Source organism: Ornithorhynchus anatinus, chromosome 5 (genome assembly GCF_004115215.2).
Source record: "Ornithorhynchus anatinus isolate Pmale09 chromosome 5, mOrnAna1.pri.v4, whole genome shotgun sequence".
Classification (NCBI taxonomy): Eukaryota; Metazoa; Chordata; class Mammalia; order Monotremata; family Ornithorhynchidae; genus Ornithorhynchus; species Ornithorhynchus anatinus.
In genome coordinates, this window is record NC_041732.1 from 56,034,837 (window position 1) to 56,105,910 (window position 71,074).

Genomic DNA, 71,074 nt, shown 5'->3' on the forward strand with positions numbered 1-71,074 from the left:
GGCTAGGATCAGAGAGAACCTGCTTGTCTTGTCTTATGCTGTTGAGTCGTGTCCGACCCATAGTAACTCCATGGACGCATCTCTCCCAGAATGCCCCACCTCCAAATGCAATTGCTCTGGTAGTGTATCCACAGAGTTTTCTTGGTAAAAATACGGAAGTGGTTTATCATTACCTCTTCAGCACAATTTGAGTCTCCACCCTCGACTCTCTCCCATGCCACTGCTGCCCAGCACACGTGAATTTTGACCTGTAGCAGATTGCCTTCCACTTGCTAGCCACTGCCCAAGCTAGGAATGGAATTGGTATGCCTCTGCTTGACTCTCCCTCCCATAGCCGAGGCTGGTAGAGTACTGGAAACTCTTCGGGTGCAATCCTGAGCAGGTAGAGAGAGCATGCACATTGGGAGTTTTCCACACCCGTGCTCAGAGTCTGTACTCTGGATGGTCTGTTGAGGGGCTGGAGTGCTGGAGGGGCAGGAGCCCCAAACAGGTACTCCCAGGACTGAGCCCGTTCCATTAACCGGGGGCCTGGAGATCCGGAAGAAGCAGTGTGTCTTAGTGGACAGAGCACCAGCCTGGGAACCAGAAGGTCATGGATTCTCATTCTGGCTCAGCCACATGTCTGCTGTGTGACCTTGGGCAAATCAACTTCACTTCTCTGGGCCTATTACCTCATCTATAAAATGGTGATTAAGAGGGTGAGCCCTATGTGGGACAGGGACTGTGCCCAACCTGACTACTTTGTGTATACCTCAGTGCTTGGCACATAGTAAACGCTTAACAAATATCATCATCATCATCTGGGGCTGCTACCCTTGGTGCTCACTGCAGGGCCGCTGTCCTGTCCCAGCCAGAGGGGGTGCAGAAAGCACCCCTTAATCCTTTCTAGAGTTGTGTGGTGGAAACCACATTCCAGCGGGGTATGCATGTGGGAAGACAAGGGGTTGGCACAGGGTATGGCGGTTGAACCAGAAACCTATCCCTGGGGACAAATCCGGTTTCACCACCACTGCTGGAAGTCACCTGCCTCTGCCCTGGATCCCTGAGATGGGATGGCAGGAGGAGGGAGGGCAGGGCTGGTAACAAGTCCTGGGATGGTGATGTCTTGAGCCTATCTGCACAGGCCATGCCATAGGGAATGAGGGAACTTGTCCCATGATCTCTAGGTGACTTCCTTTCCCAAGGGAAACCTGGCTCAGAGTGCCCAGCCCTAGGTGCCCCTGCTGGCCCCAGGCCCAGATACTCCCAGGGCTAAGGATCAAGGCTTCCAGCTGGGGTCATGGGTGGAGCTGGGGGCAGTGGTAACCCTCCTCCTTCAGCACTCTAATTCACCACCCCTGTGTCCTCAGCAGCTTTGCTAGGGCTTTCCCCAAGGCCCTAAGCACATATTACCATATGGAGCAGAAATTCTTTTCCTAGGCACCATCCTGGGGCCAGTCCTTGGCCTACACCCTTGAACCATTCTTGCAGAGTTCAGACTCCCTCAGCCCCTGAGGCTGGCCCCTGAATTGCCCAGAGCTGGCAAACAGATCATCTGAATTTGTGAGGCTTTGGGCAAGTCACTGAGCCTCTCTGTGGGCAGTTTTCCCTTCTAAGGCCTAGAACTCTTAGACGGTAAGCTTGCTGTGGGTAGGGAATGTGTCTACCAACTCTGTTGTACCCTCCCAAGTGCTTAGTGCAGAGCTCTGCACATAGTATGCACTCAACAAATACCACTGATTGATTGATTGATTGATAGAAGTGACAATCTTTCCAACTCTCAATCCCTAGCACTATGTGGACCCTTGGGGGTGCCAGGTGTAAAGGTGGGAGACTCAATCAATCAGTGGATAGCACTGGAGTGTCAACTGGGTGCCTACAGTGTGTGTGGGGGTTCTCCAATGGATGCGTTCTGTGGGCATGGCCCTGTAATGGGATCTACTGTGGGCACAATCTTGTACTGGTCACCTACTGCGGGAAAGGCCTTAGACTTAGTGTTTAGGAATGAGTAGCAGAGAAGCAGTGTAGCCTAGTAGATAAAGCAAAGGTCTGGGAGTCAGAAGGACCTGGGTTCTAATCCCAGCTCTGCCAATTCTCTGCTGTGTGACACAGTTCCCTCATCTGTAAATTAGGAGTTGAATGTGAATCCTTCATGGGACAGGGCCTGTGTCCAACCTAATCAGCTTGTATCTACCCCAGTGCTTTGAAGAGTACCTGGCACAGAATGCTTAACAAATTCCATTAAAATTTTTTTGAAAAAGTCATGATCCCTACTTTCTAATCTAATAGGAGGGAAAGACACAAAATAATGTGCAGAAAAGAAGTGATGCTCTTAAAGTGATACTTAAAAGTTCAGGGTTGAGAGTTGGGAGGAGGTGAGCTGTGGAGAAGAAATAAAAAAATAACGGGAAAAATTTTGGAAGGATTTCGACTTGAAGCAGCGTGGCCTAGTGGAAGGAGCATGGGCCTGGGAGTCAGAGGATCTGGCTTCTAATCCAGGCTCCACCTCTTGTTTGCTCTGTGATCTTGGGCAAGTCATTTAACTTCTCTGTGCCTCAGCTACCTCATCTGTAAAGTGGGGATTAAGACTGTGAGCCCCATGAGGAACAGGGACTGTATCCAACCAGATTATCCTGTATTTACCCCAGTACTTCACAGAGTACCTGGTCCATAGTAAGTGCTTAACAAATACCATTAAAAAAAATGTGGAGAACTGTAATCTGGCGGATTTGAGGTGGGACCGTACGCGGGAGGAAGGGTTTGAGCAAGGGGTCAGAGAAGGGAGGGTCAAGAAGGATAAGGCATAATGACTAAGTGAATTGAGAGGAATGCAGATTGCAAGCGGGGTATTGTAGAAGAACAGATAAGGGGGAAGAGAGCTGATGGGGTGTCTTTAAGCCAATGGTTAATGTCTAAATGGCACTCCTCCTGCTGAGAAACTTTGCAGACCTTCAGGGCCAAGGAGTCATGGGTGTGGGGTGACCAAGGGGAGGCTGTAATCAATCAATCAATTAATAGTATTTATTGAGTGCTATTTGTAGAGAAGCAGCATGGCAGAGATAAGAGGCCTGGGAGTCAAAAGGACCTGGGTTCTAATCCCAGCTCGGTCACATGTCCTCTGTGTCACCTTGGGTAAGTCACTTCACTTCTCTGTGCCTCGGTTATCTCACCTGTAAAATGGGGATTGGGATTGTGTCCATCCTGATTGGTTTGCATTCACTCCAGTGCTTAGTACAGTGCTTGGCAAATAGTAAGCACTTAACAAATACCACAATTATTACCACAATTACTACCACAATGCTTGGAAGTGTATTTGATGTGGAGGTTGAATGAACACTCATTGCAGGCTTCTGAAGAAATGGGAGACATACCTAGAGGAAAGCTGGAGAAAGATAATTTGGGAAGCAGAGTGCAGTATGGCCTGGAGATGGGACAGACTGAAGGAGAGGGAGGAGGTTGAAACAGTACTGCAGCCTGGACAGGTGGAAGTCACTTGGATGGAGAGGAAGGAAAAAAAAAACCAAGAGGATTTAGCCATAGTTTGGGTGTGAGAGTTGAGAGAAAGGAAAGAGTCAAGAAGAATGACAAAGTTGGTGGGGCAGGCTTCAGAGATGGGGAGTTGTCAACTGGGACGGAAAGGGTAAGTGGAGTATTTTGGGAGGAAAAATGAGCAATTCAGTTTTAGACAAAAATTAAGCTCAAGAGAACAGGGGGCCATCCATTTGGAGATATCCTGAAGGCAAGAGAAGATGTGAGATTGCAGAAAAGGTGAGAGGAGGAGTAAGAGAGTTAAGATTTTGTAAGTCATCTGTGTAGAGCTGGTAGCAGATGTCTTGGACGGGAGGGGATGAGCTTCTCAAGGGTGTAAGTGAAGAGCATGAGGAGTTGGAGGCCCAGCCCAGAGCTTCAAGGGTCACCTCCACCTGTGGAGAGGAAGCTGGGTTTCCAACCAGCAGAGCTGCCACGTCAGGGTCCAGCGACATCAGTGGGCATCGGACGGGGAAATTGGACAATGGACTCTTGATTGGCTTCTCAATACTTCCATAAACCCACTGGACCTCAGCCTTACCTGACTTCAACACCTACCTAAAATTGCCCCTCCTCCAACAATCCCTCTTATGTATCGATTTATGCCCATCCCCAGAACTTGCACATATAATCAATTATTCTGATTTCAATTTTCATAAATATTTTTACATCTGTCTTCCCTATTAAGAGTGGAAGCTTCTTTAAAAAAAAAATTTGCTAAGCACTTACTATGAACCAGGCACTGAACTAAGGGCTGGTGTAGATACAAGGTAATCAGATTGGACACAGTCCCTGTCCCATTTAGGGCTCACAGTTTTAATCCCTGTTTTACAGATGAGGTAACTGAGGCACAGAAAAGTTAAACTTACACAGTGATAGGTGGCAGAGCTTGGATGAGAACCCAAGTCCTTATTCTTTCCACTACACCACACTGTTTCTTGTGAGCAGGCAATGGGGCTTGCCATTTTGTTGTAATTTCTCTGGAGTTTAGTGTAATGCTTTGCACTTAGTAGGATCACAATAACTATACTACCAACCATACTCTCCTGGGATGGGAGAGGGGGAACCCATTGTGGGTAAAGAGCAGAGGAGGAGGAGGGGGAAGACCCGAGGAGGAAGACCCGCTCTAGGCCCTGAAGTTATTTCCTGTTTCAAGGAAATCTTGGTGCAGAGTCCAGCCTCACCCAGTTTTGCTGGCCAGTAAAGGGAGGCAGGAGTCCTTCTTTACTGGATAGGATGCTAGTCTGTGGTAAGGGCCAAGGGGGCCAAGTTCTGGTCTACCTGTAGATGCAGATGGCCACTCCCGGCCAGGACTCTTGACAGTTCCAACTCTCAGGGGATGCCTGGCGTGGCCTCAGCACAGGGCCCATCTGGGGAGGCTCGTGGAGAGACTCCTGTTGGCCAGGCTGGGGTAGCTGCCATCCTACTCGGGGCATAAGGAAAGGATAAGATGCCCAGAATGTCCCAGTTGCCCCAGAATTCTCCACCTACTCTGGCATGCTTCTTGACAACTTCTCTCTTGCTCTCTCACTCTTGACAACCACTCTCTCTCTCCTACTGCAATCCAGTCCACATATTTTGATCTTCTAATGCTAACCTTACTGTATCTTGATCTAGTCTATCTCACCACTGACCTCTTGTCCACATCCTGCTTCTGGCCTGGGACACCCTCCCTCCTCCTATCTGACAATTAACCCCGCCCCCCATCAAAGCCTTATTGAAGGCACATCTCCTCCAAGAGGCCTCTTTGACTAAGTCCTCCTTTCCTCTTCTCCCACTCCCTTCTGCACTAACTTGAATTTCTCCCTTTATTCACTGCCCCCTTCCCAGCCCCACAGCATTTACGTAATGTCTATCTCCCCCTCTAGAATGTAAGCTCATGGGCAGGGAATGTGTGTTTATTTTGGTATTGTACTCTCCCAAGAGCTTAGTACAGTACTCTGCACACAGTAAAGGCTCAGTAAATACAGTTGAATTAATTGAATAAAATGTCTCGTGGTTTCTCCACTTATCACTTTCAGTGTTCCCTCTCTCAGAAGCACTTAGTACAGTGTGTTGCATACAGTGGGCACTCAACACTGTCACTACTAATCCCTTCCTTGGATTCCGAAAATAACCAGTTCCAGGTGATTCCCCTTGCCCTGGTTGGGTGGGATTTGGGGAACAGTAATTCCATCTTCACCCTGTTCTGCCCCACCCTCTTCCTGGTTCTCTATACTCCAGTCCTGCCCCACTCTTGTCCACACTGCAGGTTCCTGGTCCTTTCAGTCTGCTTCTTATCTGCTGTTAATTTTAATGTCTGTCTCCCACTGTAGACTGTAAGCTCTTGGAGGGCAGGGATAGTGTCTACCAACTCTTAAACAGGAATCGTACAGTAAATAACAATGATTGATTGACCCCACACAGAAGTTGCCCCATCCCCCTGAGCATCCTGGTTGCTCTTCTTTTTCTCTCTCCCAGCTTGGTCTCCCCACCTGGATGCAGTGGTTAGGTCTGCCCATGGTACCCCAGGGCTGGGGCGGACGGTTGATCCTGGGGCAGGGCCGGGCCACGTGGAGTCCCTTGCTTTCTTTCTCTCCCTCATGCTGAGACTGCCAGAGCTGGCAATCAGGATGCCCATTTCTGGACCTGGCTGCAGGGTGGCACCCCCACCTGACTTGGCCCACGGCCCCCCTATTTGAAGGAGAAAATACGACACCCCTGGAGGCGGGGAGATCTCTGCTCCTGCCCATTTCTGATTTTGGAGTGCCCCCAAACTCAGCCCTCAGCTCCAGGACAGTGTCCTGTCCTCACCTTTCCGACACGTTGGAGAGGGTCCAGCTTAACACAGCGAGAAGCCCCCCCACCCTCAAATTGCTCCAAGCCCTCCTCCAGAAATGAGCATTTATTAATACAACTGTAGAAAAAGATACAAAACATCACAGTGCAAACATGGCATTAGCCTGCCAGCAGTCCCTTCACCTTGGGCTCCCATGAGAGGAAAACTTGGGGGCCCAGCAGTGTCACCGCCACCCTCAGCTTCATATAGGAGCTGCTGTCCCAGGCTGAGGGGACAGCGGGTTTCTCACAACCCACCTGCTTGTTCCCGGAGTGGGATTGGAGGACCACCTCCCTCCCTCAGATCCCATGGAATGGGGCTGAGATGGCCAGCCACACAAAGAGAGGGCTCCTGCAGTTCTATTGCATACCTAGCTAGCACCCCACCCTCAGTGGAATTGGGGGTACTGGAAGACCCCCCTGGATCTTATGGGATGGGGGAGAAATGACCAGTCACCCAAAGGGAGGGTTCTTGCAGCCCCACTGCCTGCCTGGCCTGCACCCCCGACCTCCAAGTACCTTGTTGCATAGAGCTCCCTTCCCCAAAAACAGACTCCATCTATCAACCTGGGCTCGGTTGGCTTTAGGCTCAGACCCCAGATGGGAGGCCCCACTGACTCAACAAGCTAGAGATGCTGGACCGCTGGGGCTGCCCTCAACTTTTCCTTTCAACCCCTCTCTGGAGTGGGTTGCCTGCACCTTCCCCTTCCTACCCATCTCCAGTTACAGCTGTCCACGGATCTCTTTTCTTATCCTCCCATAACTTGAGCTGTCTGCCCCTCCTCCTTCCAGCCTGTCTCCAGCTTTGAGTGCCTACACTTCCCTTCCAATTCACTCTCCAGTGCAGTCTGTCTACACCTTCCCCTTCCCACCCTTCTCCTTGGCCTATCTACACCTCCCCCTTCTGACCCCTCTCTAGCTCGGAGTGCCTTGACTTCCCCTTTCAAATCTCTCTAAAGTGGTCTGTCTACACTTTCTTCTTCCTTTACTCTAGTTTGGGCTGCCTACACCTCCTCATTCCCAATCCTTTGCAGCTCAGGCAATTCAAACCTCTCCCTTCCCACTCCCCTTCCCACTGTATCCTAGTCCTTCTAAATGCCCTCCAACTCCTCTCCAAAGGGCCTCAGCTATACTTCCAGTTTAACCAAACTACTTCTACCCCCTTCCAACCCCTCCCCAGCTTGGGCTGTCTACACTTCCCCCTTCAATTTCTCCTAGCCTTTGGTCATTAAGGGGCAGCTGGTTGCCTTTTACCTGAGGTCATACACTTCACTGGTGATGTTTCCAACGACCAGCACCTGGCCCCCACCTCCCTCCCCCATGATAAGCTGGGATCCAGGGTCAGGTCTTAGAGGGGATGGTTGGGGAGGATTGTCACTCAGTGCCTTTCTGGTTCTCTGGGGCTTCCCATCGCCAGCAGGGCCCGCTGTTGCCAGTCCTTGCTAGCTCTAGACCCAGTATGTGACAGACATTTCCCAGAAAGTTGCCTAACCCGAAGATCCGGCTGGGCCCGGCCCTGGGGCTCCCTCATCCAGGCTCAGCTCCCTGCTGGCTGCCGGCGGGCCAGGAGCCTCGGGCCCAGGGCCAAAGTGCAGTTGGGAAACTCGTTCAATAGGGGAGGGGAGCCCCTTGCCTTCGGCCTCCAGAGGAAGAGTCTCATGGGACACAGAGGGAGCCCAGAGCTCTCAGCTCCTGGCCACCATTTCTGGTTTCAAAGCCCCCAACCTCAGCCCTCAGCCCCAGGAGAGCGCCCTACCCATGTTTGCCTGGTGACGTTGGAGCCCCCTGGAGCAGAGCAATCTCTCAGGGGGAAGCGGTTATCTACTCAGCCCCAGCCTCAGCCCTCAGAGGTAGCCTGCCCCAACAGACCCAAGCCCAGCACCGCCCGCCTGGGGCTGGAGATTCTCGGCTGGAGCAGCCGCCCCCGCCCCTTCCTTATCCCCCAAATCCATCTCCCAAGAGCCCCAGGGCCGGACAGAGGCCCAGTCCAAGCTGTCACGCCTTTGGCTCCGGGCCTCGGGGAAGTGGGAGGGAACCCTTATCGTGCCACGGTGGACTTTACCCTCAGTTTGCCACTACGGTCCCCAGGTCCCTCTCTCCATGCCCTCGCTGAAATGTGGGAGGCTAGAACTGACTTAATGCTAGGTAGTCTCAGCCCAGCCCCTGCCTCACACCAGGCCACTGCTCTAACACGGATTTGGCACAAACCCATCTCCCCCGGCAGGGGCCCACCTCACCGCCAGCTGCCCCAACCCCTGCTCTTGCCCCTCCAGGGATGCAGGCAGTCTCTTTAGCCCTCGGTGAGGGGTGGAAGGAGCCTCGGGGCAGGTTCTGGTGGCTACACGTTGCTGACTCTGGTCTCAGCTGCAGAGGCTGTGGATGGAGTGGCGTTCACTGCCAGGGACCGTTCCCGCCGGACGTAGCGCGGCTTTCGAACTGAAACAGATATGGAGAGACGGTTGGCCCCTGGGCTGACCACACCGGCCTGGAGAGGTACGTTTTCAAATTCCAAGGACAGAGTGCCTCACTGGGCTCCCCAGCCCAGTTCCAGGGAACCCTGTGGTGGCTCAGTTTGCTGTTTATTATGCTCTCCTGTCAGTAGCCCTAGTGGGAACTATGGGGCAGTCAAGGGGTCTGGTTGCCACTGCCGCCTGCCAGGCTTTGGGAGAGGATTCAGGTAGGTGGTCGCTTTGTGGAATGTTAGAGGGGAGAGGCAGAGAAACAGACAGAGGAAGACAGAGGCAGAGAGAGACAGAGGCAGAGACAGAGACAGAAGCAGAGAGAAAAGGAGGCAGAATGAGGGAGAGAGAGGCAGAGAGACAGAGAGACAGAGGCAGAGAAAGACAGAGGCAGAAAGAATCAAAGAGATGGAAGCAAGGAGAGAAGGCATTTCCTAGGAGAACCTTCACCAACTGGGTATGGGGTTGCCTGCCTGGAAGCCTTTAACACTGGGAGCCTATGTTCATTGTCATGCCTCTAGGGTCCTCCCACCCCCTCTCCTCCCACCTCCGGGGCCCTCCCACCCCCACTAAAAGTCTCTCAGCCTGGACTGGCAAAAAGGCTGGAGAGACACTGGAACACCTTCCTTCTTCATACAGCGCCCCAGGTGAGACGCAGGGACAGGATTAGTCTGCAATGCTCTCTGAACTTCTAACGTAAAGGGTCACACTGCACTCCCTGCATCTCTCTGGGCTCCAAACAGAGACAAACTGGTTTACATGGTTCCCTCAAAGGCCCTGCCATCCCCACAGTGCTAGACAATCCTCGGAGCAGCCACAGCAACTGTCAGGAGCAGTGACTATGGGGCAGGCACAGTAATGGCAAGACTCTTGGGTGACTTTTCTGTTTATGTGCACGGACTCCTTTCCATACCACAGGCTCAGCAAGGTGAAGGGTCATGGAGATGGATGCTTTTGGAAGAAGCACGCCTCTCCTCTGTGCCAGTTTCAGTGGGCACAGGAGGATACAGCCCTATCATCACGTGGGGGAAAGCAAGGGGGAGGAGGTTGAGGAGAAGCAAGATTACCTGAGGAGGTTGGAGGAGGAGGAGGCATCATGGCGGCCTGTGGGAAACAATAGGGGGACACTGAGGGTCCCAGGGCACGGCCCTTCCCGCCCAACTGAGGAAACCGAGGGGGTGGGGAGTAGGTACGGTACTTACTGCTTCACTAGGCTGCAGGGCCGAGGCTACGGGAGGAGGGAGAAACATGTTGTTAGTCATTTTGGCAGGGGCGTCATCAAGGGGCCACAGAGCTGGCCTCCACAGGAGGCGGGTGTACTGGGGTGAAGGGGAGATGGCCAACAGTCTCTCGGGGAGCAAAGCACTTACCTGGCAGGGTGGACTGGTTCTGCTACCTTCCCCTTTCACCAACCCCTGCCACTCCCCACTCCTTACCACCGGCTTTCTCATGCTCAAACAGGATGAGAAAAGGTTTCAAATGGTCCTTCGATCTGTCTCTTGAAGAGCTGTCCTGACACCAGGTGGGAGGAAGACCCCAGAGCCCTGTCCCATGGCCCTGGGATGGAGAAGCTCCCACTGCGCACCTGTCCACTCGGCTCTAGCTCCAGGGGAGGAAACGTCCTCTGCCAGCCCTGCTCTCTGCCCTCACCATTCTCTGTGGTGGTTCTTTATCTCAGCCAGACAAGAAGGTGCCAGGAGAACCCAAAAGTCCAAAACAGACCCCACACCTGCCAGGGACTTGATGGTCTCCATCCCTGACATCTGAGTCTTTGCCCTCCCCACTGTTGGATACAATGGGAGATGGGGGCCATAGAAGCCCAGTTGGAGTTCAGCTATGCCAGCTTCGCCTTGACAGGTGGCAACAGCTATTCATCTCCAAACAGCCACCTGAAGCCATGGCTCTGCCTGGGGCACAAGGCCATGATGGCCCAAAGATGGGCAGAGGGTAGAGGACCATGATGGCCCAGAGAGGGGCAGGGGGACCATCACGACCCAAAGAGGGAGAGAAGGCAGGGGGCTAGAATGGCCCAGAGAGGGGCAGAGGGTACTGGACCATAATGGCCCAGAGAGGGGCAGAAGGCAAAAATGGGCAGTAAAGAAAAGATAAAATATTTGCCTGTTGCCTGCCAATGAGGTTGCCGTTGGGCATCTGGACAAGGGCCAGGGGGTCGGCATGGGGCCAGAGGAGACCACCCAGGTACCAGGCTGCCAGTGGGCTGTCAAGCTGCAGAGGTCCACGGTAGGGGAGGGGATGTTCATGAGTTTCCTCCTTGGGATGGAGGTCAGCAGGAAGTGGTCCTGCACAAGACCTCCACTCCATGGTGGAGGAGTGAACACCAGCTGAGGGCCTCCTCCCAGCCCTCCCAGAGCCCTAGGGAGGCTGGAGACTGGTGGACCAGGTCCCCAGAGGGAGGGTCACTAGGCTGGATCAGGGGCTGTGGGAGAGCACACAGCCACTCCCCCATCTCCCTGCAGATGGGGAGCCCCAAAGACATGTGCGGAGGCCCCTTGGTACCTTTATTCCTCCTGTAGAAGAAACCAGGCAGCTTGCGGGTCCGCTTGAGGTAGAAGAACATAGCCACCGTCAGGATCAGGAAAGAGCTGGCGCAGAAGGTGCCCAAGAAGAGTGAGGCGGCTACCTGGGGGCCTCCTGGAACCCAAGGGAATCCGTCAATCACTCAATCATATTTATTGAGTGCTCACTGTGTGCACTTGGAAGAGAACAATATATAATGGATTGTACTGAGTGCTTGGGAGACAACAATATATAATGGATTCATTCCCTGCCCACGAGCTTAGAGCCTAGGAGCCTGTGTCAGGTGAGAGTGGTCAGCAGTGGCAGTGCCTGCTGGCCCCTTCGCCGTGCTCCAAAATGGGACAGAGGGGGGAGGGTACTCCAAGGCTAGTGGTAGGTTAGCCTTGCCAAACCAAGGCAAGCTCTGTCCCTACCCACCAGCCCGGGCCCTCTGCCTGGCTGGCCTCTACAGAGGGGCCTTGTTCCTTGGGGCAACACTAGCACCAAGACAGTGACCGGTAGCAGCCTGTCCAGTGGGTCCTGCCCCTAGCTGCCCCATTTTAATGAGAGCAGAGAGACTTTCCCACCCCTTGAGATCCCAGTCTCAGCCACCTTCTGAGCCCCTACCTCCTCCTGCCTCCTCGGGGCAGCTCTGCTTTACTGGGTCAGAAACTGAAGCCACGTCAGCTGGCGTGTTGGTCCCATCCCTCAGCACAATTCAACTCCTCATTCTGACTCCCTCTAGGCCACTCCATCTGTCACCATGTCCCTCAGTTCTTCCCACCTCAGCCTCAGCCACCAACCCCAACCACAGCTGTAAGGCCTACCTTTTGCCTCTCCCAGCTCCTACACAGGGATAAAAGCTTTCCTTACCTCTCAGACCCCTCTGGTTTCCTCCCTCCCCAGCTTGAAGGGGTTTTTCAGTGGCTCCCAGGCATCCCTCTGATATATAACAAAAGCTCAAAGCTCTAACATGCACAAACTCCCTCCTGCCTGCCCTCTCCTTGATTTCAGCCCAGTTCTGCTGACTGCTCCCCACCTCCCAACCCAGTTCCCTGCATCACCAATTTATCTATATTAATGTCTCCCCCTCTAGACTGTAAGCTTGTTGTGGGCAGGGAATGAGTCTTTTATACTGTCATATTGTACTCCACCAAGTGCTAAGTATAGTGCTCTGCACACATTAAGTGGTTAATAAATACAACTGACTAGTTGACTGACTGACCAACCAGCCCACATGGCCACCTACAGGAAGCGTTGCCTGAAGAACCCCAATCCCTCCATTACAACTCCCCTAGCACGTTGGGCAACTTTCAGCAGGGGGTTGGGTGGGGGGAGGGGAGAGAGAGAGAGAGAGTGTGTGTGTATGTGTGTGTGTGTGTTTTCCCTGCCCCAGGTCTGATGGTCCTGGTACTTCCCTGCTGTATAACTTTATGTTTGCTCTCTTTCCCATTCCAGTTCAGATTTTCAGAGGGCAGGAATCCCTCCATTCTGCTAGTTGTGGGTCTTGGCCAGGGAGAAAACTGCCGTTGGGTAGGAGGGTGGCACTATGGGCTCTCATTTAGAATGGTAAGCAGAGGCAGTGGGGAGGCCCTTGGCTTGGGGAAAGAGGACTTTCTCTATTGCCAGAGTCAGCATGAGAGATGGGCCAGCACAATCCAGGGCTGAAGGGAAAATGGCTCCCTGGCCCAGATGCGGGTTTGAGGGCTGCCAATTCCACCGTTGCCAGGGCTCGCCCCTTGGGGTTTCCAGTTCTGAATACGTACCTTCTCTTTGGTGAGCCACAAGTTTCCTGAAAGCACAGATGAGCCCAACCCAGGCCCAACTCTGTATGGCTCTGACTCAGGGTAGAAGCTGGGACACAGCACCCTTGATCTGGCCCACCAGGCCTCACGATTAGGATGGGAGGGAAATCCCAGAGCCTGGCATCCTGCATCCCTGCTTGCAGTTAGACTGTAAGCTCCACAAAGGGAGAAACTGTTCCTGCTGTATGCTTCCAGGTGCCTAGCCCAGCAGTTGTTGCACTGGGGCACTCAACAAATACTGCTGAATGAACATGTGAATGAATCCCTGATGCAGTCAGGAGGGTTGGGGGCTGCAGCTTGTCTCATGGAGGACCGGTCCCCCAGCTGAAAAAGGCAGAGGGGGGAAAGACACTTTAACAAACTGGTCCTGAAGCCGGGGCCAGGGGAAGGTGGTGCAGAGCTGGGTCTGGGGGAGGAAGAAGACTGCCCCTGGGGAGAGGGCATTTGTCTCCTGCCTGCCCTCTGCTGAAATATGGCTGAAATATGGCCCCAACCCCAAAGGCTCCTCCAGGAGGCCCCAATAATGGCTCTGGGACCCACTGCACCCCAAGACCCATTCCACTCCCCTGCTCTGCAGGGCCAGGTGACTTACCTAAATTATAGGACATGGGCCCAATGGCACTCCTGTTTTCAGAGATGGGCATCCCTTTGCCGCCAACTACACAGGGGAAACTGAGTTAATAATGATAATAATAACAATTATGGTATTTGTTAAGTGCTTACTATGTGCCAGGCACTGTACTAAGCACTGGAGTGGATACAAGCAAATTGGGTTGAACACAGTTCCTGTCCCACTTGGGGCTCACAGTCTCATTCCCCATTTTGCAGGAGAGGTAATTGAGGCCCAGAGAAATAAAGTGATTTGCCCAAGGACAGAGAGCAGAGAAGTGGTGGAGCTGGGATTAGAACCCTTGATCTTCTGACTCCCAGGCCCATGCTCTACCCACTACACATCCTGCTGCTTCCTAGCATTGAGTTAATGCTGCTTAAAGTTTCATGGCAAAACTGGCTGCTGCCTCTTGGCCACGGATGTGGTTGGGAGAGGACCACAGCCCATTTGGTGATTCCCGCTGGGCTAGAAGTTCAGAGGACCTGGGTCCTGGACAAAAGCTCAGACTTACTGAAGGTCAGAGGGACTACAACTGCTAGGAGGTTAGGGAAAAAACAACTAGAGTTTTTTCCCTAACAACAAGTTGCTGGACCTGGGGGTGAGGGTGTTTGAGGGGTGTTTGCCCTCCTCTCAGTCTACAAAGGGTTCTGAGACCATTAGACGGTGATTAGAACTCCAAGTGTGGTCACCCAAAAGAAGCAGTGTGGCTTAGTGTTAAGAGTACAGGACTGGGAGCCAGGAAACCTGGGATCTAGTCCTACCACCACCACTTGCCTGCTGTGTGGCTTTAGACAAGTCCCTTCGCTTCTCTAGCGGAAAGAGTCTGGGATTCAGAGGACATGGGTTCTAATCCTGGATCCTCCACCTGTCTGTTGTGTGACCTTGGGTAAGCCACTTAGCTTCTCTTCACCTCAGTTCCTTCATCTTTAAAATGGGGATGAAGACTGTGAGCCCCATGTGGGACAACCTGATGACCTTGTATCCACCCCAGTGCTTAGAACAGTGCTTGGCACAGAGTAAGCGCTTAAACACCATCATTATTATTTTCTCATCTGTAAAATGAGGATTAAATACCTGTTTTCTCCCCCATCCCTTTCAGAGTGTTCGCCCCATTGGGGGCAGGGACTGTGTCCAATCTTCTATCTACCCTAGTGCTTGGCTCAGTATAAGCGCTTAAGAAAGACCATGATGATTATTAACTTGGTTAGATTCCCCTTAGCCTCCCTGGGATTCCTCCCACACTGAGCTCCCCTCTTCTCCCTCTGCTCCCCCTCCATCCTCTGCTCCTCCCTTCCCCTCCCCTCAGCTGAGCTCCCTTCCCCTCTGCTCCCCCTCCCCACCCCACCCTCTGCTCTTCCCCCTCCCTCCTCCCCTCCCCTCAGCACTGCCCTCATTTGTATATATTATTTATTACCCTATTTATTCAGTTAATGAGATGTACGTCCCCTTGATTCTATTTATCGTGCTAATGTTGTCTTGTTTTTGTTTTGTTCTGCTTTGTTGTCTCCCCTGATTAGACTGTGGGCCCATCACTGGGCAGGGATGGTCTCTATCTTTTGCCAAATTGTCCATTCCAGGCGCTTAGTACAGTGCTCTGCACCCAGTAAGCGCTCAATAAATACTATTGGAGTGGAGCGGGAAGAGCGACAGAGGAGCGCGGGCGCCCCCTGTTGACGGGAGAGAGCGCAGCCGGCTACCCAGGGCCTGCAGGAAAGGATGCAAGCCCACCGGGGGAGAAACGCCCCCCGCCCCCCATGCAGAGGCGAGGATTCCCGGGCCCGCGGATCTTACCGTTTCGGCACTCAGTCCCGTTGATTGAAGCCCCTGTAGGGAGCGTCTCATTCCTGCACTTAACGCAGCTGCTGCTCCCGTCGTCGCCCCAGCGCCTGTAGCAGCCTGCAGGAGAGGGGACAGGGTGGGGGGAGTCTCAGGGGGACAGGGGCTGCCCCGACTTCTCACGTGCAGACAACTCACGCCCCAACGCTCTCTCAACGGTCCTCGTTTGCTTCCCTCGGGCGAGGCTCCGCCCACCTGTACTAGCCACTCAATAAATACTCCTGGATGAATGAAACACTGCTTTATTCATCTAGCAGATGCATCATTTGCCTATTTTAATTGGTTCCTTTTATGTTTTCCATTTTGTTCTCATTGGATGGCCACCACCTGGGTCTGTTTGTCTCCCCAGGTGGATTATCAACTCCAGGGCAGGTACCCAGGTCTCCTTCATCTATGTATGCTTCCTGGTGTCTGGTAGGGTGTGTAATACCAGCAGGTGCCTAATGAGCACATTCACTCGTTCATTCAATCGCATTTACTGAGCGCTTATTGTGTGCAGAGCACTGTACTTAGCGCTTGGAAAGTACAAATTCGGCAACAGATGGAGACAATCCCTACCCAACAAAGGGATCACAGTCTAGAAGGGGGAGACCCGAATGTTCAGGAACAGGAAGACCCAGCTTGGCTGACCAACCTGCTGGGGCTCTCAAGTCCCAGGGGTGTCCCCTAACCAAGGGGTCATCATACCTGGGCTACAGTGCTCTGTGGCTGGGCAGGTGAAGTTTGCATCTGGCATATCCATACAACACTCTGCAGGTGGGACCTAGGAGGAATGGGTTGAACATCAGCTTGTTGAGGATCTGGCGAATGCCAGTATGCACCCGGGACGGAAGAAAGGGAAGATGGGAGGAATAGGTGGAAGGGAGAAGCAGCATGGCCTAGTGGATACAGCATGGGCCTGGAAGTCGGAAGGACCTGGGGTTTAATCCCCGCCCGCTCCATCACTGTGTCTGCTGCGTGATCTTAGGCAAAGTCACTTCTCTTCTCTGTGCCACAGTTCTCTCATTTGTAAAATGGGGATTAAGACTGAGACCCCTAATTGGGGCAGAGACTGTGTCCAACCCAATTATCCTGTACCTATCCCAGTGCTTAGAACAATGCCTGGCACTTAGTAAGCACTTAACAAGTCCATGGGGGTTTTCTCGAAGAATGGTTACTGCTGCCTTCCTCCCATGAGCCTGTCAACTGGTGGGCATGGCCAGCAGTGGTGGACCCGGGAAATTGGGTCACACTATTTTGGGGGAAGACAAACCCAGTTTCCCCAGCAGCAGCATTTTCACTATGCCATAAGAAGTGCCCAACCTTTCTCCCCTCTCTCCATCCTCTGGGCTTGGCACCTGCTCTGTCCTCCTTGGGTCCAGCGGGCAGCCAGGTGCCACCTAGGGTCAGAGAAAGTGGCCCTTTCTCTGCCAAGGGTGAACTTCTGGCAAGGGTGTGGGCAACTCCAGACTAATAATAATAATTACTGTGGTATTTGTTATGCGCTATGTGCCAGGCATTGTACTAAGTCCTGGGGTGGACATGAGAAATTCGGGTTGGTCACAGTCCCTGTCCCATATGGGGCTCACAGTCTTAATCCCCGTTTTACAGATGAGAGAACTGAGGCACAGAGAAGTGAAGTGACCTGCCCAAGGACACAGAGCAGACAGGCAGCAGACAGGTGGCGATGCCATCATTAGAACCCAAGTCCTTCTGACTCAAAGGTCCATGCCCTATCCACTAGGCCATGCTGCTTCTTATAGGGTTGCAGGCGATTCTGTGGCCCAGGGCAGAGGGATACTCAGAGAATGCTCTCTGAGGCTCTCCTCACCCTTATCTGCCTCACTGAGCCCCCCCAGCCCTCACCCACCACTGGCTACAGCGGGACTCAGTGGCGACAAAAGGGAATGAATGCAGGGGGGGAGGGGAAGGTGGCCCCGGCTGCAGCTTCAGAGACCTGGACTGGGCAGAATGGGAGAAAGCAGGAATTGAGGTCAAATACTCATCTTGCTGGGAGCAGCCACCCCTCCAGAGGACTCCCTCACCAAACTGAACCTCTTCTGCCTTCAAACCTTCCCGTCATGTCTCAGTGCCCGCTTCCTCCATCCTTTCCCGTCATCTCGCTTTCGTGCTTTGCCCAAGTCCCGGCTGGACCGTTGGCCAGATCCAGCAGGCTGCACTTGGAGCAGTTTGACCTTTGTGTGACTTCCTCCCTGCAGGGAGTCTCTTTCTCTTGCCTGGGCTAATGTCTAGGAGCCGTGTCCTTCTCTGCCTGGGGGCTGTAGAGAATGCGGCTGGGCTCTCCTCCCTTAGGTGGAGACTCTGGGCTGCTGCTCATGAAACCCCTGCAACAGTCTTGCTCTGGGAAGAGAAAGGCAGATACCCTGGGATTATGGGATTCACTTCTTATATTGTACTCTCCCAAGTGCTTAGTAGAGTGCTCTGCACACAATAAGCGCTCAATAAATACCATTGAATGAATGAATTCTGCCACTGCAATCCAAAAACTTCTTCAAGCTTCCCAAGCCAGGATGGGACTCCAGACTAGGGCCAGGGGGTCATTCTCCCAGGTCAAGACCCTGGGTGACTAGGAAAACCCCATTCCCCCGTCACCCTTCCAAAGGTGTCAAACTCAAGTGTGTCGGGGTGCTGGAGAATCACTTGAAGCCAATTGGGTTCAGCTGTACCCTGGCATCATGGGAACATGGCTGGAAGAGCGTGGTGGGCCTCCAGAGAAAGTGACTTCCTTTCCTGAATGCCCAGGAGGCCAGTGTTGAGGCCATTACAGTCCTTTTGGTTTGAGCTGCGGATGGACTGAGGTTTCTACCCCCAGCCCGTGGCACCTACCGTGCTCTCCGTGGATTTGCTGGTCACATCCAAAAATAGCCTAGTCAGGAGGATGAAACACGGGACGGCCATGCCCAATGATGCCAGGTGCCTATGGAGGAAGAGAGGACACCATCTAAGACACTGACCCTCTTCACCCATATCCAAGGGGACTCTTCTCAAATACTCCCCCAGGGGAAATTTACCCAAGGCACGAATGGGCTGGCACCCCATCAGGCCTGGTGGGTGGGTGGGGAGGGGGGAAAATGTGGGAGGGAGTGGAGGCGGGGAAGGGAGAGGGGTAGACTTACCTTATCCAGGGTAGGGATTGGGGACATTCAAAAATCTTCACTCCTGGGCTTGTGTCTGGCTTTGGCAGGCAGATGGTTGCCAGGTAATGAGGAGTCTTATCAGCCGGTTGTCCCCCTGCAACCCCTGGAGCTGGGCAGCTCCCTATAGCAGCCTCTGGAAGTCAAAGCTGGGGCAACAGGGACAGTCACTGGCTGGGACCAGCGCCGATAAACCCGATCCAGCTGATGATCGGCCACAGCCCCGACCACCCTGGCTCACCCCAGATGTGGGCCCGGCAGCTGGGGCAGAGGGGACACCAGGACCTCCGGCCCATCCGCTTTCCCAGAATTCACTCACCGGTCCGCAACTGCGTAGGGGAATCCGGCAGGCTGAGGCCTCGGCACGCTGGCAGCGGATGGCTCAGCAGGGGGGAACTCGGGGGCCGCCGCGAAACAAGCGTGATCTGTTTGAAAAGTTCATACTGGATTTCAGAAAGGAGCAGCGCCAGGCCTGTCCCAGGACCGAGGCAGCCCCCGCGTGCAGACATTCCCTCCCCCTCAGACTCCAAACAGGCCAGCAGCACGTCACCTCCCTCCCGGCATCAAGCCGAGTGTCTCGATAAACAGAAAACGCCTTTCCTTTCTGGGCGAAGACCCCACCCCCGCGGCTCACCATCTCATTAGGGAAAACAAAAATCTGTCACAACAGCACCATCTGCTGGGTCTCTGGACTCCCATTCTCCCCTCAAAGACACAAAAACACACACACACAAAAGCACACACTGCCGCTCTCCCCACAGAGTCACACTCCACCCCCACGCCCAGCACTTCAAGAGGCTGAATACAAGGCAGTGACAACCACGGCTACAATCTAATAATAATAATTACGGTATCTGTTAAGTGCTTACCATGTGCCAGGTACTGTACTAGGCACTGGGGTTAATACAAACAAATTGGGCTGGACACAGTCCCTGTCCCATCTGGGGCTCACAATCTTAATCCCTGTTTTACAGATGAGATAACTAAGGCTCAGAGAAGTGAAGTGACTTGCCCAAGATCACACAGCAGACAGGTGGAAGAGCTGGAATTAGAACCCATGTCCTTCAGAGTCCCAGGCTCATTCTCTCCCATGGCCCCATGCTCTTTCCCAAATCAGAACTCCCGAGTGCTTCTCGGGAAAACTTCAGAGGAATTACACAGCACTGATGGCCAAACCTCCTACCAAATCAAGATCTGGCCTTTCGCTCTTGCTGGCCCATAACAGTTAAATCCTAACTGGCACACCTGCTGATGGGGAAATCAACTCCAGCCAGAGAGAAAGCCACAAACTTCAATCCCACTGACTTTATTATCAACCCAGCATCCCTGACCTGACTGAAACAACCAGGCAAGGACGCTGGCATGAGGAGCAGAATCTCACTTTGGGGGTGGGGAGGAGAGGCAAAATGACTTCTCCGCAGGCAGAGAGGGTGGGGAAGGGAAGGGGTGATATTTTCAAATATGACCAAATAAAGTAAGGGTAAACTCTCATTCCCGCTGGGCCTGGACGGGCAGTCCTCATTTGGGAAGGTCAATACTAATGAAGGGATCTTAGGGGCTACAGCTCCAGAGGCCAAACTACATAAGTGTGGGGGGAAGCAGGAGGTCACTGCCCAGGGCCATTGATTACAAGAGTAGGCACACACTTCCTGAGCCTTCCAAGATGCCCATCGCTTGGACAAGTCTAAGAAGAGCCCATTTCAGATTTTACAAAGATGGTTACTGCACATGTGCAACATTGGGGTGAGGGGTGGGATGGTCCTAGAGCTCCTATGCAATCTCCACCACCTTAAAACCTGGTTTCCTCTGATGCCATGTATGCATGGCAGCCAACTTTCATGCAACGGCACCTTACCTGCATGGGAAGAGAGAGGTTGCAGAGCTGGGGAAGCAGAAGGAGTCCCTCCCTGCTCCTACCCCCGCCAGGAAATACCTCTTTTCCACTGGGATGGGGCAGTGACCGGGACAGGCTTTCCAAGGAGGACTGGAGATGTCAGAGGGAAACCAGGTTGCTGGCCCAGGGCAGAGGGGTGGAATCAAGAGGTCAGTGGGAATCTAGGTGCTTCTGCCGGTTCTACATAGCCACCACTTCTCTCAAAGAGGCGGGGAAAAACTAGCAGTGGCACGGGGAGCCAGTGTTGGGATGGTGACTCTTCCTGGGGAACCTTCGAGCCCTTCAGCCTCCCCCAGAGGCCTGCCTCACCCCACGGAAAAGGGGAATGGTTTTAGGGTCGGGAACAGGACAAAAGCAAAGCCAGGGAGGATGGCTCCAGTGATTTCAGAGGAGGACAAGAGCAAAACCAGGGAGGATGGCTCCGGTGATTTCACAAGCTATGTGACAAAATGTGTCAAGTGGGGGCTCCACAGAATGGATTAAGCCAAACAAAACTCAACATTTTCTGAGCTTCCTGGTAACTAGAAGGGCTCAGGGATCCTGGCCTGACAACCAAAATGGAGGTCTGCATTGCTACTCTTGTGAAGGGATCCCAAACCCTGCAAAGCTTTAAATCCCAGTGCAGAGGGTGGGGTCCTGTGCCCTAATTCTGACTATTCTCACACCCAAAGAGTTCTAGCCCATGGAGACCTGCAGCAAAGCTTAGGTAGGGCTAGTTAAGTAGCCCCCTATAGCAGGGGTGGGGCTACAGGTGTTCAACAGGCTACCAGGGCAGCTCTCTACAACCGACTTGACATCCTTCCACCCTGCCTTCTGGCTAGAATGGATTTCCATACAAAAATCTTGGTCTCTGCCCTTTGAGGCCTTGAAAATTTTGTTTCCATGCTATATTTGAACAGAGTCGGCTCTGGGCTTCAAAATGCAAATGCTTTGATCCTGGAGGAAATTGGAATTCTTGAAGAAGAAGAAAAAACAGCACCAATGGCTTTAAGGTGAGCAATTATTTCCCCTTCCCTACCTGGAAATGAGGGAGGCTTTTTAATGGTATTTGTTAAGCATTTACCATGTATTAGGCACTTTACTAAGTGTAGGGATAGATACAAGCTAATCAGGTTAGACCCAGTTTCTGTCCCACATAGGACTCAAAAATCTTAATCCCCGTTTTACAGATGAGGTAACAGAGGAGTTATGTGATTTACCCAAGGTCACACATCAGACAAGAGGCGGAGCTAGAACAGAACCCAGGTCCTTCTGACTCCTAGGCCCATGCTCTATCCACTAGGCCACACTGTTTCATTAAAGTTCTAAGTTTGAGATTTCCACAGCCCAGGCCAGGGGCAGTAAATAGATCAATGTGGGTCTAGAGGAAAGCTCTTGAAACTGTGAGTCAGGATGCCTGGGTTTCAGTCCCCCTTCTACCATTGGCCTACTATGTCTCTTGGAAAAGTCACAACCTCTCTGGGCCTTAGTTTCTTCATCTGTAAAATGGGGATAACAGATGGATTGTGAGGCCCATAAGGAATGGACAATGTGTCCAATCTGATAACCTTGTATTTACCTCATCACTTGGCACATAATAAACACTTGATAAATGACATAATAATAATAAAACAGGGGAAATTACCTGAGCCCAGGTTTGAGGAGCTGCAAGGTGGGATGGACAAGGAGAGATGGGACATTCCCTTCAGCTGCTTCCAGACTTCCACCTTACAAACACAGGCTGACCCCAGGCAGAGTCAGGGAGCCTGTTATAAACAGGGAATGAAAGCTTGGGGCCCAGGAGACAGGAAGCATCCCAATGTCCAAGAACGGCTGCCAGTGCTGGGCTGCCCGTAGCCTGTTTCATGCCAGGGAGAGGGCCAACCGAGACTAGTGGAGAGGCAGGATAACAGCAATGAGCTGCCACATATGTGGCTGCTCTTCAAGTTTAAAGGGTCACCCCAGGTTGGGACAGAAAATATATGCAGAAATCCACACACCTGGAGAGGAACTAAAACTTCCAGATTATCTATCAATCAATCACTGGTATTTATTGAGTGTTTACTGTATGCAGGTCACGCACTTGCGAGAGAACTATATGACATAGTTGGTAGACATGATCCCTGCCCACAAGGAGTTTACCTTCCCCACTAATAGTGATAATTGTGGTATTTGTTAAGCAACTACTATGTTCCAGGCACTGTGCTAAGTGCTAGGATAGATATGAGTTAAACAGGTTGGACACAGTCCCTGTCCCATGTTGGGTTCACAGTCTCAATCCCCATATTACCGGTGAGGTAACTGAGGCCCAGAGAAATGAAGTGACTTGCCCAAAGCCACAGAGCAGACAAGTAGCAGAGCCGGAATTTGAACCCATGACCTTCTGACTCCCTGGCCCATGTTCTAACCACTCCACCATGCTGCTTCAGTTCCCTATGAGCAGGGAACATGAATACCAACTCTGTTATATTATTATACTGTACTATCCCAAGTGCTTAGTACAATGCTCTGCATTCAATAAATATGATTGATTGGTAGAGGGGGAAAGCAGCTGCTGTCAGATTAGAATTCAATCGAGTCACATTGCTGTCATCACACTTTGCTTAGGTGAATTAATGCTCGGGAAGTATCCTGCTGATCTCAACTTCTGACTCTGTGACCCTGCTGACTTACAGACCCCACCGACTGTATCAGACCTCCATAACCTCTTCAACTCTCAGTGACCTCACATCACGCCTTTTTCCCTTCTTTATGTTCCTATCCCCAATTTCACATTCCCCTCATTTCCAGCTGTCTCCTGGGGAGATAGCTCATTTATTTTGGAAAATAAGTCCATTCTCCATTCTGGAGAAGCGTTGTTCCCACATCCCCACCTTGGGCCTGGAATTCCCTCCCTTTTCATATATGCCAGATCACCACCCTCCTGACCTTCAAAGCATTAAGATCACATCTGTTCCAAGAAGCCTTTCCCAATTAAGCTCTCTTTTCCTCAGCTCTCTCTCCCTCTGCATCGCCTATACACTTGGATCTGTGGCCTTTGGACATTTGGTATTCACCCCACAGCACTTATGTACATACTTATACATTAGTTGTTTATATTAATGCCTGTCTACGGCTCTAGACTGAAAGCTCGTCGTGGACAAGGAATATGCTTCCTAACTCTGTTGTTCTGTACTCTCCCAAATGCTTAGTACAGTACTCTGCACACAGTAAGTATTCAATAAATACCACTGATTAATTAATGGACTCCCTGACATCTCCCACCTTGATTACTCTATCAGCCACCTCACCTTTCTCCCTGTTTCCGGCCTCTCCCCTAACTTCATCCTGCTTCCCGGGTCATTTTTCTAAAATTCTGTTCTGATTATATTTCTCCACTTTTTAAAACTCTTCAATGGTTACCCATTTCTTTCCACATCTAGTGGAGATGCATTCCTAATCACTGGCTTGAGGGTTTTTGTTTGCTCTTTATCCTCTATATCCACTCTTTTTCTTCTCCCAGCTCACTCACCATTCCTCCCAAGTTAATCTACTCACTGTGCCTCCTTCTTGTGTTTCCCACCTCTGACCCCTTCCTCATGTTTTTCCTCCTGCCTGAAACTCCCTCCCACTTCAAATCTGCCCAGGCCTCAGGTCTCCCCATCTACAAAGTCTCCTGAAATCCCACCTCAATTAATCAATCAATGGTATTTATTGCATGCTTACTATGTTAATAGTACTGTTCTAAGCACTTGGGAGGGTACAAAAGAATTAGCAGATATGTTTTCTGCTCATAATGAGTCTATAGGGGAGGACAGACATTGATATGAATAAATTCATAATCTGTAATAATTTTCAGATATATACATAATAAAGGCCTGATACAGTGGCTAAAATGTGGAAAATGAAGACCCTCCTTCGAAATATATAGCTAACAAAAAAATGAAGGTTTGGACACTGAGGTCATTCTACGTACTTAAATGTATTAAGGAGTTGGAGAGATATGATCTTGATGCATTAGGATCTCTAAGGGTGAATAAAGGATGCAAATCAAGTGTGAGGCATGCAATAAAAATACACATTATGGAAGAATATCAATTTTCAGGAACTTACATTTATTTTCCTGCCACATCCCCCCTATCAGCAGTTGAAGATCCCCTTTCCTCCTTATCTCACCATTTCTAGTTTGTAAGCTCCTTGAGGACGGAGATTGGATCTGCTACTTTTATTACTGCATGCCAGAGGTACCCCGTCCAGGACACTGCAGGCCATGGGCATTCAATCAGTATTGCTGATTGACTAACAGGTAATTTAGGATGGGAGAAGAGAGCCAAAGTGGAACACCCCTACTGTGAAAGCATAGGCCTTGCCTATATCCAGGTCAGCTACACTCACGGAGGAGAAATCTTTGAATCAGCCGGCAAGGCATTCAGATTGTCTAGAACCCACACTTGTCCCTTACCCTTTTCTCACCAATGGTATGTGTTAAGTGCTTACTATGTGGGAGGCACTGTACTAAGCACTGGGGTAGATACAAGTTAATCATGTCCCACATGGGGCTCACAGTCTTAATCCCCATTTTCAAGATGAGGTAATTTAGGCCCAGAGAAGTGAAGTGACTTGCCCAAGGTCACACAGCAGACGAATGGCAGAGCCGGGATTAGAATCCAGGTCCTTCTGACTTCCAGGCCCATGTTCTATCCATTAGGCAATGAGCTTCTCACGCTGCTTTACCCTCTGCCCAAAACTCTGCCAAGAGTCCCAGCCCAGACCCGATGCAAACCTGCAGTCGTGAGCAGGGCACAAGTCAGAAGAAGCAGGATGAGGTCTGGTCGGCTATTTTGGCTATGTTGATGAGCCCAGAAAAGTAAAAATGATTTTTTAAACAGTATTTAAATGTAGAGCAGCACAGCCCACTGTAAAGAGCATGGGCTGAGGAGTCAGAAGGCCTGAGTTCTAAACCTGATTCTGCCATGTGTCTGCTGTGTGATCTTGAGCACGTCACTTACCTTCTCTGTGTTGCAGTTACCCCATCTGTAAAATGCGAATTAAATTCTATTCTCTCCAACTTGGACTGTGAGTCCCATGTGGGACAGAGACTGTAAACTTGTTGTGGCCAGGGAATGTATCTTTTACAGATGGAGCGCAGGGCTGGGAGTCAGGTGGTCATGGGTTCTGATCCCAGTTCCACCACTTGTCTGCTGTGTGGCCTTGGTCAAGTCATCACTTCTCTGTGCCTCAGCTACCTCATCTTTAAAATGGGAATTGAGACTGTGAGCCCTACATGGGACAGGGACTATGTCCATCCCAATTTGCTTGCATCCACTCCAGAACTTAGAACAGTGCCTGGCACATAGTAAGCACTTAAAGACCACAATTATTATTATTGTTATATTGTACTCTCTCAAGCACTTAGTACAGTGCTCTGCACACAGTAAGAGCTCAATAACTATGACTGACTAACCTGATTAACTTGTATCTACCCAAGTGCTTAAAACAATGCTTGGCACATAGTAAGCGCTTAATAAGTACCATAAAAAAAAAGAAACAAGAGTAGAAGGAGGTTGGGCACGTGGTGCTGAGAGGGGCAGAAACCAGAGTCATTCACCAGACAGTGAACCGAACCTCTGCCGGTGTCATATGAACCACCAACCTCCCTGCCGACTAGGGTTGAATTACACCTTCCGCCAAGGCTGTGACTAGAAGTCTGGGATTGTGGTTGGCTTCGGGCTCCTTGGGGCACACGTCTCCAGGCTCCATGTGGGCAGCAAGCCACTGCTAAGGCACCAACAGGAAGCCCTGCAAGCGGAAGAGAGGTAGGTATTGCAATATCTCCTCTCAGGATTCCAGGCGCAGGCTAGAAAGCCTCAAGGCTTCATTCAGCAACTCCAGTCTGTGCTTGCCCTTTGCTTGCCCAGTTCTAGTCATGCTCAGGAGCAAAATTCCCTTTTTTTTGAAATGGTATTTGTTAAAACACTTACTCTGTGCCAGGCCAGAGTAAGCACTGGGGAAGATACAAGTTAAGCTCGTTGTGGGCAGGGAATGTGTCTTTATTGTTATATCGTTCTCTCTAAAGGTGATGGAATGAATGAATGAAAAATCAGGTTGGACACAGTCCATGTCTCACATAGAGCTCACAGTCTTAATCCCTATTTTACAGATGAGGGAACTGAAGCCCAGAGAAGTGAACTTACTCAGCCAAGTTCACACAGCAGACAACTGGTGGAGCTGGGATTGGGACCCAGGTCCCTGACTCACAGGCGCGAGCTCTATCCACCAGGTCAAGCAGCTTCATGCTTCTACCTTTTCTAGGAGATGACTCCCACATTAACCTCCTTTGCCCTGACCTCTCTCCTGCTATCCAATCCCGCATCTCCGCTTGCCTCCAGGAAGTCTCCTTGTGGACAGCCTGCCGGCGCCTCAAACTCAACGGGGTTCAAAACTGAACTGCTCAGTTCCCTTTTAAACTTTTCCCATCTCTGCTGGCAACACCACCATCCTCACTATGACACTGCTCCCATCCTCGACTGCTGCTTGCTGTCACAGCCAATCCAGGTTAACATCTGCTAACACAATAACATTTGAGAAGCAGCATGGCTTAGTGGATAGAGCATAGGCCTGGGGATCAGAAGGACCTGGATTCTAATCCTGGCCCTGCCACATGTCTGCTATGTGACCTTGGGCAAGTCACTTAACTTCTCTGTGCCCCAGTTACCTCATCTATAAAGCATGAGACCCATGTGGGACAGGGACTGTGTCCAACCTGATTAACTTGTGCCTACTCCAGTGCTTAGAACAGTGTTTGGCATATAGTAAGCGCTTAACAAGTACCATCTACTGACTTTTCCTCCAAAACTATTCATGGCTCCTCCACTTCCTCTCCATTCCTGCAACCACTTTCAATTAATAATATTTACTGAGCACTTACTGGGTACAGAGCACTGTACTAAGCACTTGAGAGAGTACAACAGAGTTCACAGATATGTTCCCTGCTAATGAGTATACAGCATAGAGGGGGAGAGAGACATTAATATAAATGATTTCTGAATATGTACATAGGGGCTGAGGGTGGGGTGAATACCAAATGCCCAAAAGGCACAGATCCAAGTACACACACCATGCAGAAGGGAGAGGGTCATTACAGCAGCTCAAGCTCTCATCATATAATAATAATAATTACGGTATTTGTTAAGTGCTTACTATGTTGCCAGGCACTGTATTAAGCACTGGGATGGATTCAAGCAAATCGGGTTGGACAGAGTCTCTGTCCCATGTGGGGCTCACATTCTCAATTTCCATTTTACAGATGAGAGAACTTAGGCACAGACTGTGAAATGACTTGCCCAAGGTCACACAGCAGATATGTGGCTGAGCCGGAATTAGAACCCACGTCCTTCTGATTCCCAGGCCCATGTTTTATCCACTATGCCAAGCTGCTTCTCCCGCATCATATCCCAGCTGGATACCTGAATCGGCCTTTGAGGCCCCAGCCTCTCCCTCCCCATTTCAGTCCGCACTCCATGCTACCACCCAGATCATCTTCCTGAACATTGCTCATGTGCAGATCCGTAATTAATATATATTAGTGTCTATCTCCCCCTCTAGACTGTAAGCAGAGAACGTACCTACCAACTCTGCTATAGTGTAATCTCCCAAGCGATTAGTACAGGGCTCCGCACACAGTATGAGATCACTCAGCTCACAACTCCCCTCCTCTCTTCTGGCTATACTCTGCTCGTCTTACTCGCCTCCGACCCCTTCCTCACACTACCTGCTTATGTCTACAACTCCCCCTACCCATACGTGCCAGACTTTAGCCCTCTCCACCTTCTCCCCTGCCCACCCTCCCAAAAGACCTCCAATCTCTAGAACCCCTCCAAGTATCCAGGACCATCATGCCCCATTTATATTCCCTACCCAGGCTCTCTTCTCTTGATCAACCAATCCACCTCCTCTACCAACAAGTCTTTCCCAACTATTCATCAATATTCCAATTCTTATTGACCTTTCAGTCTGCTCATGCACTTACATATTTATGGAATTTTTCAGGAATTGTGCAAATATGCATATTCAATATTTCTATGTCTCTCTCCCATCAGAATGGGAGCGCCTCATGGGCCCAGACTATGTTTTGTGCTTTTCTTGTACTCCCAAAGTGCTTAATACAGAGCACTGCATTTGGTAGGCACTCAATAAACACCACCAGTGCCACAGTGAGAAGCAGAATGGCCTAGTGGACAGAGGCCAGGTGGAAAGAGCCCGGATCTGGGAGTCAGAGGACGTGGGTTCTAATCCCAACTTTGCCACATGTCTACTGTGTGACCTTGGTCAAATCACTTTACTTCTCTGGGCCTCAGTTACCTCATCTGTAAAATTACAGCTGGGAGCCCCATTTGGACGGGGGCTGTGTTCAACCTGATTACCTTGTATCTACCCCAGAGCTGAGAACAGTCCTTGGCAGGTAGTAAGTGCTTAAAAAATACAATTATTGTTATTATTATTAATTACTACTAGCCCTTTCTAAGTCATCTGGATAAGCGGGGAGGGTGAGACTCACTGGCTATTTCCTGGACTGTGGGGGTTCAATTAGATAGAAAGCAGTGTTTGATGACCATAGAAACCTAACTGTCAAGGGGGCTGGCTTGACTGATTTGACCTCAAGAACCCCTAAACCAAATTCTCCCAAAGACTACTTGGGCACGGCAAGTGGCAAACCCTGTGGGTGACTCCCACAGCTGGGGGTGGGGTGGAAGTGGATCTACACGCCCTGGCCTGGTTGGCATGACAGGTCTGTTTGCCAAGCAAATGGGTCCTCTCACCCAAACCTTCCTGACGCCGGGAAAGCCAACACCAAAATTTCACGGACACAGACTCCTCCCAGCCTGGCTGCACGGAAGCATGGCAGCTGAGAAACAGACTTGGCTTTAGCAACGTGGGCCCTCGGAAGTTGGACCTCTCACTTAAGATGATAACCAGAGCTGGGCAGACTCTCGGGGCTGACCCGGTTAGAAGCCAGGAGGAGGACTGGGAAGGATGGTGGAAAGGGTGCGGGGAATGAAGAGGGAGGCATTGGGGGGGAAGGAGCGTGCCCAGAGTTGGGATGGGCCCTGCTGTGGGTGTGCCGCAACTCTGGGTGTGACAGCTAAACGGGAACAAGAACTAGAGAAGCTCAGGTAGCTACAACTCCTGAGAGGAATCAGGGATCTGGACACAGGCTCCCCTGACTCACCATCAGGTTCCCCAAACACCACCTACTAGCTGTAAGCTCCTTGTGGGCAGAGAACCTGTCTACCAATTCTGCTGTAGTATATTCATTCATTCAATTGCATTTATTAAGTGCTTACTGTGTGCAAAACACTGTATTAAGCGCTTGGGGGAGTACCATATAAGAATAGACACATTCCCGCCCACAACGAGCTCAAAATCTAGTATACTCTCCCAAATGTTTGGTACTGAGCTATGCATACAGTAAGCACTCAATAAATACTATTGAATGATAGGGAAGTCTTGAAATTAAGTGAGAGGCAGCTGACTCCCACTAAGGAAAGGTCCCCTCTCCTCTTTGGAGTCCTGAAGAGGGTCCTAAAAGCAAGGAGATGGCTCTACAATCGTTTCATTCAACATCCTTGACTGTCTTCTTTCCATCCCTGTCTTTCCCTCCGTGACTCAGCATGGACCACCAGACAGTCCTGACACTTCTCTAGTGACCTAACAAGCTTGACTTTCCTCTCTCAACATTGACTTGCCTCTCTCAACCCCTGACTCTCCCCAAGTGTCCCAACATGAACCACCCAACATCCCGGACTCTCCTCTCTCCACTCCAGACTCTTCCCACAATGACAGTACGGACCATCCAACAACCCTAATTCTCCCCTCTCCCCTCTCCATTGGGACTCTCCCACAATGACCCAACATGGACCATCCAGAAAGAGCCTGGGCTTGGGAGTCAGAGGTCATGGGTTCTAATCCCGGCTCCGCCACTCATCAGCTGTGTGACTTTGGGCAAGTCACTTAACTTCTCTGTGCCTCAGTTACCTCATCAGGAACATGGGGATTAAGACTGTGAGCCCTACGTGGGACAACCTGATTACCTTGTATCTACCCCAGTGCTTAGAACAGTGCTTGGCACATAGTAAATGCTTAAAAATGCCATTATTATTACTATCTAATCCCACTAAATTCTTCATCAAAGGCTCACTGTAAATGAATTTATCCAATCCCTTCTTGAATCTCTTGCTATTTTTGGCCCGTCCAACTTCTTGTGGGAACAAATTCTATTCACTCACACCAATTGGGAGAAGAGTTTCCTTTGGTTTGTTTAAACCTTTCACCCTCAGACTCCAGGGGTGCCTCCTTACCTTGGTGCCAGGGGACACAACAATTCCACATATGCTCTGATCACACACTCCAGAATTTTGAATACTTCGATCCTGACCCTTCTCAACTTGCATCTTCCTAAAATAAAGATCTTGACTCTTCTAATCTGTCCACACATGGAAACTGCTCCACCAATCAAAACAATCCAATAATAGTATTTATTGAGCACTTTCCTTTGTTCAAAACCATGCACTTTGGAGGATACAATAGAATTAGTATTCCTGCCCTCAAAGACCTTATACTTTAGTAGGGGAAGACAGACACTAAAATAAGTTTGCCTTCTCCAACTCGGCCCCCAAAAACCTGCAATCTCTTGCCCCACCTCCTCTCGATGCACAAATGCGCATCTTCAACTCCACCATCCCCAGCAAACTCATCTCTTTCACCACCAATTCATCCATTTATCTCGCACCTGCAGCCGTCAGCCCTGGCTCACCTCCACAGTTCATTTCCTCCACTCTCGTGCCGCGAAAGATGCTGGCGGAAATCCAGGCATCAGGCCAACCTCAGTCATATTTAATTTCAACCTCATCTGCCCTAACCTCTGCTCAGCAACACTACTCTCCTCCCTCATTGACTCCCAAGCCTACTGCCCCAATTACTCCAGACCTTTAACTCTCTCCTGAAATTCCCAGTGCCCCCACCGCCCTAGTCAAAATCATAACCATCCAGTGCGGCCTCCCAAAAATCTTCCTCTCAATTTCCCAGCTTCCTCGTATCTGCCTCCAAAACCCATCCACTCTCTCATCCTTCTTGACCATCTCTCACAAGATCTCCTGACAGCTCTCCAAATGTAATATTAGTGACATTTATTGAGTGCTTACTGTGTGCAGAACACTGTACTAAGTGCTTGGAAGAGTACAATATAATAATAATAATAATAATAATAGTTATGGTATTAGAGAAGTAGCATGGCATGGTGGATAGAGCACGGGCCTGGAATTCAGAAGGTCATGGGTTCTAATCCCAGCTCTGTCACTCGACTGTTGTGTGACCTTGGGCAAGTAAGTTCACTTCTCTGGGCCCAATTTACCTCATCTGTAGAATGGAGATGGAGACTGTGAGTCCCACCTGGTACAGGGATTGGGTCCAACCCAATTTGCTTGTATCCACCCCAGCATTTAGTAATAATAATGGTGGTATTTGTTCAGGGCTTACTATGTGCCAAGCACTGTTCTAAGCACTGGGGTAGACACAGGGGAATGAGGTTGTCCCACGTGGGGCTCACAGTCTTCATCCCCATTTTACAGATGAGGGAACTGAGGCACCGAGAAATGAAGTGACTTGCTCAAAGTCACACAGCTGACAAGTGGCCGAGCCGGAATTCAAACCCATGACCTCTGACTCCAAAGCCCGTGCTCTTTCCACTGAGCCACGCTGCTTCTCTGGCACATAGTAAGTGCTTAACAAATACCACAATTATTAATATCATATGTCTGATGCTGTACTAAGCACTGGGGTAGATGTAAGTTGAGAAGCAGCGTGGCGCAGTGGAAAGAGCACGGGCTTTGGAGTCAGGGCTCATGAGTTCGAATCCCACCTCGGCCACTTGTCAGCTGTGTGACTGTGGGCAAGTCACTTAACTTCTCTGTGCCTCAGTTCCCTCATCTGTAAAATGGGGATTAAGACTGTGAGCCCCACGTGGGACAACCTGATTCCCCTGTGTTTACCCCAGCGCTTAGAACAGTGCTCTGCACATAGTAAGCGCTTAACAAATACCAACATTATTATTATTATTATTATTATAATCAGGTCCCACAAGGAAGCTCAAAGTCTAAGTAGGAGGGAGAACAGCTACTGAATCCCCACTTTGCAGACAAGGGAACTAAGGCACAGAAAAGATACGTGACTTGCCCAAATTCATACAGCAGGTACATGGAGGCACTGGGACTTGAACTCTGACTCCCAGGACCGCACTCTGTCCAATAGGCAACACTGCTTCTCAAATCTACTCCCTCATCTCTACCTTTGACCCCATCTCTTCCTCCAATTCCCTCCCTGACCCTCTACAATCTAGTTTCTACTTCCCTTCACTCCACTGAGACTATTCTCTCCAAGGTCACTGTCTCACCAACTCTATATAGCCTCTGCTCAGTCATACCCCTCTTGACAACCTTTGACACTGTGGATCTTCCCCTTTGCTTATAAATACTATCCAATTTAATTTTTCCTTTCCTGGTTCTCCTCCTTCCTCTTTGGCCACTTCTCAGTCTTTCGCCGGCTCTTCCTTTGCCTCCCACCATCTAACTAGAAGTCCTTCAAGGCTAATTCCTGGGCCCTCTTTCTATTCTCCACCTACACTCGCTCAATCAATGGCATTTATTAAGTGTTTACTATGTGCAGAGCACTGTACTAAGTGCTTTGGAGAGTACAATACAATAGAATTGGCAGGCACAATCCCTGACTTCAAGGAGCTTACAGTCCAGTGGGGAGACAGGCACTAAAATATATTACAGACAGGGGAAATAGTAGAGTAAATGATTGTGTACATAAGTACTGTGGTGGTGGGATGAGTATCAAAGTGCTTAAGGGAAACAGAAGCAGGTGCATAGACGTCATAGAAGGGAGGACAAATAAGTGGAAAAATGAGGCATTAGTGAGGGAAGGGCCCTTGGAAGGGTTATGATTTTAGTAAGGCTTTGAAGATGGGAAGAGTGGTGGTCTGTCAGATATGAAGACATCTCCCCTTTCTAGACTGTAAGCTCATTGTAGGCAGGGAATGTGTCTGTTTATTGCTGTATTGTACTCTCCCAAGTTCTTAGTACAGTGCTCTGCACAGAGTAAGCGCTCAAGAAATATGATTGACTGAATGAATGAAGGGGGAGAGAGTTTCAGGACAGAGGAAGGATGTGAGTAAAGGGACATCAGCAAGACAGATGAGATTGGCAGGCTGACAACAGTTTATTGTTGTACTGTACACTCTGAAGCACTTCATACACTACTCTGCACACAGTAAGTGCTCAGTAAAAACATTAAATGAATGAATAAATGAATGAATGAGAGGATACGACTGAATGAATAAGCAGGTTGGATTGTAATGAGAGATTAGTGAGGTTAGGTAATAAGGGGAATGGCTGATTGAGTGTCTTAAAGCCGATGATTAGGAGTTTCTGTCTGATGCAGAGAAGGATGGACAAACACTGGGGTTTTTGTGAGGAATAGGGAAATGGGCACAAAATGATTATTTTAGAAAAAAATCTGGGTAGTAGAATAAAGTTTGGACTGAAGAGAGGGGAGGCTGGAGGCAGGGAAGTCATCAAGGAGGCTGATGCAGTAGCAGAGGCGGAAATAAGTGAGCGAACCAGTATGGTAGCAATTTGGATGGAGCGGAAGAAGCGGATTCTACAGACTTTGTGACAGTAGAATCAATGGGATTTGGTGACAAATTGAATATGTAGAGTGACTGAGGGAGTTGAGGTGAGGATAATGCCAAGGTTATGGAGCTCGTGAGACAGGGAGGATGGTGGTGCTGTCTCCAGTGATGACAAATAGGGAGGTCGGGATTTCAGGGGGAAGATGAGGAGTTCTGTTTTGGACATGTTACGTTTGAGGTATTGGCAGGACATCCAAGAAGTGACATTCTGAATCAATCAATGGTATTCCCTGAGCACTTATGCACAGAGCACTATACTAAGCACTTGGGAGACTACGATACAAGAGGTGTTGCCTAGTGGAAAGAGCACAGACCTGGGAGTCAGAGGACCTAGGTTCTAAACCTGGTTCTGGCACTTGCCTGCTGTGTGACCCTGGGCAAGTCACTTAACTGCTCTGTGCTTCAGTTTCCTCAACTGAAAAAATGGAGATTCAATACCAGTTCGCCCACCTACTTAGACTGTGAGCCCCATATGGGACAGGGATTGTGCCCAACCTGATTAACTGGTATGTAGCCCAATACTTAGAACACGGCTTGCCGCACAGTAAACATTTAAATACAATAACGATATAATAACAACTACAAAATTGGTAGACCCATACCCTAACCACAAAGAACTTACATTTAGAGGAGGAGCAGAGAAAGGGAGAGGTCAAGGCTGAAGAGGTAGATTTGGGAATCTTCTGAATGGAGATGGTAGTTGAAGCCACGGGAGCACATGAGTTCTCCAACTGAATGGGTGTAGATGGTGAATATAGGGGGACCCAGGATGAGCCTGGAGGGACTCCCTCAGTTAGGGGGTGGGAAGCAGTGGAGGGGCCTCAGATAGTGACTGGGAGGGAGCAGTCAAATTGTAGGAGGGGAACCAGGAGAGGATGGTGTCAGCAGAGCCCTTAGGGAGCTCATTCACTACCATGGCTTCAGCTGACCACCTAAATCCCAAATCTTCCACTTGAGTCTTGATGTCTCTCTCTCCTCCCCTGTAATCTCACACTTCCTCTTATCTCCAGTCATCTCCATATAGATGTCCTGCAGGTATATCCAGCTCAATATATCCAAAACAGTGCCTCACCTGCCCACCCAAATACCTTTTTCCATCTAATTTTCCCATAGAGTTGGTAATACCACCATCCTCCTCATTTCTCAAACCCAAAACCTAGACATTATTCTTGATTCAATCCCTTTCAATCCAAGTATTCAGTTTGTTGTCAAATCTAGTCCTTCCATGGCACTTCCAGAATCAGCCCTTTTCTTTCAATCCAACTGCCACACCCCCCCCTCCGGGTACTTGTCTTCCGGTGAAGCAGCGTGGCTCAGTGGAAAGAGCACGGGCTTGGGAGTCAGAGGTCATGAGTTCGAATCCCGGCTCTGCCACTTGTCAGCTGTGTGGCTGTGGGCAAGTCACTTAACTTCTCTGTGCCTCAGTTACCTCATCTGTAAAATGGGGATTAACTGTGAGCCTCATGTGGGACAACCTGATTACCCTGTATCTAGCCCAGCGCTTAGAACAGTGCTCTGCACATAGTAAGCGCTTAACAAATACCAACATTATTATTATTCTCTGTGCCTCAGTTACCTGATCTGGAAAATGGGGATGAAGACTGTCATCCCCACGTGGGACAGCCTGATGACCATGTATCCCCCTCCATCGCTTAGAACAGTGCTTTACACAGAGTAAGCGCTTAATAAATACCAACATTATTATTATTCTCCGTGCCTCAGTTACCTGATCTGGAAAATGGGGATGAAGACTGTGAGCCCCACGTGGGACAACCTGATGACCTAATATCCCCCTCCAACGCTTAGAACAGTGCTTTGCACATAGTAAGCACTTAATAAATGCCATCACTATTATGCTACCTAAACCCGGTTCCCCATCAGCCTCGACACCCCAAACCCCGTCCAACTCCCTTCTAGCAGCGAGGCTCAGTGGAAAGAGCCCGGGCTTGGGAGTCAGAGGTCACGAGTTCGAATCCCGGCTCTGCCACTTGTCAAGTGTGTGACCGTGGGCAAGTCACTTCGCTTCTCTGTGCCTCAGTTCCCTCATCTGTAAAATGGGGATGAAGACGGTGAGCCTCACGTGGGACAACCTGATGACCCTGCATCTCCCCCAGCGCCTAGACCAGTGCTCTGCACATAGTAAGCGCTTAGCAAATACCAACATTATTATTCTAGCACGAGGCTCACTTCTCCATCTTCCCCCCACTGCCCAGGCCCAGCCAGGAACCCAAACTCACCCCAACCGCCTGCTATCCGCCAGGTTCCTCTTTCGTACCCCCCGGGCGGCCACCCAGCCCAAGTCCCTCTGGGACTTGTAGTCTCTCTTCTTAGGTCGCTAACGCGCCGGGCTGCGCCGCCCTGGCCGGCGAACTACATTTCCCGGCGGCCCCTGCGTCGCCGTCGCCGCCCGGCACCTGGCGTCCTCCATTCAGGTAAAACTCTTCGGTTCGCTCCGGGATTTCGCAAAGCCTCTGGGCGGTGCTGACGCGAGGGATTCTGGGAAATGTAGTCTCCAACCCCTCCCATCCGCCCGCGCGGCCTGGGCCATCAACCAGGAAGGCGAGAAGTGACGGGACTACGTTTCCCAGGGAGGCTCGCGCACCGGCCATCTTGGGCGTTGCTAAGAAACGGAAAAGCCCTAGGGAGGGAGGGGGGACAGGTGTGGATGGTGGTATTTGTTAAGCGCTTCCTATGTGCAGAGCGCTGTTCTAAGCGCTAGGGTAGATACAGGGTAATCAGGTTGTCCCGCGTGAGGTTCACAGTCTTCATTCCCCCATCTGCAGGGAACAATAATAATAATAATAATGTTGGTATTTGTTCAGTGCTTCCTAAATGCAGAGCACTGTTTTAAGCGCTGGGGTAGATACAGGATCCAGTCTGGCTTCTGTCCCCTCCACTCTACCGAGACTCCTCTCTCAAAGGTCACCCATGACCTCCTTCTTTTCATTCATTCATTCATTCAATAGTATTTATTGAGCGCTTACTATGTGCAGAGCACTGTACTAAGCGCTTGGGATGAACAAGTCGGCAACAGATAGAGACAGTCCCTGCCGTTTGACGGGCTTACAGTCTAATCGGGGGAGACGGACAGACAAGAACAATGGCACTAAACGGCGTCAAGGGGAAGAACATCTCGTAAAAACAATGGCAACTAAATAGAATCAAGGCGATGTACAATTCATTAACAAAATAAATAGGGTAACGAAAATATTCTTGCCAAATCCAATGGCTCCTACTCTATCCTAATCCTCCTCGGCCTCTCAGCTGCCTTCGACACTGTTGACCATCCCCTTCTCCTCCACACCTTATCTCACCTTGGCTTCACGGACTCCACACTCTCCTGATTCTCCTCTTATCTTTCTGGCCGTTCATTCTCAGTCTCCTTCGCGGACTCCTCCTACCCCTCCCATCCTCTAACTGTAGGAGCTCCTCAAGGGTCAGTTCTTGGCCCTCTTCTGTTCTCCATCTACACTCACTCCATTGGTGAACTCATTCGCTCCCACGGCTTCAACTATCATCTCTGTGCAGATGATACCCAAATCTACATCTCCTCCCCTGTTCTCTCCCCCTGCCTTCAGGCTCGTATCTCCTCCTGCCTCCAGGACATCTCCACCTGGATGTCTGCCAGCCACCTAAAACTCAACATGTCCAAAACTGAGCTCCTTATCTTCCCTCCCAATTCCTGTCCTCTTCCTGACTTCCCTGTCACTGTGGACGGTACAATCATCCTTTCTGTCTCTCAAGCCCACAACCTTGGTGTCATCCTTGACTCAGCTCTCTCCTTCACCCCACACATCCAACCCGTCACCAACGCCTGCCGGTCTCACCTTTACAATATCACCAAGATCCACCCTTTCCTCTCCATCCAAACGGCTATCGTACTGGTACAAACTCTCATAATATCCCGGCTGGATTATTGTGTCAGCCTTCTCTCTGACCTCCCTTCTTCCTGTCTCTCCCCACTCCAGTCTATTCTTCATTCTGCTGCCCGGCTCATCTTCCTGCAGAAACGCTCTGGGCATGTCACTCCCCTCCTTAAAAACCTCCAGTGGTTGCCCATCAACCTCCACACGAAACAGAAACTTCTCACTCTGGGCTTCGAGGCTATCCATCACTTGCCCCCTCCTACCTCACCTCCCTTCTAGAGAAGCAGCGTGGCTCAGTGGAAAGAGCACGGGCTTTGGAGTGAGGGCTCATGAGTTCGAATCCCAGCTCTGCCACTTGTCGGCTGTGTGACTGTGGGCAAGTCACTTAGCTTCTCTGTGCCTCAGTTCCCTCATCTGTAAAATGGGGATTAAGACTGTGAGCCCCACTTGGGACAACCTGATTCCCCTATGTCTACCCCAGCGCTTAGAACAGTGCTCGGCACATAGTAAGTGCTTAACAAATACCAACATTATTATTATTATTATTATTCTCTCTTTCTACTGCCCACCCCACACCCTTTCTCCTCTGCTGCTCACCTCCTCACCGTCACCTGTTCACACCTATCCCGCCGTTGACCTCTAGCCCACGTCCTACCACTGTCCTGGAATGCCCTCCCTCCTCACCTCTGCCAAACTAACTCTCTTCCCCTCTTCAAAGCCCAATTGAGAGCTCACCTCCTCCAAGAGGCCTTCCCAGACTGAGCTTCTCCTTTTCCCTCTGCTCCCTCTGTTCCCTTTCTGCTCCCCCTCCGCCCTCTGCTCCCTCCCTCTTCCCCCCTTCACCTCCCCTCTTCTCAGCTAAGACCCCTTTCCCTCTGCTCCTCTCCCTCTCCCTTCCTCTCCCCTCAGCACTGTGCTCATATGTATACATTTTTATTACCCTATTTATTTAGTTAGTGAGGTGTACATCCCCTTGATGCTATTTATCATGATTATGTTGTCTTGTTTTTGTCCGACTGTCTCCCCTGATTAGACTGTTAGCCCGTCACTGGGCAGGGATTGTCTCTATCTGATGCCGAATTGTACTTTCCAAGCGCTTAATAAAGTGCTCTGTACATAGTAAGCGCTAAATAAATACTATTGAATGAATGAATGAATACACGGTAATCAGATTATCCCACGTGAGGCTCACAGTCTTAATCCCCATTTTACAGATGAGGTAACTGAGGCACAGAGAACTTAAGTGACCTGCCCACAGTCACAAAGCAGACAAGTGGCAGAGCTGGGATTCAAACCCATGACCTCTGACTCCCAAGCCCTTGCTCTTTCCACTGAGCCATGCTGCTTCCCCCAGTGGGGGAATACTATTTCCCCCACCGGGAGCTTTTGTCCTGAGACCCTGGGGCTTCATATTAGGTGCCTCTTCACCTCTCTTAATGAAGCAGCATGGCCTAGAGGAAAGAGCCTGGGTTTGTGAGTCAGAGGACCTCGGTTCTAATCCCACTTCCACCACATATAATAATAATAATGATAATGATGGTGTTTGTTAAGCACTTACTATCCGCCAAGCGCTGGTGCAGATACAAGGTAATCAGGTTGTCCCCCATAGGGCTCACAGGCAATCCCCATTTTCAGAGGAAGGAACTGAATAATAATAATAATAATGTTGGTATTTGTTAAGCGCTTACTATGTGCTAGTACTATGTGCTATGTACTATGGAGAAGCAGTGTGGCTCAGTGGAAAGAGCACGGGCTTTGGAGTCAGAGGTCATGGGTTCGAATCCCGGCTCGGCCACTTGTCAGCTGTGTGACTGTGGGCAAGTCACTTCGCTTCTCTGTGCCTCAGTTACCTCATCTGTAAAATGGGGATTAAGACTGTGAGCCCCACGTGGGACAACCTGATTCCCCTGTGTCTACCCCAGCGCTTAGAACAGTGCTCTGCACATAGTAAGTGCTTAACAAATACTACATTTATGTGCCGAGCACTTTCTAAGCATTCGGGTAGATACAGGATAATCAGGGTGTCCCACGTGAGGGTCACAGTCTTAATCCCCATTTTACAGATGAGGTAATTGAGGCACCGAGAAGTGAAGTGACTTGCCCCAAGTCACACAGCTGACAGGTGGCAGAGCCGGGATTAGAACCCATGACCTCTGATTCCCAAGCCTGTGCTCTTTCCACTAAATCATGGGGCTCTAAGTGACACAGAGCAGATGGTAGGTAGGGGAAGTAAGGGCTGAGCCAGGAAAGCCTCTTGGAGGAGATGTGATTTTAGGAGTTTTGAAGGTGAAGGAAGTAGTGGACTGTCAGATATAAACGGGGAGGAAGTTCCAGGCCCAAGGAAGGATATGGGCAATGGGTCCATGGCAATATAGATTAGATTGGCTTTCAAAGAGAATGTTGGCATTGGAGTAGCAAAGTGTCTAGGTTAAGCTGTAATTGGGAATTGATGTTAAGGTAGGAAAGAGAGAGAGAGAGAAAGAACTGTTTGAGTACCTTGTAGGCAATGATAAGGAATTTCTGTTTGATGTGGAGCTGGATAGGCAACCAGTGGAGGTTTTTGAGGAGTGGAGGCATGGATTAAATACTTTAGAAGATAAATGATCCGAACAGCAGAGTGAAATATGTCCTGGAGAGGGGAGAGACAGGAGGCAGGGAGGTCATCGAGGATAATGATGCAGTAATCAAGGTGGGATATGGTAAGTGTGTGGACCAATGTGGTAGCAGCGTGGAAGGAGCGGAAAGGGCAGAGTCTAGAAATGCTGTGAAGGTAGAACAGACAGAATTTCATGGCAGACTGAATGTATGGGTTGAGAATGAGAGAGGTATGTCAAGAATAATGCTGAAGATATGGGCTTGTGAGTTAAAGGAGGATGGTGGTGTTGACTACAGTTATAAGAAAGTCAAGGGGAGGACAGGGTTTCCCACAGGGTGGGAAGATGAGTTCTGTTTTGGACATTTTAAGTTTGAGGAGTCGGCGGGACATCCAAGTAGGATGTCTTGAAATCAGGAGGAAATGCGAGACTGCAGAAAAAGAGAAAGGTCAAGGCTGGAGAGGTAGATTTGGGAATAATCCAAGTAAAACTGGTAGTTTAAGCCATGGGAGCGAAGGAGTTCTACAAGGGAGTGGATGTAGATGGAGAATAGAAGGGGACCCAGAACTGAGCCTTGAAGGACACACACAGTTAGAGGATGGAAGGTAGAGGAAGAGCTAATGAAAGAGACTGAGAAGGAGCAGTCAGAGAGATAGGAGGAGAACCAGAAGAGGACAGTGTCAGTGAACCTGAGGTTGGATAATGTGTCCAAGAGAAGTTGGTGGTCCACAGTGTTGAAGGCAGCCTAGAGTTTGAGGATTGTTCAAATGGAGTAGAGGCCACTGGATCTGGCAAGAAAGATATTGCCTGGAATTGGCAGACCCTTTTGGAGCTCATGAGAGAAATTTGGGCAACCTGCCAACTAATAATAATAATAATTATGGTATTTGTTAAGCATTTACTCTGTACCAAGCACTGTTCTAAGCACTGGGGTAGATATAAGGTAATTAGGTTGCCCCACGTGAGGCTCACAGTCTTAATCCCCATTTTACAGATGAGGTAACTGAGGCACAGAGAAGTTAAGTGTCTTGCCCAAGGTCACAGCTAGCATAGGTGCTCTGAAGACCCCTGCTTCTGTCTCTTTATGGGCGGGTGGGCAACCATGTGAGCTTCTAGGGCTGGTGTTCATCTGTGATAGAATAATAATAATAATGGTATTTAAGAGTTTACTATGTGCCAGACACTGTACTAAGCACTGGGGTGGATACAAGCAAATTGGCACAATCCTTTGTGCCACATGAGGCTCATAGTATCAATCCCGATTTTATAGATGAGGTAACTGAGGCACAGAGAAGTTAAGTGACTTGCCCAAGGTCACAAAGCAGACAACTGGCGGAGCCAGGATTAGAACCCATTACCATCTGACTCCCAGGCCCATTCTCTATGCATTATGCCATGCTGGAATCAGTGAAGACAGTAGTGTGGGCACTGTCCGGCATCTATGTTACATCTGTGAGGGCATCTAGGTGGGCTGTTGTCAGGGTGGGTGACGCGTGCTCAGCCCGATGAGGCTGTGGGTCCCTTCCTTTGAGCAGCAGCATGGATGACAAACAAGTTTACCTCCCATCCTCCCCAGCTAGCTACCTCTTCCTGCAATCTGAGGGCCATGGGGCTCTGACTCTACAATGTGTGGTGCCTAGAATGGGCCCAACCAGGAACACTCTCGGATGTCAGCACTACCCTGGCCAATCTCTCCTGACAGAGGGGCAGACTCACCTTGCCTATGAGAGCAGCTGCGGGACTCACTTTCTTCTCCGATCTTTCCCTCAGTGAAGGAGAAGATCTGAAGGGGGATTTCTCAGGTTCTTCTGGGAGATCTTGCCTCAAAAGAGTCCTCTGGATCCTCTGGGTGCTGAGGATTCCTGTGGGTCAGTGGCTCTTGGTGACACCGTGGGGCTCAGGACATGGGCCTGGGATGGTCATACTGAAGGACCCAAAGGCGGGGGGGACTCTACTTTGCGGGGTAGGGCTCCTCTAGGAGCCACAGCCCAGAGCCACCTCCGCGACCAGCACTTCTGCAGTATGACTGCGTTCGATCTTAACCTTGTGGAAAAAAGGGCCCTGGTCAGATTGGTGCGTGTGTGCGTATGTATGTGTGTGTGTTTGTGTAAAAATGCCTGATCTCACTGATGAAAAGCAGTGAAAGCACTCCCACCCCCGAGCCCCTGAGCCCCCACTGGATGAGCCCTCCGTTTAGCTTTGAGAAAGCAATCTGCTCAACAGCTTCCCTCCTCTGAGAGGACCAGTCTGCTAGCCATTCTGGGTGGGAACAATTGCGAGGAGGCTGAGAGCAGCCACCCCCCCAAACCCCCAACCAGATCAGATTTGGAGTGGCCCAAGGACCTTAACCTTGGGAACTTTCCAGGCCTTCATTAGCATGAAGGATTATTGTCTTCCCACCCTGGGAGTCCAGAGGGATCTGGGGCATTGATCACCATGGCAGGCAAAATTCACATTACACACACTCACAGACACATGAGCACCTGCACCCATGGAAACGCAGGCACACAGAGATACAATGAGCATGCATACACACACACACACACACACACACACACACACACACACACACACTAACAGTCCCTCTGGTTCACCAGCCAAGCTACTGACAGTGAGGTTTTATCCTACAAGCGTTTCCCAGGAAGTGGCTTTAGGGTAAATTGCTTCTAAGGGTATTAAATATCCACAGAAACAGAAAACCGACTCGACCTCAGGACATTGTTCTGCATCGGAGCCAGGCAGCAACAGGAACTCCTGAGGTCCTGAAAGTAGGACAGTCTCCCGGTGAAACAGCAGCCTGGTGAAGGAGGCTCCCAGTGAAACAGCCGCCCTTTCCCAAGCCTCTTTGTGGGGCTCCAAGGATTGTTCCTGAGGATCTGTTCCCGGAAACACAGAAGCCCCTGCCCCCGCCCCTCTTTCTGAGGTCCATGCCAGGGGTCACTCGCTCCGTTCAACGCATCTCCTCTCTGGGCGGCCCCTCTTTCATTGGCACTGCGGGACCAAGAGCAGCGGGGAAGAGAAGTGATTTCTCTGAAGAAACCGAACGAAATGAAATGATTTCTCTGAAGAACTGAACGGGGGCTGGGTGTGCCTGGGAATGTGGCTTTAAAACCCCAGGCTCTGGGAGGACACAGAAAGAATCTCCAAAGAGGGCTTGAGGCCCCAGCCGCCCTGGCGCTCGGGAGCCAATGATTTATCACTGATGAAAGTTCTCCAAAGGAAGCGACAGGAAAAGAAAAGGTTTGTAGCAGGATTTCCTGCCAGCGCCAAAGGGCCTCTGGCAGCCGTGAGATTGAGAGATTTTCATGCTTCTTCAGCTGACAGCTGTTTACACGATTGATCCTGCCCTCCCTGGGATATCTCACGCCTTTTCTGTCCAGCCAGTTTAACAATAATCCCCCTTCATTCAGGGACACAGGGAAGCAATAGCAGCAGAAGCAACACTTATGGAGCTACTGTGTGTACAGTGCTCTACTGGTGCCTGCTGGGTCAACAGTGTTTAGCAATTCTTTTACTCCTCCCTCACTGACTCCCTCAAGCCCACATCCCACACCAATCATCTTGATTAACTAGATAATCTTGTATCTAACCAGCATTTAGAACAGTGTTCTACATACAGTAAGGCACTTAGCAAATATATTAATGATAATAATAAAAATAATAAATTATTCCAACCCTTTAACTCCTCCCAAAACCCTCAGCCTACCACCACGTTCTCAACCACTACCTTGTCCTCACTCCCCACAACCCTGCCAACTACCTTTGGGGGTAAAATGGAAACCGTCAGACATGAGCAGCGTGGCCAAATGGAAAGAGCAGAGACTGGGAGTCAGAGGACCTGAGCTCTAATCCCGGCTCCTCCTCTTGTCTGCTGTGTGATCTTGGTCAAGTCACTTCACTTCTCTGGGCCTCAGTCACCTCTTCTTTAAAATGGGGATTAAGGCTGTGAGCTCTGTGTGGGGCAGGGACTGAATCCCAATCTGATTATCTGGAAGCAGCAATGGCTTAATGGAAAGAGCCCTGGGCTTGGGAGTCAGAGGCCATGAGTTCGAATCCCAGCTCTGCCACTTGTCAGCTGTGTGACTGTGAGCAAGTCACTTAACTTCTCTGTACCTCAGCTACCTCATCTGTAAAATGGGGATTAACTGTGAGCCTCACATGGGACAACCTGATTACCCTGTATCTACCCCAGCGCTTAGAACAGTGCTCTGCACATAGTAAGCGCTTAACAAATACCAACATTATTATTACTCAGTACAGTGTCTGTGCACATAATAAACACTTGGACCATACCATAACAAAATGAGTTTCCCACAGTCCTTCCTTACCTTCTTACCACCCTACTACCCCCTTCTTTTTTCTCCTCCTTCCTGACATCACTTGAGAGATCTCCTGCTCTCTAAAACTACCCTCTCTTTCTATGCCACTAAGCCCATCCCTTCTTAAACCTCAAATATATTTGCTCCCACCCTTCTCCCCTCCCTTACTTCAACCCCTCTCTTCTAGGTAGCTTTTTCCATAAGCTTTCTAACTTGCTCTGGATCCCACATCTCCCTCCTCCTACTCCCATCCAAACTCCTTGAAAGGCTTGTATTTTCTCACTGCCTCCACTTCCTGTCCTCCAGTTCCTTCTTGACCCATTACAATTAAGTTTTTGCCCTGTTCACTCCCACTAGACTTCACTTTTTAAAGTCAGCAGTGATCTAGACCTCAACCTAGTCTTTAGACTATAAGCTCACTGTGGACAGGGAACGTGTCTTGGAGAAGCAGCGTGGCTCAGTGGAAAGAGCCTGGGCTTCGGAGTCAGAGGTCATGAGTTCGACTCCCGGCTCTGCCACTTGTCAGCTGTGAGACCGTGGGCAAGTCACTTCACTTCTCTGGGCCTCAGTTCCCTCATCTGTAAAATGGGGATTAAAAGTATGTGAGCCCCACGTGGGACAACCTGATTACCCTGTATCTCCCCCAGCGCTTAGAACAGTGTTCGGCACCTAGTAAGCGCTTAACAAATACCAACATTATTATTATTATTAACTCTGTTGTATCACACTCTCCCAAGTGCTTAATACAGTGTTCTGCACAAAGTAAGTGCTCAATAAATGCCACTGATTGACTGATTGACCTCATAGCCAAGTCTATTGAACTCTAGTCTGGGCTAAGCCTTCTCAACCTCTCAGCTCTCTGTGGCACTCTGGACTACCTTCTCCTCTTTAGGGCACTTTCTGTCTCTCTCTGTCTCTCTCTCTGTCTCTCTCTCCCTCTCTTTCTCTCTCTCTGTCTCTCTCTTTCTCACATACACACACACATTCATACGGATGCAAACACAACCACACGCCAGTGAGCCAGGCCAGAATGCTGGAGATAGCAGTGCCTTGGAACAGCCAAACCTAGAGCCAAGCCAAACTCCAAACATTCTCTCACACTCTCAAATAGACACACACTCATTCTGACACATCCATTCACATACTCACACCCACACCCACACTCACATTTATCTACACACTTTCCCATATACATACTCACACAGTCTCACTCTCACCCTCACACTCTTGCATACACACTCTGACCCTCATCCTGTCACATACTGTCACACTTCCAGTCCAGTGGCTGACACAGGAAATAACTTAACCTCAGGCCAAGTGGAGGAGCTCAGCATTCCAGAAACTCAAACTCCCTGCAAGGCACATGCAAACCCGAAAGCATTTAGGGCACAAAAAAACAGCCAGATGCTTCTACACCAGACCTCCTGAGGCCAGATTCAAGACAGGACAAACTGGTTCCCTTGGACACGCTGTGGCTTGGCCCCTTACGAAATAAGAGGGGCAGAGTCCCCCCTGACACACACCTATTCCCCAAGCTTTACTTTTTTGGAGCTTGGGCTGGAGAGGGGCTTAACACAAATTTTCCAAACGTGTAAATCCAGTGGGGTGGGCAGGAAGGGTCTGGGTGTATTCTCAATCAATCAGCCAAGACATTTATGTCTTGTCTCTGCCATGGGAAAAGGATTGGGGGGGCAGGCAGGGGGAGGCTGTCCCCAGAGTCATGGTTTCTGTCCAGTTTTCTCCAGTGACTCCGGCTGAGGCCTCAGAATCACCCATCCAGCCCTTAGAAATGGCTTCCTGCTCTGAACGCCTGAGCCGATCTTGAGCTGAAGGCTTTCAGAACCCTCTGCAGCCCCTGGTATGGGCTGCTTGCAGCTGAGTCTTCGATGCTTTATCAATCGATCAATCAATGGTATTTATTGAGCTCTTACTGAGTGGAGAACACTGTACTAAGTGCTTGGGAGACTATAATATAACAATTGGTACAATATAACATTTGGTAGACGCATTCCTGCCCACAGTGAGCTTCCAGTCTTTTTGCGTGTTTCCTCTGGTCTTGCTTCTGCTACTGCTACTCACCTTCATTCATCCATTCAATCATATTTATTAAGTGCTTACTGTGTGCAGAGCACTGTACTAAGTGCTTGAGAGAATACAATAGACAGATTTCCTGCCCACAGCGAGCTTACAGTCTAGAGGGGGAGACATATATTAATATAAACAAATTACAGACATGTACATAAGTGCTGGGAAACTTGAGTGGGGGGATGAATAAAGGATATGAAGAGGGAGGGAGTTCCACACCAGAGGCAGGATTTGGGAAAGGGCTCAGCAGCAAGATAGCTCAGGCCAAGGTACATAAAGTAGGTCTGCACTGTGTAGGCTGGGTTTTTGTAGGAGATCAGCTCAGTAAAGTAGGAGGGAGAGAGCTGGTTGAACACATTAAAGGCAATGGTAAGTAATTTCAGTTCCATGGGTGTCATTTGCAAGCCCCTCAGGGTATTATTATTATGGTATTTGTTAGGCACTTACTAAGTGCTAAGCACTGTTCTAAGCACTAGAGTAAATACAAGGTAATCAGGTTGGACAGAGTCCCCGTCCCACATGGGGCTCACAGTTTTAATCCCCATTTTGTAGATGAGGTAATTGAGCCACAGAGAAGTTAAGTAACCTGTCCAAGGTCACACAGCAGAAAAGCAGCAGATCCAGAATTAGAACCCACTTCCTCTGACTCCCAGGACCGTGCTCTGAGGGGTGGTCCAATTGCCCCAGCCTCCACTTTCCCCACGGCCAGGGGCAGGGCCTGGGATCAATGGGCCAGGGGAGAGGGTCAGAAAGGCAGCAAGAAGCTAAGGGCCTTCTGGGGGACCCAACCAGAGGCATGTCTAACAACCTGGAGCTGAATCAGGAATGGAGGGAACCCTCCCCCTCCACCCTCCTTCCCACACAATTGGACCTTCCCCCGACACATCACCCCTGACCCCGACCCTGAGCTGCAGCAGCGGATCTCATGGGTTCTAGCCGTTTTTTTTTTTGTTTTTTTGCTTTTTTGTTCTTTAATGTAGACAAGGGCAAATGGATTTTGTTCCTGATTGGAAACCAGAGAAGCAGCATGGTCTAGTGAATCAAGCAAGGGCCTGGGAGTCAGAAGGACCTGGGTGCTAATTCCGGCTCCGCCACTTGTCTGCTGTGTGACCGCAGGCAAGTCACTTAACAGTACTTTCCAGGTACCTCATCTGGAAAATGGGGTTTAAGACTGTGAGCCCCATGTAGGACACGGACTAGATCTAACCTGATTAACTTGTATCTACCCCAGTAATTAGAACAGTGCCTGGCACAAAGTAAGTGCTTAACAAATACCATTAAAAAAACCCCAAAAAACAGGCCAAAGGGCCGAGACTCTCCAGCCATGTGCCAATTAGTGTCTCTTGGGCCACGGCTGCTGCCAATGGCCAGTGGATCAATCAATTTTAAGGAAAATCCAGTCCTGGGTACAAGTTGACCTGGGAACTGGCTGACCGGGGCCCATGAATTCCCGGGTTCATACCCTCTCTCACTTCTCTCCAGCGGGGCTCTTGGTCCATAACCTTCTCCAACTCTTCTGCTCCCAACTCCCTCCTAGGCCTACTAGTGCCCCTACTACTGACCCCAAGGGCCCTCATTCTGCTCCCACCACAAACTCAACCAGAGACCCCCAACCTCCTAGCAAGGCTTCCCCAGACCCAAAACCTCATCCCTTCCTCTGGAGAGACCCCGCCATCTCCCACCCTCACAATTTGCTCCCCAGTCCTGAAACCTCATCCCTGTCTCTGGCCCCTCCTTTGCCCACCTCACACATTACCAAAACCTCATCTCTGCCTCTGCGGAGGTTCCCACCCCTGCCCCCAACCTTCCCGCCACCTCGCCCAGGCCTGAAAGCTCTGGGACTCGGCCAAGGGGCTGGGCCTCTTTTACGGGGTGCTTGGAAGTTAGGGGATAAAGCCCGGGGAAGAAAACAACATGGAAAAAGAGTTTTCCCTCCACATCCATTGGGCCTTCTCCGCATCTGCACAATAAGCTGGGATCGACTACCACCTGGTGGCAAAATGTCTGTCATATTTGAAGAAGCCTAAAGCCTTTCCAGCCTCTGCCCTACCATTCCCTCCTCTGCTCCTACCCCATCCTGCCCTGTTTCTCTTCCTGCCTCTGTCCTGCCCTTCCTCCACGGGTGAGTGAAAGAAGGAGGAAACCTCCTGAGGTTCAGGCCTGCAGCAGTTTGGACTGGGCGAGGACTAGAAGGAGCAGAGCAGGTGGAGCGGGGATTCTGTGATTTTCCAAAGGCTCTGCCCCACTGGAGATCCTCAGTGTGGCAAAGCAGGGCACATCCTACCCACCTGGAACTGACTCAAGGCCAGCACGTCCTAGAAAGAAGGAAGTTCTCTCTGGAGACTAAGTTGGACAACATCTCCTAAGCAGCTGGGCAGGAAACAAATCATTGATCCAAACTGAGTTCCTCAGTTGACAGGGAGAGAGCCATTTGCAATGTACACAGCGCCAAGCAGAAAGCCCCTGAGTGTCTATTGAACACCAGGCATTGTACTAAGCGTTTGAGAAAGTACAAGCATTTGGGAGCGTATTATGCAGCCAAGGCTCAAGTTTCCTGCCCTCAAGGACTTTACAGTCTAATGAGGGAGGCAGACAAAAAATACTTTGAAATAGTGGGAGCAGGAGGAAGAATAAGAACTAAGGAAGCAGCAGTACAAACCCAGTATTTCCAGAGGCGTATTTCCAGAGGCACCCCTACCTCTCCATCCAAATGGTTACCATGCTGGACCAAGAACTTGCCATATTCCAGTTTGACTATTGCATCAGTCTCCTCACTGGTCTTCTGTCTCCAGTCCATACTTTCCAGTCCATACTTCATTCTCCTAAAACATCACTCTGTTCATGTCTCACCACATCTCAAAACCCTCCAATGGTTGCCCATTCTTCTCCTAAGAAGCTCTTACCCACAGGAATTAAGGCACTCAATAAGCTTTCTCCCTCTTACTCCTCCACTCTCTTCTCCCACTACAACCCGGATCACAGTCATCGTTCCCCTCAAGCTTACCTACTCACTGTGCCTCATTTTTTTCTCTCACCATGAGCCTCTTGCTCACACCCTGCCTAGAACATTCTCCCCTCTCATATCTAACGGAGCCCAATCCTCTCCATCTTCAAACTCTACTGAAATCACACATCCAGGAGACCTTCCCCATTTAATTTTGAGTCTTCCCACTTTACAACCCTCCAACTGCCATTCAGCACTCCCATGCCATCTAAGCACATAAGTACTCATAACCCCTCATTGCATTTATGTACATAGTCAATGGGCAGGGATTGTCTCTATCTGTTGCCGAATTGTACATTCCAGCACTTAGTACAGAGCTCTGCACATATTAAGTGCTCAATAAATACTATTGAATGAATACTCTATTACTTAAACACCAGCTAATGTACATATCCATTTTTCCTCTTCCTCTACCTATTAATTTATTTCAGTGTCTGTCTCCTTAGCTAGATTGTGAGCTCCTTGAGAGCAAATATTATGTCTACTAATTGTATTATACTTTCCCAAATGCCTATATTAATGTTTGTCTTCCCCTCTAGACTCTAAGCTCTGTACTGTCCTCCTATTGTTCTCTCCCAAGGGCTTAATGCACTTCTTTGCCCTAATAGTTGCTCAGTAAGTATCTTTGATTGATTGATTGATTGATTGGTTGATATTGTACTATGCTGACCCAAGCACTTATCCTAGCCTATCTTGATTACTACATCAGCCTCCTTACTGACTTCCCTATCCCTATGGCTCCCTACTCCAGTCCATATTTTTCTCTACTACCCAAATCACTTTTCTAAAAAAATGCTCAGCCCACGTCTCCCCATTCCTCAAGAACCTCCAGTGTTTGTCCATTTACCTCCTCACTCAAGCACTGAATCATTTCATCCAATTCTACCTTATCTCACTTATGTCCTACTATAGCCCAGCCCACACACTTGGCTCCTCTAGCGCCAGCTTGCTCTTTGTGCCTCTATAACAATAATAATAATAATTATGGTACTTGTTAAGCCCTTACTATGTGCTAAGCACTGTTCTAAGCTCTGGAGTAGATACAAGTTACCTATCTCATTTTTCGCGCTGCCAACGTCTAACCCATGTCCTCCCTCTGTCCTGGATCTCTCTTCTTCTCCATAAATGCCAGACCACTACTCTCCCCATCTTCAAAACCTTATCTCCTCTAAGAGAGATTCCCCTAATTAAGCCCTCTTTTCCCTGACTCCGTCTCCCTTCTTTTTCAACCATGTCCTGGATCTGTACCCTTTGGCACTTGGTATCCACCCCACCTTCAGCCCACAGCACTTAGGTACATATCCTCAATTTAGTTATTTATATTAATATCTGTCTTTCCTTTAGACTGTAAACTTGTTGTGAATAGGGAATGTGTCTACCAACTCTGTTGTATTGTTTTCTCCCAAGCACTTAATACAGTGTTCAGCAAACAGTAAGCACTCAAGAAATTCCATGATTTGATTGATTGTTGCAAGAGGGGTAAGAAACAGGAGAGGTGAGAGTGAGTTTCAGTTATATGGAAAATTTTGGGAGGGGCAAATAGTGCGATACAGGGAAAAATGGATGGCGAGCTGAAATATAAGAGGGCAATGGAGAGACTTGAATAATAATAATAACAATTGTGGTATTTGTTAAGTGCTTACTTTGTGCCAAGAACTGTTCTAAGCAATGAGGTCAGACACAGTTCTTGTCCCACTCAGGGCCAACATTCTAATGGAGAGGGATAACAGAGATTGAACCCCAATTTTACTCACAGACAAGTGGAAGAGTCGGGATTGGAACCCAGATCCTCTGACTCCTAGACCCTTGCTCTTTCCGCTAGGCCTCACTTCTTCCCATTATGACCAGAATCTGACCAAGGATGATAGCTCTTGAGGTGGCGAGGAAGAGGAAAATCCTGGAGTCATTATGGAGGAAAAATCAACATTTCTTAAAAGTCGACTTGGTATGAGAGATGAAAGACAGTGAGGAGTAAAGGATGACACCAAGATGGCAGGCTGAGACGGGGAGTCTGTGCTTAGATGCAAGTGTGCACGCATCTGTGTGTGCATGTATGTGTGTGTGTGTGCATTTGTAGCATATGAGTGTGTGGCTGTGTGTGTCAATGTGTCTGTAGCTGTACCTCTGTGTGTGAGTGTGGCTGCAACTATGTCTTTGTGTGTCTGTGTCTGTGGGTGGTTGTGAGCCTGGGGTAAAATGCTGGTTGGGGCCATAGGGAGATGCCAAAGGCACTTCCAGTCCAAGTCCGACAGACAGACAGGCAGGCAGAGTGAAACTGGTGCCCTGACTAAGCTCCAGGAAGCCTTTCTTGCTTATACCCAGAGAACTTTCTACTGCCCATCGTCATGTATCCTTTTATTTAAATGTCTGTGTCCCCTTCTAGATTGTAAACTCCTCGTGGCAGGGAATATTTCTAACAACCCTGATGCAATGAACTTTCTTTGGCGTTTAGTCAGTACTCTGAACACCGTAAGAGCTCAATAAATACCAATGATTGATTGATTGATTGATAGGTTCCTGGTCCCGTCCCGTCAGTCTCCTAGTCAGCCACCAGGTGGCAGCGCAGGAGCCTCGCTCCTCCCGCCGCCTCCCTGCCCCGTCTGTCGCCCTTAGGTCGGTCGGGAATTGTTATTATTACCTATTATTCTTATTATTCTTCTTATTATGGTATTTATTAAGCGCTTACTATAAGTACCGGGGTGGATAGAAGCAAATCGGGTTGGACACAGTCCCTTGTTCCACGTGGGGCTCACAGTCTTAATCCCCATTTTACAGATGAGGTAACTGAGACACAGAGAAGTGACTTGCCCAAGATCAGACAAGTGGCAGAGCCTCTCCCAGGACGGTGCTCCATCCACTACGCTATGCCGCTTCTCAAACTGAGATTGCTGTTTCTCTGGCTGGACTAGGAATGCGTGAGATCAGGAACCGACTGGGGAGGAGCTACCGGACGCGACTGGGCATTGTTCTTTGTCTAACTCCGACAGGGCAGAGCTGGCAAAGGAAGCCTTTGGATAAGATAGACCAGGCTCTCTCCCTGCTAAAGGGGATACCCACCTTGATCCCCTACGAGTCACTTTGGGAGCTTCCGTGTCAACTCGCTGCCTGCTCCCAGCTCTCCGGCTCCGGCCCAAAGGCCAGTCAGTCAGTCATATTTACTGAATACCTACGGCGTGCAGAACACTGTATAACGTGCTTGGGAGATTACAATATAATAAACAGACACATTCCCTGCCCACAGTGAGTTTACAGTCTAGAGGACTGTCATGGCAGGCAGGGCCCATGCTAGCTGACACAGGATGGGAGGTTAAGAGAGGCCCCCCCCGACCAATACCCCAAGCATCAGCTGTTGTTCCGGCGAATTTCTGGGCAAACCACCAAAGACCAGCACTAGTTCTTTCCTACCCCTCTCCTTCAAGTTGGAGGTCTCCAGGGGTTCCCTCTCCTAACTCCCATCACCCAGTCTGGGCCCTGAGCTTCTTCCCCTGGCCTGGGTGGGTCCCACCAGAGGAGTTCCCTCCATCTCAGTTGGGATGTGCTGCCCTGAGCCACGGCCAAGAGTCTGTCACAGTGTCCTCTGGAGAAAGGAAGAGAAGGCTGAGGGCCGAGGTGCAGCTATGGAAGACCCAGCTCCTAGAGCCGCCTGAATCTGTGGAGCAGATTCATCTTCCCAAGACGGGGAAGGGGAGTCCTGGGTCTTCTGAGCAGAGGGCCAGATCCCCACCATAACACCCCCGCCACCCTCCCCACACACAAAAGGGTTTTAGTCTGCAGAATACCGCCACCCTGCTACCCCCCGTAAACACACACACACACACACACACACAAACACACACACACATGAGCCCCAGCAGCCAAGTAGGCCCCGGGGCCCTAAGGAAACTTCAGCAGGACCGGTCAAGGCTCCACCCAATGGGTTCGGTGAAGGGAGTGCATCACTGCGTGGGTGGCGGGGGATGCGGGGGCGGGGGGATGGGATGGGCTCCCATCTTGGGAGGAGTGGGGGGACCTAGGCCACTGAACTAATGATAATAATAATGATTATTATGGTATTTGTTAAGTGCTTATGATGTGCCAGGCACTATACTAAGCACTGGGGTGGATACAAGCAAATAGGGTTGGACATAGTCCCTGCCCCGCATAGGACTCACAATCTCAATCCCTATTTTACAAATGAGGTCACTGAGGCCCAGAGAAGTGAAGTGATTTGCCCAAGGTCACACAACAGACAAGTAGCAGAGCGGGAATTACAGGCCATGACCTTTTTTTTAATGGTATTTGTTAAGCGCTTACTATGTGCCAAGCACTGTTCTAAGCGCTGACTCCCAGGACCGTGCTCTATCCACTACCCCATGCCGCTGAGGGAGGCTCGGTGTCCTCGATTCCCGGCTAGGCTGGGGTGGAGGAGGTGGGGGCTGCCGGCCTCGGGAGACTCATGAAAACCTAAATCTCCCTTTGCCTCGTCCCTGCCGGCCGCCCTTGGCCGGGGTCGCCGTCCCAAGTCCCCGAACTGCCCCAAAGAGAGTGTCTCTTTGTCCCCCTTTTTTCGGAGGTGCGCTTTTAATTTTTGTTTTGCTGCCTGTCTCCCCCTTTTAGACTATGAGCCCGTTGCTAGGCAGGGATGGTCTCTATCTGTTGCCGAATTATCCATTCCAAGCGCTTAGTACAGTGCTCTGCACACAGTAAGCGCTCAATAAAAACGATCGAATGAATGAATGAACGAACCCTAGGCAGAAAATCACTACCAGGAGGGTCTCCTCTGTCAATGGGAAACGCACCCAGAGGGGACCGTCAGAGGCCCGCCCCTCTCCTAAGCCCCCTTTGAATCCATTCAGCCTCCGGTGCAGGCTCCGGTCCTGATCCCATCTGGCAGGTAGCGCAGGGGAGCAGAGGGGCGGCGGCCGGTAAACAGAGCCGGGCCGGAGAGGCCGACTGAGCCTCCGCCAACCTAATGAGCGGGGCGGGGGTGGGAGGGAGACCTCGTTACCGCTTCCGAGAAACCCCCGGGCCGGGCGGCTCCAGGGCCAGCCCGGGGCGAGGGAGCGGCTCAATTATACAGCATGCAATTAATTGCCTGTAATTAGAACGAGCGCTGTAATTATTGTGTTTACATGGGGCAACCTCGGTCCTGAAATCAAATCTACTTTTTCCCCTCTGAAGACGCAGTTGGGAATGAAGTCACTGTAACTGTGCCCCTTCCCCTCCCTTCCCCCTCAGGCCCGAATGATAAGTATTATTAAGTGCTTACCATGTGCCAAACACTGTTCTAAGCGCCAGGATAGATACAAGGTAATCAGGTTGTCCTACCAGGGGCTCACGGTCTTAATCTCCATTTTAGAGAGGAGATATCTGAGGCACAGAGAAGTTGAGTGGCTTGCCCAAGGTCACAGAGCAGAGAAGTGGAGGACTGGGATTAGAACCCACATCATCTGACTCCTAAATCCATGCTCTTTTCAGGAAGCCACGCTGCTTCTGAGAATCAGAATCGTAGAGGTTTGACTTGGAGAGAGAATGGAGGATACTGGAGGCTGCTGGCTTCAGGGAGGGGCAGGGCTGAGGTCAGGGCCTCCGCATGGGCAGGGATTTTCGGTGAGGCCCACCGTCAGGACGTGTATCTTCTGGCAGAGCTGGAAGTGCCCACTGTAACCCCTTTGTTCCTAAGCATCTCCCCTGGGACCAGAGAGGTTATGCCGGCATCAGGGTCCCTAGTAACTGGGCGGGCCGAAGGAGAAAGGCTCAGGGGCGAGCACAGGGTGTTCATCCACTGGGGAAGAAAAATGGAGCACAGGGGATGAGGGACCTGTCCTCACCAAACAGAGAGGGTTTCTCTGCTCGAGATCCCCCTGGTGAGAGCTCTGCTGTATCAGATCCAGCTGCAGGGCCAGCAAGCTGGATAGCTTTCTGAACAGAGACAATCCCAGCCTCAGGAAACCAACTTCTCTCTGAGGCCTAGGCCACCCCAGTCATTAGCAAATGTGAATCCCATTTCCCTTGCTTCCCAGACCTCGTGAGTGTGAGAAACTCCATCAGTTTATCCGAGGACGGCCTCAGCCCAGACCCTGCTCATTCCCCATGTTCTGCAGATGGGGAAACTGAGGAAGATAGTTGGAGAGTGGCCCCGGGAGTGAGGCAGGACCTGGGACTTTCCTCAGGTCTCCACTCTGCATTCCAGCTCGGCTCCCCTCGCAGCCACCAGGAGGCTGTATTTTGGTTCTTCCACCAGGAATCAGGGCATATGGACTGGCCCAGATCCCAACCGGAATCTGTGGAGGAATTGGGTCCAGGAGGGTGATCACTGGGAGCTAATCCTCGAGCTTCAGTTCCCCGACTGCTAGGGATGTTAACCCAACCAGGGTCCGAGGTTAAAGTCATCAGACCTCCTGTATTGACCCCAAGTGGCCGGGCTCCACCGTCCCCACCACCAAGGGCAGAAGGCAAGGCAGCTTGGGGGTAGTCCCAACTCTTCTTCTAGTCTGGCCTGCTGGGTGACTTTCACAAGTCACCAGGTCCTCTTCTGTAAAATGGCCACTAAGACACCTGTTCTCGCTAACTCTTAGACTATATGACCTGATCATCTTGGGTTTACCTAAAAGCCTGGGAGAGTGTAACATTAATAACTCCCAGAATAAATCTCCAAACTAGTAAATCCCTGGAATGCCAGCACATCCTTTAGGAGACTGCCAAATAAAGTGAGGACAATGTGGCTTTAGGTTGCTGACCAAACTAAAGGTCCTCAGATCTGTAGTACTGTCCGATCTTCTCAACTTCCATGAGACCTGGCCCCCACTTGGACTTCACATCTGGCTCCTTTACACAGTAAGCACTAAATAAATACCACTGGGGAATAAATGGTGGTATTTGTTAAGCGCTTACTCCGTGCAAAGCACTGTTCTAAGCGCTGGTGGATACAAGGAGATCAGGTTGTCCCACGTGGGGCTCAGAGTTTTAATCCCCATTTTACAGATGAGGTAACTGAGACACAGAGAAGTTAAGTGACTTGCCCAAAGTCACACAGCTGGCAAGCAAAGCAGCCTGGCCTAGTGGAAAGAGCTTGGGTCTGGGAGTCGGAGGATTTGGGTTCCAATTCCTGCTCCGCCATGTACATGCAGGCTGATCTTGGGCAAGTCACTTAACTTCTCTGTGCCTCAGTTCCCTCATTTGCAGAATGGAGATTACTTAGACTGCATGCCCCAACTAGGACAGGGACTTCATTGACTTGTACCTACCCCGGTACTTAACAAATAACTATGGTGTCTGGCACATAGTAAGTGCTTAACAAATACCACTGTTATTATTCCTCTATATGGTAAATCCGTTTGCTTTTAACTGGTATTTGCTAAGTGCTTACTATGTGCAAGGCACTGAACTAAGCACTGGGGTAAATACAAGCAAATCAGGTTGGACATAATTCTTGTCCCACGTGGGCTCACAGTCTTAATCCCCATTTGTCAGATGAGGTAACTGAGGGCCAGAGAAGTTAGGCACCTTGTCCATGATCACACAGCAGACAAGTGGTGGACCTGGTATTAGAACACTTGTGGGTAGGGAATGTGTCTGTCAACTCTGTTGTATTATTCTGTCCCAAGCACTTAGTATGGTGCTCTGCACACAATAAGCACTCACTAAATACCATTGATTGATTGAATGATTAATCCTTGAGCTGTCCATTAGCATAACTTTCAGGCTCTATGCATTCTCAAATGGCAAGACAGGATCGCCAACAAAGTTAGTCTCCTGTTATTCAAGCTATGCTCACTGAAACACACCTGTTCTGGGTGGGAAATTTAGGGAGCAACAGCAGGACACCCAAACAACTTCTATATATAGTGAGCTGAAATTGGAAAAATTGAAAGTAAAAAGGGCAGAGGAAACATTTTAAGGACACGGTAAAACCGAGCTTCAAACAATGTGGCATCCCAGGTGAAAACTGGGTCAATGCAGGAAGTCCTGCATTGCTTTCAAGAAAGGAGCTGCTCTTTTTGAGCCTATCTTTGTAAGAACAAGAGTCAAGGAGGCAAAAGAGAAAGCCCCAGGAGCTGCAAACTGCCAACCTGACAATACAACAAGGAAAAACCTTTTTGTGCTCATGACATAGTGGAGCCTGGGCTCTGTGTTGGCCTTTTCAGTCACACGAGCACTCCTAAATGAATTTCAGTCAGAGGCGTTTTCTTCAAATACACAGCACAATTATACATAAATCCTTAAACTAGTAAATCCTCAAACTAGTAAATCCCCAGACTGGTAAATCCCCAGACTGGTAAATACCCAAAATACTAAATCCCTGGATCAGTAATTCTCAGGAATAAATTGAACTGGGGTTCTCCTTTTCAATTTCTCTTCTCCCAGTGTGATCTCCCCCTAAAATCACCTCAGCACATCAGGGCCAATCATACAATTCAGTACATGTCCACTTACATCCCTTTCCACTTTAGCCCTCACTTGTCTTTGGTAGCCACATTTCTGCTCTCTTTTTCCTGCAAATTATTTTGCACCTGTCTCTCCCACGAGACTTTGAGTTCCTCAAGGGCAGGGATCATGTCTACTAATTCTCATGCATTCTCCCAAGCTCTTAGTACAGTGTTCTGAATTAATGTCTGTCTCTCCGTATAGACTGTAAGCTTGTTGTGGACAAGGAATGTGTCTGTTACATTGTTATATTGTACTCTTCCAAGTGTTTAGTACAGTGTTCTGTACACAGTAAGTGCTCCGTAAGTCCAAGTGACTGACAGAGTGGGCACTCAGCGAATATTATTTACTGACAGACATTTGGTGGTCCGGCATACTCCAGTAAAGTCCTCTTTTGATATCATCCTGATATGTTGCTCTGATGTCCCCAGATGAGGTTCGTGTGAGCAGGCAGGTAGAGATGGGGCAGTGGAGTAGGGGGGCTTCTATCTACATAATCCCTTGATTGGGGAATATAGGATCCATAGGGCTCAGAGTTTAGTCTGTGCTGAGGCCTTGACTATGGAGGGGACACTCCCTGGCTCCCCATTTTCTGGCTATCTGTTTCGGTTTCAACAGCTGCCCTAGCTGTCAGGTTCTGAGCTTTGACTGACGCTGAAGTCAATGCTACATCCTGTTTCCTGTCCAGTTTCTCCAGAAACATACTGATGCCCCTTTCTCTTCCACCTGGAGGATTTGATTCCTCTGCTGGCTGCTGTGTCTGACACAGGGTCTCTCAGGTTTCTTGGGTCTCCAGGTTTCTCCTCCTCAGATTGGACTAAGGATGTTCCAGCTTCTTCTCTGGCTGCTCCCACTCTGTGTTTCACCCATCCACCTCTCTCCCTCCCTTCTCTGTCTCCTGTCTCTCTTTGGTGCCCCTCCCTCCCATCCCCCCATCACTCCCTTTCCACCTCTCTGTCTCTCTCAGCCACTCATAGGACCACTTCTAGCTTTTTACTCTCCAGATAAAGGTCAGCAGCTTTCCTGTTCCTGTCCTTTCTTCCTCTAGGACCAGGAAAGTGCCTAAAGGAGGGGACTGTGTTTGGGGAAGATAATTTTTCAGGAGGAAATAGTGTTTGGGCCCAGAATCTGCTTGGTGGAAAGGCTCACGCCAAACTACCAACAGTGGCTTCTGAGCTGTGAGGACAGAACAAATATTATTGGTCCCAGGGGCCTCTCCTCACTTTATTCATTCATCATCCATTCAATCATATTTACTGAGTGCTTGCTGTGTGCAAAACTCTGTACTAAGCGCTTGGGAGAGTACAATACAGTGACAGACACATTCCCTGTCCACAACGGGCTCATGGTCTAGAGGGCTGTGACTTCATTTCCTCAGCAGACAGAAACCATCTGATCACCCTCCAACTAGCAGCATGAAACTGCACCAGGCAAAAGGCTCCCTGCAGAAAACAATCCTGCCAATCTCCTGGCTTGTCTGCTTGAGCTCAACTGAACATACAGCAATGCCCCTCAGGGATCAACTACAAGAAGGCTCACTGCACCCAGCTCTCACTCAGTGACTTTTATTGAATTTCTACTGAGTGATAGGCACTGTACTAAGTGCTTGAAAGAATAGAGCAGTGTCAAGAAAGACTCTCTGAATGCAGCTCTGTTGCTGGCCTTAATAATAATGATATCTGTCAAGAACTTGTTATTTAATTATGGTATTTTTTAAGCACTTACTATGTGCCAGGCACTATAATAATAATAATAATGTTGGTATTTGTTAAGCGCTTACTATGTGCAGAGCACTGTTCTAAGCGCTGGGGTAGACCCAGGGGAATCAGGTTGTCCCATGTGGGGCTCACAGTCTTAATCCCCATTTTACAGATGAGGTAACTGAGGCACGGAGAAGTGAAGTGACTTGCCCACAGTCACACAACTGACAAGTGGCCGAGCCGGGATTCGAACCCATGACCTCTGACTCCAAACCCCGTGCTCTTTCCAATGAACCACGCTGCTTCTCTGAGATGAGGTAACTGAGGCACAGAGAAGTGAAGTGACTTGCCCACAGTCACACAGCTGACAAGTGGCAGAGCCAGGAGTCGAACTCATGACCTCTGACTCCGAAGCTCAGGTTCTTTACACTGAGCCACGCTGCTTCCCCATACTAAGCACTGGGGTAGATACAACCAAATTGGGTTGGATACATTCTCTGTTCCTTGTGACGCTCACAGTCTCGATCCCTGTTTTACAGATGAGGTAACTGAGGCACTGAGAAGCTAAGTTTCTTGCCCAAGGTTACACAGCAGACAAGTGGTAGAGCTGGGATTAGAACCCATGACCTTTTGACTTCCAGACCCATGCTCTATCCACTGCGCTATGCACTGTGGTAGATATAGTCTATAGACTATACACTCATTATGGGCAGGGAACCTATCTGCTAATTTTTTATGGCGTTTATTAAGTACTTACTTTGTGTAAGTGCTTGGGTAGGTACAAACTAATCAGGTTGGACACAGTACATGCCCATAGGGGGCTCACAGTCTTAATCCCCATTTTACAGATGAGGTAACTGAGAAGTTAAGTGACTTGTCCAAGGTCGCACAGCAGTGGAGCCACAATTAGAACCCAGGTCCTTCTGACTCCCAAGCCTATGCTGTATCCACTAGGCTTTGCTGCTTCTGTTGCATTCTGCTATATAGTACTATCCGAAGTGCTCAGTACAGTGCTCTGCACAAAGTAAGCACTCAATAAATTGATTGATTGATACAATGCAATCAGGTAGGACACAATCCCTGTCCCACTTGGGACTCTACAGTTTAAGTAGGATGAAGAACTGCTATTAATCCCCACTGTCCACGAGGAAAGAGAGGTGCAGGGAAGTTTGGCGACTTGCCAATGCTCTCACAGAAGACAAGAGGCAGAGCTGGGATTAGAACCAGGCCCTCTGACTCCCAGGCCTGAGCCCTTTCCACTAGGCCATGCTGCTTCCCCAGACGAGCTGCCTCAGGCTGACATTTTGGAGAAGCAGGCGAAACCAAACCCCAGCATCTGCCCACGTGCCTCCCGTGCAGACATTCCCGGCTCTTGTTTTTTCCCCTCCTTTGCCTGCAGGGAGGCCCTTGATAAAGCCCGGATTTTGCAGCCCGGGATTCCATCCCCCTTCCCTCCTTCAGCCTATTCGATCTTCTCTTTCTTCCTGAAGAACAATGCACCCTCCTCCTCCTCCTCCTCTTCTTTTCTCCCCACCCCACTCCTCCCCTTCCTCCTCCTCCTCCCACTTCTCCTCCCTCAGTTCAATCCGTGAAAATCAATTGCTGCTTCCCACGGGGATCGACCCATTTCTCTGTCTCAGTTTTCCCCGGCAAGGGGGAGGGTGACTGGTGGGTGCCTCCCCACCTGATTTCCCCTACTCTGGTCAGGTCTTGCCTGAGCTCAGCTTCACACTCGGGCGTTGGTCGCTGTGTCTCTGTTTGCCTTCTTGTACCCATTGTTATATTTATTCCATTTATGTTTCCCCCACCAGGTTGTGAGTCCCTTGAGATCAGGGACTATTTCTGATATTTTCACTTTATGCTCCCAAACGTCTAATACAGTCTAGTACAATACACAATAGGCACCCAATATAGCACTTGTTTCTACACTAAGCACCCAGTTGAATGCTGCTGTTAAACCAGGTATTCAGTTCAGAGAACTGCACCTAGCAGACCTTCAATAAGTAGTGATGACGATGATGAAAATGATAGTGATGATGATAGCAATGAAACTGCCCATTACCCATTTAACCATTCTACCTTCCAGGAGGATTCTGGGTCTGCTAGAGCCTGACTGAGGCCCTGCTGGCCACTTGGCTTTGGCACTGTTTCGGTAAGAAAGTGAGCAATTGTGATCAGAAATCCTCTGCACCTTTGAGCCGTGTTAATTACAGTTATGGCGAATCCCTCTGCCCAGCTTTTGAAGCCGGATCCACTCTGTAATTACTCCGCAGCTGGGCTCAGAGCACAGCCTCCAAAGCACACGGGTTCGCCTTGAAATGCAATGCCAGTCCAGGACTCAGTGGGCTAGGAACAGCTCCACCCTCCCTGGTCACTGTTCATAATAATAATAATTATGGTATTTCTTAAGCACTTACTATGTACTAGGCACTGTACTAAGCACTGGGGTAGATACCAGCTAATCAGGTTGGACACAGTCCCTGTTCCACTTAGGACTCACAGACTTAATTCCCATTTTACATACGAGGTAACTGAAGCAGAGAAGTGATATGCCCAAGGTCACACAGTCCACAAGTGGCGGAGTCAGAATTAGAACCCAGGTCCTTCTGACTCCCAGGCCCATGCTGTATCCACTAGGCCACAGTGGGGACCCAAACTCTGGGGCTGCAAAGGGAGGCCGCCTTCCGAACCAGCTTCTGCAGGGAGGGAGGAGTGTGTTAGTACCCCAACAGGTGAATCGGGTATTAGTATGAGTAAAAGTAGAGTACTAGTAATAGTAGAGGTAGTGATAGTATTTATTAAACATGGGCCTGGGAGTCAGAAGACCTGTGTTCTAATCCTGACTCCTCCACTTTCCTGCTGTTTCACCTTGGGCAAGTCACTTCTCTGTGCCTCAGTTACCTCATCTGTAAAATGAGGATTAAGACCATGTGGGACAGGGACTGTGTGCTACCTGATTTGCTTGTACCCATTTGCTTGTGCCACTTAGTACAGTGCCGGGCACATAATAAGCACTTAATGAATACCATAATTATTATTATTTGCTTACAGTGTGCAGAGCACTGTACTAAGAGCTGGGAGAGAATATATAGATGGAAATAAGATGTGGACCTTGTCCCCTCGGGGCCCTCACCATTTAAGAATTTAAGGGGAGGAATGAAACATCAAAACTCAACACTGACAAATACACAAAATAAGGCTCAAAGTTTTGGCGATGCTGGAGGAGTATGAATGCGCACAGAAGCAGATTTGGTCTCTGGCCCTGTATGTCAGACGCTTTGTCAGGCCAATTGGGTTTTAGCTGAATTCTTGTGTCTGTATCCTGACCAGCTTCACTTGTCAAGCCTTGTCCACCTCCAACTCTACCTTTCAAGGGCAAGTCTCAGGAGCAGGCTGCTGGCTTTGGCACTGAAGGTGGTGCTGGAACTAGACCTGGAGCTGGTACTGGTGCTGACACTAGCCCTGGGCACTAGCCCTGGAGCTGAAGCCTGGAATACCTTCCTTCCTCAAATCTGACAAATTACTCTGATAATGGTCTGTTGCCGAATTGTATATTCCAAGCACTTAGTACAGTACTCTGCACATAGTAAGCATTCAATAAATACTACTATTGAATTGAATTGTATGGTATATATTGGGACATTGTCCTATTCTGGGACAGACCACGTGATAAGCGCTGGATAGGTAGAAAGGAACAGTTCAGACTGAATCCAGCTCCCTTCCTTGGCCCTTGGAAGGTTCACCCTCTAAGAAAGGGATGACAGATCAGTGGAAAGTAGGACTGGGTTACAGACAATAAACAATTAAAGACCCAGAATCCCAAATGAAGAGTGTTAAGTTGTTGGAGGAGGAGCCCTCTGCTTCAATAGTCTCAGCCTTTGGGCAATAGGAGGCTGTTCTCCTTCAGCCCTGTTCAGGGCTTCTCTAGTTCTCTTTCTCTGACAGTGGTGGTGGGTGGGGTCGGGGAAAAGAGAAAGAGGGCTCTTCCTGAATGTCCTGGGGATGTAAGAGCAAAACAGTGCTTGAAGCCGGAAGGGGGCTCTGATTCTAGAGGCTGGGGGGTGGAGTCTTCTTCGATCCCAGAGACAACACGAGCTGTCTGTCATGGGTGGATTAGGTCATCACTTATCTGGAGGCAGGGGCTGGTGAGGATGACCCCTTGAGGGGACATCAAGTCCAGGCCTTTGTGTCCATTTCCTCAATCCCACAGCAGCTTGTGGGAAGCAGGGTAGCCTAGTGGAAAGAGCACAGGCCTGGGAGTCTAATTAGAACCTGAGTTCTAATTCTGGCTCCACCACTTGCCTGCTCTGTGACCATGGGCAAATCACCTAACTTCTCTGTGCCTCAGTTACCTCATCTGCAAAATGGGGATTCAATACCTGTTTTCCCTCCTCTTAGACCATGAGGCCCAAGTGGGACCTGATCTTTTATCTACCCCAGTGCTAATCCAGGGCTTAGTACATTAGTAAGCATTTAACAAATGCCACAGTTATTATTGTGACACACATTTCAACTGGGGGGAGGCCTGGGTCCGTGCCAACTGTGATCCTCACCTGTTGTCAGACTTGAGCCTGACTTCCCATGGTTCTGAGAATTGAGGTAGAAAAAATAGGCAAGGGCCAAGACATTTCTTTAAATGTGGACCCCTGGGGAATAACATGTGAATTTGTATGTCTCTTAGGCTTGAAGGCCTGGTGGGGCCCAACCCTGGGCTGAGTCTACCTGCTGCTCCCTGGGCATTGGTCTGGGCAGGTACACCATAGGTTTTGATGCTTGCTAATCTACGATTCCCACAAGCAGGGGCAGAGGAGGGAAAAGGGGGGGGCAGGCAGTCTGGATCCAGGCTTCCACTTCCATGAAAATTGGGGGTAAATGGGTGGTCTCTAGGGAGGTGGCTCTGCAGCAGAGTCTCACCCTGCCTCCTCCCCCCAACCAACCCCCTTTTCATTTGTCTTGTCTTATGTTATCAAGTCATCCTCAGCCCATAGTAACTCCATGGACACATCTCTCCCGGAATGCTCCATCTCCATCTGCAATCATCTTAGTAGCATATCTATAGAGTCTTCTTGGTAAAAATATGGAAGTGGTTTACCATTGCCTTCTTCTGCACACTAAACTTGAGTCTCCACCCTCAGTTCTCTCACATGCTGCTGCTGCCCAGAATAGGTGACTTCTGACTTGTAGCAGATTGCCTTCTATTCACTAGCCACTGCCCAAGCTAGGAATGGAATGGGTAGGCTTCTGCTTGACTCTCCCTCCCGAGCCGAGACTGGTTGAGTACAGGAAACTCTCCAGGTACGGTCCTGAGAGGGGGGTCCATTAATTAGCAAGACTGAAACCAAGCCTTAGTAGAGTTGAGAAAGGGTATAATCACTCAGTAAAGCAACTGCTGAAATGATAAGTGTAGGGGAATTGGTCAAACAGAAGCTTCTCATGCTTGGATCTCTTCCCTCTTCATCTCTCTCTTCCATCTCTCCCTCTCTCTGTCTCTAATGTGCCCCACAGGAACCAGGATTCCCAATCTAATGTAGTCCTCTCTCCCACTCCAGGGCAAATACAGACTATGCACCATGGGCTCCCCTGGGTGGAAGCCACGAAACATTTTTTAGATTGATTGCAGAAGCTATTTCAGCTGATTGCTGACCTAGGTTCAGTGACCTGCAGGAGTTCCAGGCAAGGCTACCCAAAAAGCATTCTTGGACTCAGCATGTTCACATACATATGCCTGTGTACACTCCATGGGAATCCATATGCCCATGAACATTTATGTGTCCTAAATGCACACATATGCACACACAACATTCACCCCCATACATGTGCAGCACATATATCCTCATGTACATGATAATAAACTTATACTCCATTTCGGTGTAGGAGACCCTAGGAAAGGATGGAAAAGGGCAGGTCCTGGTCAGATGTTGGGGAGAAGTAGTCAGATCAGAAATGGCAGGGTCAGGGCCCAAATCAGAACCCAACTCCACAGGTCATGACCTCCACAGGGCCTCGACTCAATACTGAGGAAGCTCAGTCTCTCAGGAAGGCTCAGAGACCAGCCAGCAGGTGCCAGGAAAGGGCTTTGGGCAGGGAAGAGGGAAGCAGGCCAAGGCAGGGATGACAGACAACCTCTGGTTCTTCCCCGAGGACTTTGGAGAAAGTTGTAGAGAAGGGCAGGATGACGGCTTGATCTGAGGAGGGTAGGTCAGTGAACTGTGGGGGAACAGGACGTGCTCTAACAGCTTCATTTCTCTGGGGCTCCTCGGACAGATGGCAAGATAAAAGATGGCAGAGGGATCAAAAGGGAGCAGCTTCTAAGAACATTAACACCACACCCTGGAGGCAGCCCTGTAGCCTTTCCAGCAGCAACCTATCTCCAGCAGTGACACCAGAATACCTAGGGGTACTGTGTTCCTGTAGCCGTCCTTGACACCTTCATAGTTCTCATAGGAATGATCCTTCAATACCCCTAACTTTCCCCTCTTCATCTCTGACTCTTCCCCAGTGTCTCAGTGTGGACCATCTTATAAATGGTAAGCCCCTTACAGGGCCAGAGACCCTGTCTAACTTTCAATTGGGATTTTTTTTCCAGTACTTAGTAGAGTGGTCTGCACACAGCAAACACTGAATAATTTTACTATTGCTACTATTTCCACCACACCATATTTCATGTAAATATTTCCTGCCCTGCCAGGGACCTTGTTCTGGGTTTGGACTCTCTACTTCATCAGTAGTTGGGATGCACTCAGTCCCAGGCCCAGTCCCTCAGCCCCTCTACTTTTGGCTCAGGCCAGAGGCTGGGATCCCTCAGTCTGGGAGGGCTGTTCAGCCAGAACCTGGCTCACTCACCTTCCCAAGCCTCAGTTTCTCCTTCTGCCAACTGGGGCTAATGAAAGTTCTGCCCAACTTTTTCTCCAGGGAGTTGCGGTACTAAGGCCTTCCCTGGCCCGGTCTTGTCCTCAAGCGCCTGGGATGGGGCTAGTGTTCTGGAGAGGGGAATAAAGCCTGGGCTCCAGGAGGGATGACTTTAGCCAGCTCAGGGACTAGGGGTTCTGAAGAAACCCTCAAAAAATAAAAGCAGCATCATGAAAGCATGGCTTCCTGCAGGAGCCCGGTTCAGTGGACCCCGCCAAGGGGTCAAGAGAGAGCTGGAGTCAGCAGAAACCACCTTTGAAATCTGAGCTGGGCGGCTGGTGGGGGAAGGGGCACCTGGAGAGAAGGGGAGGGGGGGCCAGGGTCTCCATCTGATTGAGGGGAGTGGCCTGCAGCCCAATGTTCATCATGACTCCTCGCCAACCAGCTCACCCAGGCTCTCCTGGGGCAGGAAGAGTTCTGGGGAAGAGCCCAGCCAGGCCAGGCACCCCTGGCTCCCCATTCCCAACTCCCCATTCCCAGCTCCTGATCCCAAGCTCCCAGTCCCTGGCTAGAGTTCCAGGAAGCTGAGGGACAGGACATGGGTCGGAGCAGAAGAAATTATGCTGTACAGAAACTCTGCTGTCCCAAGCCCTGTCAGATGGGACACTTGCAGCCACTAGCAAGCGACCAGGGAGGACAGAATTGCTCCAAGTGCTTAATACAGTATTTTGCACACAGTAATAATGTGGTATTTGCTAAGCGCTTATTATATGCCAGGCACTGTACTAAGTGCTGGGGTGGATGCAAGCAAATCGCGCTGGACTCATGTCCCATGGAGAAGCAGCATGGCCTAGTGGCAAGAGTACAGGCTTGGGAATCAGAGGTTGTGCGTTCTAGTCCCAGCTCTGTCACTTGTCTGCTGTTGTGGCTTGAGCAAGTCACTTAACTTCTCTGTGCCTCAGTTCCCTCATCTGTAAAGTGGGGATTGAGACTGTGAACCCCACATGGGATAACCTGATTACCTTGTAACTACCCCAGAGCTTAGAATAGTGCTTGGCACATAGTAAGCTCTTAAATATCATAATGATTATTATTATTATAAGGTGCTCACTGTCTTAATCCCCATTTTACAGATGAGGGAACTGAGGCCAAGAGAAGTGAAGTGACTTGCCCAAGGTCACACAGCAGACAAGTGGTGGAGCCAGGATTAGAATCCATGACCTTCTGACTCCCAGGCCCGTGCTTTATCTCCTACACCATGCTGCTTCTCCATCAGATAGAAGCTCTTGACCATCCAATTCAAAGCTATCAGCTGCTCCCCCTTACCTGCCCCCCTCTTTCTTTGACTTACCCCACACTCATACTCTCTCTTCCTTTGTTGTTAACTAGTTCATTCCCTTGAGTCTCTTTAGATCGATTTTCTTACTTTAATCCACTTTAAAGAATGGCATTTTGTTAAGAATTATACTATTTACCAGGTATTGTACTAAGGACTGGAGTAGATACAAGATAATCGGGTAAGAGACACAGCCTAAATCCGAGGGAGTTACCTCATTTACAAATGAGTTAACTTAGGCACAAAGACATTAAGTCACTTGCCTAAGGTTACAAATCAAGTGTCAGAGCTGAAATTAGAACCCAAGTCCTTAACTATGCTTCTCCTGTTAAGACCCTGGGGCACACAGAATCTCCCATGCTGCTCCCTAGTAGATTGCAAATTCCTTCAGGGGAGGGGTGTCTATTATTCTGTTTGCTTCCCAAGGGCCTAAAAATGCCTATCAATCAATCAATTAGTCAAACAAACAATAGCATTTACTGAGTGCCTACTAAGCACAAGTCACTGTTCTAAATTCTTGGGGGAGTACAACAGAGTAGGACACAAGACACCTGCCTTCAGGGAGCTTACCTGCTGTGTGACTTTGGGTAAATCACTTAACTTCTCTGGTTCTCTCTTTCCTTTTCTGTAAAATGGAGATTCTATACCTGTTCTCCTTCCTACTTAAGCTATGAGCCTCATACGGGATGGAAATCTATTTCAACCTTATTATCTTTTATTGACCCCAACACTTATTACACTGCTTAGCATTTAACAAATTCAATACTACTACTACTACTACTACTACTACTACCTATTATTATTTTTTGCCATCTAATGGGGGAGACAGCCAAAAATATTTACAAATAGTGGACATATAACAGGAAGTAGTTTACATCAGAGTAAAAGAGCAGAAAAAGTAACTATACAGATGAAAATCCAAGTATGAGCGTAAGAATAAAACATAGAGTTTCTGAGTGTGACTATTAGGTTGACTGGGAAGCTCTGAATTAATCAAAGAAGTCCTCCTGGGGGAGGTGGGATTTTTAAAGAAGGCTTTGAAGGTGGGGAGTCCTGAGACCTGGTGGATTTGTAGCCAGGGGTTGGAGGTGTAGAGAGGTATCATTAGATGGAGCTGGGGAGGAGCAGGTGAAAAGAGCTGATATGGGACTCAGAGGGAGCTGATGAGGGTCTAATCTGATACTCTGATGGTGGCTGGGGCTCACTCCCTGGCTCTGGGCACATTCCCCCCCTCCCGCCCTCTGCCCTTCCCCCTTCCCCTCCTCTCAGCACTGTGCATATTTATATATATTATTTATTACTCTATTTGTTAATGATGTATATATATCTATGATTCTATTTATCTTGATGATGTCTGTGCCAGACTACTTGTTTTGTTCTTTCTGTTTTGCTTTGCTGTCCGTCTCTCCCGTTTAGACTGTGAGCCCGTTATTGGGCAGGGATTGTCTCTATCTGTTGCCGAATTGTACATTCTAAGTGCTTAGTACAGTGCTCTGCACATAGTAAGCACTCAATAAATACTATTGAATGAATAAATGAATGAACTGGGGACTTCATTGTGGCTACTGAGGTCCTGTCTCTTGCTTCCCCAACAGAGTTCCACCCCTGTGCCCAGCCCTTCCCTAACGCCTGCCCTCTGACTCTCCTGTGGACATGCACCTTCCTCTAGACTGTAAACTCACTGAGGGCAGAGAATGTGTCTGTTAATTGTTATTTTGTACTCTCCCAAGTGCTTAGTACAGTGCTCTACACACAGTAAGCACTCGATAAATACAATTGACTGACTGACTGACTGGCTGACCCTAGGGCTAGTGGTCAGTATTCCTGAAGTGGGGTAGGGGAGAGAGGTGTCCAGGAGAGAGTCCAAGAGTGGGGATCCTAATGAGAGCAGAGAGAGGGGATTTGGGGGTGATGCTGGTAGTAAAAGTTTCAATCCCAACTCATCTGAGTCCTGGTCTGGCACCTATCCCAGAACTGTGTAGCCCAATTGGAGAAGTAGCATGGCCTAGTGGATAGAGCATGGACCTAGAAGTCAGAGGGACCTGAGTTCTATTGCTGACTCTGCCACTTGTCTGCTGTGTGACCTTGGGCAAATCACTTCACTTCTCTGTGCCTCATTTCCCTCATCTGTAAAATGGGGATTGAAACTGTGATCCCTTCCTGGGACAGGGACAGTGTGCAACCTGATTTGCTTGTATCCACCCCAGTATTTAGTACAGTGCCTGGCACATAGTAAGTACTTAACAAATGCCATAATAATTAATAAATAATAAGGGAACCTTGATAAGGAGACCTGGGGGGAGGCAGGGGACTCAGGGGCCTGTGGCCATGGGAAGTTTCCAGAGCGGTTCCCCTGGGGGGGATCTGTCCAGTTCATGAGCCTCGACCTCTCCTAACTTAACCCTAACTACTCCAGGGAGAGGGGCTGTGGTCACCGGGGAAGGATCTTATTGCCTCTGTCCCGAGATTCTTTCATCTCAGACAGTGGTTACCCATCCACCTCCGTATCAGACAAAAACTCCTCAACACTGGCTTTAAAGCAGTCCATCACCTTACCACCTTCTATTTCACCTCATTTCTCGCCTTCAACAACCCAGCCTGCATACTTCGCTCCTCTGGTGCTAACCT

At 49.7% G+C, this 71,074-nt stretch overlaps 1 protein-coding gene and 2 non-coding genes across 8 annotated transcripts; all 3 read right to left on the bottom strand.

Annotated features, from left to right (window-relative positions):
• Positions 1-246: 246 nt before the first annotated feature.
• Positions 247-385, bottom strand: LOC114812597. Its single transcript, XR_003760248.1, has one exon. It is a non-coding gene; the product is annotated as a small nucleolar RNA SNORA7 (small nucleolar RNA).
• Positions 386-6,376: 5,991 nt separating this feature from the next.
• On the bottom strand, positions 6,377-36,717 carry C5H1orf159 (chromosome 5 C1orf159 homolog). Of its 6 annotated transcripts, XM_039912037.1 has the most exons (12): positions 36,525-36,711; positions 26,191-26,336; positions 19,005-19,110; positions 18,668-18,834; positions 18,378-18,468; positions 16,239-16,314; positions 15,507-15,611; positions 13,698-13,763; positions 11,301-11,435; positions 9,986-10,011; positions 9,851-9,887; positions 6,377-8,760 (listed from the first exon to the last, which is right to left on the bottom strand). In XM_039912037.1, exons 5-12 carry the CDS (start codon positions 18,447-18,449, stop codon positions 8,663-8,665), a joined length of 615 nt encoding a protein of 204 aa, XP_039767971.1. In that variant the 5' UTR covers positions 18,450-18,468; positions 18,668-18,834; positions 19,005-19,110; positions 26,191-26,336; positions 36,525-36,711; the 3' UTR covers positions 6,377-8,662. The 6 variants fall into 6 exon arrangements, 5 of the variants coding, with proteins under 5 accessions (XP_039767971.1, XP_039767972.1, XP_028922203.1 ...); XM_039912038.1 differs by lacking the exon at positions 9,986-10,011 and having other exon boundaries at positions 36,525-36,712; XR_005660021.1 differs by lacking the exon at positions 6,377-8,760 and having other exon boundaries at positions 9,868-9,887; positions 9,986-11,435; positions 36,525-36,717.
• A 28,720-nt stretch (positions 36,718-65,437) lies between these two features.
• LOC114812440 lies at positions 65,438-65,574 on the bottom strand. Its single transcript, XR_003760092.1, has one exon. It is a non-coding gene; the product is annotated as a small nucleolar RNA SNORA7 (small nucleolar RNA).
• Between the last annotated feature and the right edge of the window lie 5,500 nt (positions 65,575-71,074).

Bases quoted from the DNA above. Each gene is read 5' to 3' on its own strand.
- C5H1orf159 (XM_029066369.2), bottom strand. From the start codon at position 18,449: ATGGCCGTCCCGTGTTTCATCCTCCTGACTAGGCTATTTTTGGATGTG. The intron at 15,612-16,238 runs GTATGATGACCC...CCTCTCCTGCAG, and splicing joins CACAGAGCACTGTAGCCCAG to GCTGCTACAGGCGCTGGGGC. The intron at 11,436-13,697 runs GTAAGTCACCTG...CTTGGGTTCCAG, and splicing joins GCCCATGTCCTATAATTTAG to GAGGCCCCCAGGTAGCCGCC.